The sequence below is a fragment of the Mus caroli genome, unplaced genomic scaffold (assembly GCF_978045245.1).
Source record: "Mus caroli unplaced genomic scaffold, Mus_caroli_1 scaffold_4, whole genome shotgun sequence".
Lineage (NCBI taxonomy): Eukaryota > Metazoa > Chordata > Mammalia > Rodentia > Muridae > Mus > Mus caroli.
In genome coordinates, this window is record NW_028227259.1 from 31,976,699 (window position 1) to 32,048,332 (window position 71,634).

A 71,634-nucleotide genomic window follows, 5' to 3' on the forward strand; every position below is an offset into this window, starting at 1 on the left:
CTACAACGGACTGATATGCTGTTGGAAACTTGTTAACACCACCGCCTATGTTCACAGATATAACTGGCCAGGAGGAAGAGTAGAAGAGCTAAAATAACGATGATAATGGCCTCTGGAAATCCAAACCACAATCCGGACAAACCCAATACCTGGGAAAGAGTTAAAGAAAAGAGTTCATGTTCAGGCATACCTTTCCGATGCGTAGTCTAGCCACAGTTCTGAACCCTCCCCGTCGCCGAGGGGTCTCCGAAGGTGCTGACGATGGTCTGGTCACAATTCCCGGGTTTTTCGGCACCAAATGTCCCGCGCTAATTTTCCCGCCAGCAAGAAACAACACGGCACATAAACAGGATCCTTCTGTAGCAAGCTTTAATGTGTCTTGAGAGGGAGAGCATCAGCTTCACAAGGCGGAGACCCCAAGCCCGAAAACCGCCTCCCTTATATAGGAGATTTCTCTCGCCTCGGACGTGGCGATTCCCTATAGGCCAAATTCTTGTCACCCGAGGTGACGTTGTCAGGCGGGCAACTGGCACCATGAACGGTTAATGCCAGCACATGCGCGGATCACTTGTTCATCTCCAGAGGCAGGCGATGTCGGCGCCATCTTATAATGGCGACGATGTGGGGTGGCGCCCCACATTCAGGTGTTGCTCTCCTTGCTTGGTAGTCTTGCTGTGTTCTCTTGCAGTTCAGTGGGCTGCTTTAAGATCCTTTTAATGCCTTGTTAGGCTATTTGCAGCTCCCCATATCTCGGGTTATGCTTCTGGAGCTCAACTTCATTCCATTGGTGCTTGCTGTTGCTGGTGGTGTGCTCTCAAGCCTTGCATCACTGTCCTGTTTTAAAAAGCAGATACCTTCTGTTTTTACTAACCTGACTTGGAAAAAGCTTCACCACCCATCCTAGCCAGGGTTCAGGGACGGGCAAATATATGAACCATGAGAGACAGTGCATTCAGACCACCACAGAACTGTAAGTATGGAAGTGAACCACTCATTTCTGTAATGTACTGTAAGTGCATGTCTATTGCTGTGATGAAGCATAATGAGCAGAGCAACTTGGGGAGAAAAGGGTTTATTTGGCTTACATATCCTGAACTGAGGAGAGCCAAGGTAGGAGCTTAAACAGTATGGAAACAGAAGTAGAGGCCATGAAGGAGTGTGGCTTGCTGGCTTGCTTTGCCTGCTTTCTTATAGCACTCAGAACCACCAGCCCTTGGCACTGCCCACAATGGGCTGGGCCTTCCCACAGCAATCACTGGTTAGGAAAATGCCCTGCTTGTTTGCCTACAGTAGCATCTTACTCCCACCCCCACCTCCAGGGTTTTTTGAGAAAGTTTCTTAGTGTAGCCCTGTGTGTCCTGGAACTAGCTCTGTAGAAAAGGCTGGTCTTGAACTCTGAAATCTACCTGCCTCTGCCTACTGAGTCTGTGCTGTGCCCAGCTACAGCACATCTTTTGGAGATGTCTCACATGATTCTAGCTATCATCTCAGATGATTCTAGCTATGTCAAATTGACATAGTGTGCCACTCACTTCTGATATACCAGGTTTTCTTCCTAGCCCCTTTACAGAACAGGGAGGGGATTTTGTGAATGTCATGTGTATCAGTATGTTTACACATGGCATTTATGACTTCATTAAGCCTGGCTTAACACAGATGACTCAGGTACCCACTCAACACTCTAGCAGTCACACCCTTCCCATTCTATAGCTATGGTTCCCTTTCTTCTATGTGATGAACATGCACTTACACATTGTACACATTGCTGTTAGGTTGGCTGACTGAAAGACTGTAGAGAGCTTTGTGATTAGTTCAAGATGTGTTTCTGAGTCCTCTGGGATAGGCACAAAGCGGCCAGAGCCAAAGCACCTGATGTTGAGTTGGGGGATTGGTTCTCATTTCCATGGTCTGAAATGTAGATAACACCATTGTTTCTGTTTGTTTTCCACTTGAGCCCTCCCTCCATCCTCCTGATTTATGGATTGTAAATTACTTTTAACAAACCATTATATTCATGAAGTTTTACTGTGTGCTGTGTCCTTCTGACATATTCCAGACAAGGAACCTTTGAAATTCCAAATATTCCTGTTTGTCAGTAAACCAGATGTGTGTCTCTGGTGTGCCGCAGCTGTGAGAGTATGGCTTATTGCCAGTGGCAGCTGCACTGTGACTTTTTGTGGTTCTGATTACATAGAGATACATGTGCCAGGAATTGTAGGTAAAGCCAGCTGGCTATGGCTCTCAGAGGGGCCCTCCCCTCACCTTCTACGCAGGCCTGCCTCTTTGCCATCTCAGTAGGCTGCTGAAATTGAGTGAGGCACATATATATGCTCCAGGGTCTCCCTGTTTTTCCCCCCTGTTCTCTTGACATATCATGAGAAACCACATAAGACTGCCTGCTTCTCCTGGGAAGGTTCCCCAGTATAGGGGGAGTGCCAGGACCAGGAAGTGGTGAGTTAGGGAGGGGGTCGGGGGGATAGGGGTTTTCAGAGGGGAAACTAGGAAAGGGGATAACATTTGAAATGTAAATAGAGAAAATATCTAAAAATATAAAAAATAAAAAAGACTGCCTGGCTTGACTGAGATGTAGGAGCCATGGCTTCCAATTTCCCTTTCTTTTTTTTTTTTTGGTTTTTCGAGACAAGGTTTCTCTGTGTAGCCCTGGCTGTCCTGGAGCTCACTCTGTAGACCAGGCTGGCCTCGAACTCAGAAATCCGCCTGTCTCTGCCTCCCGAGTGCTGGGATTAAAGGCGTGCGCCACCACACCCGGCTCCAATTTCCCTTTCTTGTGACAGCACCATTCTTCACTCTGTGCAAGCATCTCCTGAGGCCATTCCCCTCTCCCACAACCTTGGAGCTCTCTACACTCACCATATGGCAGCTTGCTTCCTCTCTCTGGCCTACCATGGCTAACTGGGTCTACCATGGTTAACTAGGTCAGGATGGACCCCAAGGCACCCAACTTCAAGCTTCCAGAATTCCACCAGCCAGGGAATGTCTCATAGAGCCTTAGTCAAGGATTCTAGAGAATGGGTGGAAAGGAAGTGTATGGCAGGAACTATACAAAGAGACATTGCACAAAGTAGTGAGCTATGGGTCAGAGGATATCAAGACAGAATACAGAACTCATGTGCTGGTGGCATCTGATAAGTCAGTCTAGGAGCTGTGGATTCCTAGGTGTGCCAGCTCCACCCCACCCTCCAGGTTCTCCAGATCACGAAGGGCCCCAGGTGTGATGAGAGGTGCAAGCTTGGATACCTGCATGAGCACAGCTGGAAGGTGGGGCAGACATGCTCACTGACCATTGCCCCACCTCAGACTAAGGTCAGGGACACCCAGAGTTCTATGTCTTAAATGTACTATGGAGCAGATATGTGAGCATGGGCTGCCTGCTGCTCTCTCACACCCCTGCAGCTCTTCTGAAGTTGGTGGTCCATTTTCCAACACAGCAACCTGACCATTAGAACTTCCCAAGATATTCCTACAAGCCAGCCCTGCGGCCAGACGTGAAGATGCTTCCAGCCTCCCCTGCAGCAACTTTCTTTTGCTGAAATCACATGCGCTCCTGAAGAGATGAGATGGTAAGACTTGGACTCTCAGGGTGATGTGGCCTCTGCTTAGCAGCCATATTCCCTTGGAGGTTGCTGGAATGATCTCTGTTTTGTTCTCTGGAAAACTCTGGTTTTCCTCCACTGGCTGCACCACAGTGTAGCAATGGATTAGGAAAGTGCAAAATAGATAAGTATATAGTCACCTAGCATCCCATTCACAAAGAGTATCATATCACTACAGGAGACCAGTGGCAGTCCCTTCCCAGGGCAGCACCCTATGACTTGATGACTTCCCACAAGGCCCTCCTTTTAAATGCTTTACAGGCCCCACACCGCCACCCTGGGGCCCAGCTCCCAGCACACAAACCTTGGAAGCAAACCACACCACTGCAGTAATGGACACTGCTCAGAATTTGGAGGCTAAGAAGAGGGCATGTGGAGAAAGGCTAGTTTGGTGTAAGGCACACTGCATTTTCTCAGACCTGAGAAATCTGTGATGGTCAGGACTAGGCAGACATCACTACTCTACCTCTGGAAGGAGCCTGTGGACTTCCAGCATCTAGGATCCCTGGAGAAGAATAAAGTCAGGAGGAAAGAGTGCTATGAGTGAACTTCTGGACAGGTCCAGCCGCTAAACATAGACCACAGTTGTCCAATCAAGTGAGACACATGCCGAGAGGTCAGATTCCGGGATGGGAGGATTTGGCTATGTGCTCTCTAGATCCTCATTAGCACCCTGCCCAGAAAAAAACAAAACATGTCTGTTGGAATGCTTGGGCTATGAGTCCATGTGACCACAGAGGGATTAAAGATCCACGTGAAGGTAGTCCTGACAGGCAGGGGTACTTGGCCTTCCCTCCCCTTTATGCCTTGTGTCATGGGTTACAGCACAGGGATAGTAGGAACTTGGCTGTTTGGAGGTAGAGCTCAAGAGAAGGGTACATTTATATTGAGTAGAGCAGAATAATAGTGAAAAATTATGTTTGCATGAGATGTTCCAGGGGGACATTGGGTCCAGTGTGACGAGGTCCAGGTTGAAGGGTGATCTCAGGGCTGTGGCTCTTGTGCACGCAAAAGACAACAGTATAGCATGCGTCCCACTGGAAGGCAACTTTGCCCATGCTGAGCAGCTGTGACTTTGGACAAGTCCAGAGAAGGACATGGCAGCTGCCAACCTTCCCTGGGTCCGCAGCTCATGTTTGCAACAGTATCAGGGATAGTTTCTGAAGGTAATGGCCACCTCAGAGTAGGCTTTGGTCTGATTCCTTCTCTGTACACACATCGTCAGTCACTCCTTGACAGCCTTTTTGTTGGCTGTCAATTATCCCAGCCCCTGAGGAAGAAAGGCAAAGACACAAGCTTGGCCAGGTAGCAGAGGAAAGAAACACAACTACAGTTTTGAAGGTCTTGATGGTTCTTGATAATGTTTCATTTTCCTGTCTCTGAAGTGTTTCCAAGAAAAAAGCAGTTTATTGCTTTTATCTGTTAATTAATTTTAGTTCTCCAGTTGATCACAATCTTCAGTGCTAACCATGTTCCCATTTTTTTTTTTTTTTGGTCTTTTCAAGACAGGGTTTCTCTGTGTAGCCCTGGCTGTCCTGGAACTCACTCTGTAGACCAGGCTGGCCTCGAACTCAGAAATCCGCCTGCCTCTGCCTCCCAAGTGCTGGGATTAAAGGCGTGGCCACCACCGCCTGGCCATGTTCACTTTTATATGTGCTTGCATATAAAGTTACATATGCAAGTTTATATACATTTTCATGCTATATTCTGAATGAGCAGATGTCGCCCCTCTTTACTTCTGACCTTTAGCCTGCCCCTTCCATGGTTGCAGACTTCTATACCCTCTGGACCATCACAGCACCTAAGCTATGCACTGGAGCATCACATGCCATATGGACAGCCAGGTATACTGCTCCTGGCCGGGTAGTTTATATAGCCACTTTCCCTACAAAAGGAGCAAATGGGGTGTGAATGTCATGTTTACTTTTTATTTCTCTTTTAAATAGGACACCCTGTCCCACATTTTAAATTATCTTACCACCCTGGGAAAATTTTAAGATATATTTATATGTACGACTGTTTTGCCTGCACGTATGTATATATGTACACCATATGCATATGACCACCTGTGGAAGTCAGAAGAGGGCACTGGGACTGGGTTATAGCTGTGGGTGCTGAGAATCCAATCCAGGTCCTGTGCAAAGGCAGCAAGTGCTCAGCCACACTTGGACCAGCTGTTGATTCTAATGTCCCTCTACCCTGGGGTCTGAATGGCTTTGAATTAAACATCTTGGAAAAGGCTGCTGCTTAGGAATTCTAGGCTCTTCACATTCTGAGCTCCTGTTTTCCCTCAGAGTAAGCTTAAGCAGATGGTGCAATTAGTTTAGTTTTCATCTGGAGGATGGCTAAAGTTAAAAGGCAAACCCTGTGGGAAACCAGATAATAGCCATCCAGTTCTATTCTAGCCTGCTTGGTGCTATAGAGACCCCATCAGTATCTACTGTCATTTGGGGTCTTGGAACAGCTGTGTTTTATCTGTCATCCTGCCATCCTGAAGAGCTACTAGGGGAGTTTGCCATAGTGGGCACACCTGACACTAAGGGAGAGCTAGTGACATCTGTGTGGACAAAGTGGGAGATGGGAACTACCCCAGAACAAGCCATGCTGCACATGGCTCTTGAGACTTCATGTGTCTCTGTCCTCAGTGGTTCTGTCACTGACACCTGACAGCCTGTAGGTCCCAGGCACTGACTCTTTGGACTTTAATGCCCCTTGTTGCTCTGCCTTTCAGAAGACCTGGTGCTCTATTGGTCACCTAGTAGGTGCTGATCCATAGAAAGGAGTTGTCTACTGTGATTTGAGAACAGAGCCTGGTTCTCTTCCTGAAGAGCTACTAGGGGAGTCTCTATCTCCCCTGTGGTGTATGTGGGAGGAGTCTCTATCTCCCCCGTGGTGTGTGTGGGAGTTGAGGAGCAGAGGTCGACCTTGGGTGTCAGAAGCTGTCTACTTAGTATTTAAGATGGGGTCACTCACTAATTTAGCTATGTTGGCTGGCAAGCGGTCCCCAGATCCTTCTGTTTCTCCTTCCCTAGTCCTAGGATTTATTATATGTGACTATACACCATCACACCTGGCGTTTTATGTGGATGCTAGGGATTGAACTCAGGCCCTCATGCAAGCATGTTATCTGTAAGCCACCTCAACTCCTCTACCTGATTACTGTGAATGGCATTGTAGGAGTCTCTATTAGTATCTATTTGACTTTTTCTTTATCTGAGTAAATGAGAAGGATCTTGAACTTCTGGCCCTCCTGACTTCACTTCCCAAGTGCTGGATTCCAGATGTATACCACCATGCCAGGTTTACACAGTGCTGAAGATTAAACCCAGCATCACGTATAAGCACTCTAAACAAGCTACAGCCATAGACCTAGTGTCTATGTTTTAATCCTTAAAAGCTGGTGAGTTATCCAGGACACTTTTTCTCATCCCAGGAAAATAATTACTAGTAAGAGTACAGCAAAGCCCAGGACCCTCTCAAACATTTATGACAAGACTCGGGCACCTAGCTAGCATTTCAGTGAGCAGGATCTGAGATGGCATATCACAAAACTGGGACCAAAACCATTAATACTGTCATTGTTTAATTTTGCATAGCCATGGCCAAAACTGATTTCCTAGAAAGAAACAACCCCAAATGCCCAAAGGTATAAATTATCAGACAGGATCTAGAAACCACAAAAGCAAACCAGACTTCCTGTAAGTACTTATCCAGAGCTTGAAACTACAGAAAAGCAGGTGGCTTATACTTGGGACATAAAATAGTCAATTAACTCATCAGAAACACAGTGTGATCATTTGTGACTTATTTTGTCCTTACCCTCCACCATTTTTATTAATGGACCCGACCCCAGTGATGATACCCCACTATGATGGGTGGTCACCAGCACTCCGTGGATGGTGAGGGTGGGCCGGAATCCCCCAGTCTTCTGGTTAAGCCTAGCAAGGGACAGTCCTGCTTTTCCACTTTAGTAGGGCTTACTAGTAAACTAGGCTGTGGATAGGTGTTGGCCTCTCACTGGAGCAGGAGGCAGGGATCTGTCACACCTGTCATGCCTTACCTGGGGAATGTGGCAACATACCATAAATCGGGCATGCTACATCACAGGTGTCACTTGTGTATGAACATTTGAGGATCTTTCTGCTCCCTCAAAGAGGCACTGCTAAAATAGTCCAGGTCTGGGCTGCCTTAGAACCCAGACACACCCTTAGACAGTCCTGGTGTTATGGTGGCCTCAGCCACCATTTGGAACATCTCAGCAAAGCCATGTATCACCTCCAGGCCTACTAGGAGCTGTTTTACCCAGAAACAAGGGGCCCAGTGGTCTTCATGGACCCTGCCCTCCAGAATTCCACACCCTTCCTGGCCTATCTACCCTGAGACAGATAAGGATCAGAACTTACAAGAGCAGACTCATGAACAGCTTCCTGCCACCAAGCGGAGACTCAACTCAGCCAAAGGGGTTCTGGGATATAGCAGGAGTTGGACCCAGCACCAGTGTTCATCTTAGAGCCCAGGAAGTAGACTTCCCTACTAGCTCCTGTTCCTTTAAAGTCCAAAGCCATGTCACCCAGTGCTGAAGGCTTCATTTCTCTCATGGACTGAACAGTTGTTAAGGAGCTCTTCTCACCCTCTCCTGGCACCATTGTGGGAGAGCCCCAGGGTCGGAAGTCCAAGTGTCACTGTAGCTACAGTGGGAACCGATGGCTGAGGCACTCCCCCCTCTTAATGGCATAATAAAATGCTTTGTAGCCTTTGAGGGAGAGGCCTGATAAAAGGAAAACACTATCACACCGTCTGCGATTAGAGGCAGCCAGGCCCTGAGACAGAGTAACATATATGAGCAAATATAATTTATTTCTGTACTCTGATTATGAAGGTCACAGTGGTTTAACCTACAGGAAAGGCTGCAAACATTATCTGCTCCAATAGAACTGAGAAAGAATACACCAACAGTCATTAAAATCAAATTACTTTGCTTTATGAAGATAGAGAGGAGAAGGCCTTCGAAACTCTAGGTGTGGACTGTGGGTGTACCCCTGAAGGGAGGCAACTGGATTACTGGGTGCTAAGGTAGAATTTGGTAATGACCCAGCCACCTGCAACTGGAGGGCAGGAGACGTCACCTAGGGTTTCTGGGACCCCTCGTCTCAAGGTCTTTCTGAGTTAAAGACACCAAAACCTTGTGCCCACTCTCTCTCTTTCTCTCTCTCTCTCTTTCTCTCTCTCTCTCTGTGTAATTTATTATTCATTTTATATACATTGGTATTTTGCCTGCCTGTGTGAGGGAGTCAGATCCCCTGAACAGTTCAATCCCCAGAATCCACGTAAAACTTGAAGGAGAGTCAGGTGTGGTGGCATACACCTTTAATCTTAGCACACACAAAAGAAAGGTGGGTAGACCTTTGTGAGTTTGAGGTCAGTCTGGTCTATATAAAGGAGTTCAGGTCAACCAGGAGTGCACAGTAAGACCCTGTCTAAAACAAAACAAAAATGGAAAGAGAAAAGTGGCTCCACAAAATTTCCTCTGATTTTCACACATGTGCTATGAAATGAATACTTACACATAGAGCCACAAGTAATAAATGAAACATTAAAAACAAAAGCCAGTGATGGCAGCACATTCCTTTAATCTCAGCACTCAGAAAGCAGAGGCAGGCAGATCTCTGTCAGTGTGAGGCAGGTAGATCTCTGACTAAGGCTTACTCAGACTTTGTTTCTAAAAGCCAAACAAACAAAACCCCAAGCCCTGCCAGGGATGGTAGTGCACACCTTTAATCCTGGCATTTGGGAGGCAGAGGCATGCAGTTTTGAGCTTCAAGGCCAGTGTGGTCTACAGTGCAAGTTCCAGAACAGCCAGGAAACCTTGTCTCAAAAAAACCAAAAACAAGCAAACAAATAAATAAGTAAATAAATAAATAAAATTTAAAACAAAAACAAAAATGTTACAGGGGTCAAATCCTGAGACAGGCAGGACCACAGCAGTAAGGCAGAGGGCATTGGACCACTCAGCATGTGTTGCAGATCCCAGAGTTGATGTTTAGAAAGTGGAAGTACAGAGAGTAGGGGTGCCATATGGCACCACTCACAGTAAAAGACAAGTATATATAAATTTTACCACAATAAAAAATGATCCAGTGCTGGAGAGATGGCTCAGCAGTTAAGAGCACTGGCTGCTCTTCCAGAGGTCCTGAGTTCAATTCCCATCAACTACATGGTGGTTTACAACTCTCTCTCTCTCTCTCTCTCTCTCTCTCTCTCTCTCTCTCTCTCTTCCTCTCTCTCTCTCATGTGTGTATGTGTGTGTGTGTGTGTGTGTGTGTGTGTGTGTGTGTATGTAATCTTCTTTAAAAAGATCCAGACCGGTTACCAGTAACAGAATATGTTCTTTCTCAATATTCTCTTATCTAACCACATATGCTGTACAGTTCAGCCAGATCCACTGCGAACCAAAAATGGAAGCTCCTTTCTTGTCCTTAGAGGTTCTGTGTAGCTGTGTGTTGAATTCCAGCCAGTGGGATGAATGGAGGATCCATTCCTGAAGTGCTGAAGAGCCACACATCAGTCCTTATCTCCTGTGATGGTTAGTTGTCACTGTCACCTAGACTAAATTTAGTATCACCTAGGAGATACACCTCTTGGTCTGTCTGTACAGTCATTTCCAAAGAGGCGTAACTAAGTAGGAAAGACTCCACACTCTGACTGTGGGAGGCACTGCCTCATGCTTCCAGACTGAACAAAAAGGAAAAGGAAACTGTGTCCTTGGCTGGCTTGTCCTGGTGGTGCACGCCTTTAATCCCAGCGCTTGGGAGGCAGAGACAGGTGGATTTCTGAGTTCAGGCATGCCTGGTCTTTAGACTGAGCTCTGGGACAGCCAGGGCTACACAGAGAAACCCAAACAGATAATGCCCTCTCACACCATAATCCCAAATAAAGCCTTCCTCCTTGAAGTTACTTTTTGTCAGGTGTTTGGTTCCAGCCAGGGAAAAGTAACTCAACACAGCCACACCCCTCAGTGCCTGGGTACAGACCCACGGGGGAAAGTCACAGATAACAGTCGGTCATCAATCAGGGCTGGAGCGATGGCTCAGCGGTTAAGAGCACTGACTGCTCTTCCAGAGGTCCTGAGTTCAATTCCCAGCAGCCACACGCTGGCTCACAACCATCCCATGCCCTCTTCTGGTGTGTGTCTGAAGACAGCAACAGTGTACAGTGTACTCATACACATAAAATAAATAAATAAATCTTAAAGAAAACAAAGAGGCTGGTCATCAGTGAGGATGAGGTCACCAGCTCAACCCTGGACAGAATGTTCACATGAGATAGAAATGGAGCCATCCCAGATCCTCACATAGTCTCAGACATAGTCCTTGAACTCATGCAGCCAAGTACGATTGCAAGACAGTGCCTTCACACACATGGAGGATGACTTTGCAGACCTCTCCCTTAGGGGCCAAGGCTCACCCTTATTAGGAGATCTCAGCCTGCTGGACATAGAGTGTATGTATTCTGCCTGGCAGTGCCAGGTACCTGGATAAATACTGTTACTGGATAAAAACTGCTTGGTAATATGGCAGCAGTCTAGGGAACTATAAACAGGCTCAGTGACACATCATGAAGGCTTGGCTAGAAAATATGATCTGTGCCAACAAGGCCGTCAAAGGTGTATAAAGGTGCTTCTGGGTAATATGCAGTCCAAGGAGAAGCTTAAAATCTTTCCATGATAGTAGTTAATTTAGACGGGAGTTGGTCAGACATCATAATGTATGATCTGCTGACATCTTGGGAAAATTGTGTCTGCCCAGCCTCTCCAAATGTCTACTGGCTACCAGGTAGGCAGAGCAGCAGTGATGTTTGAGGCTTTGGCTCTATTGTATGTGCAAGCGTCTCATTGACCAGTCACGGCCTCATCTTAAAGTGTGGAGGAACAGTGCAGTAAGGCCAAAGCAGGCAGGGACTGCTAACTAGAGCTCTTCTACAGGCAGAAGGCAGGAAGATAGCCAGAAATCACAACATAAAGGGACTTTCAAGGTGAGTGGCCTGGGAGTTGAGATATGGTAAGTACATGCTGCATTGTGAGGAAGACACAATTTGCATCCCCTTTGTAGAGTATTGTTTTTTAAATACAAGTTTCCTGTCTCTGTTGGCCTCTGATTTGAAGAGCTGGAGCCAGCCAGATCTGAGCGGTGTGCCTCTTGGTTGCAGGAAAGGGCCCCTGAAACTGGCTGAGGCATAGTTTGCAAGAGACAGCTAAGCCAGGGCTTAACCCAGGCAGGCTGTGGACCACCTGGGAGCCCCCAGCTGAGAGCTGAACAAACCTAAGCTCCCAGCTGCTCCCAGACGGTCCTTGCCCCTTTTCTGGCTTTTTTGTTTTCTTCTCTCCCTTCCTCCTTCCTTCTCTCTCTCTCTCTCTCTCTCTCTCTCTCTCTCTCTCTCAATTCCAGAATAAAAAATAATTATTATAGTTGAAAGAAGTATTTTAATCTGGAAAATTAAGTCATAACAAGTATAAAACCTATAGGCATCTTGGTGAAATTAGGTAGGCTTTCAACACTAAACAGGGGCGCCAATGCAGGTCCCATTTGTCCACCGACAACCTCCGACAACCTCCTCATTTCTCTTGAGGACACCTAGAACTCTTACGGGAACCTATAAGGGGACACGCATGGGGCGACGCCAAGGCCAGAGCGAGCCCTGATACTGCAGCCGTAGCTTCTAGGGCCTATTTTAGTACCCTGCCGGAACAAGGTCCTGGGGACTTGGCCAAGGCAGCCCAGGACTCCGCCGCGTTGCTAGCTTCGTTTAGCCCGCGGGCAGGTAGTTCCCTTTCGCAGTCCCAGCCTAGGGTCCCACCCTGCGCCCCCGGCCTGACCCCGCTCCGCTCGGCACAGAATCGGTTGCGCAGGCCCAGGAGATAAGGCGCGCGCCTTTGTTCCTAGCCAGCTGGGTAAACCGCGCTCTGGCCCTGGCCGCGCCCGCAGGGGGGTGTCACCCTGCACACCGCCCCTGCGCCTCCCGGGACAATGGCTGGGAGACGCGCTTTGTCAGACTTCGTGTGTACCCGGGGCGGGGCGGCAGGTGCGCGGGTGGCGGAATGCGGGGTCGGCGCGGGGCCGTGTGGCTAGGAAAATCGCGGGTTGGCAACCTGGGGCCGCGCCGCCTCCTGCTGGATGCGGATTCCGGGAGGTTGGAGTAGCGAGCGAATGCGAGGTGCTGCGGGGTGCGGACCCAAGCTGCTACCGCCGGCCCCGCGTGACCACGCTGCACACCTGGCGCGCCCTAAAGTGATTTACGAAGTGAAAGTGTAAAACGAGGCCACCAGCTGGAGCTCGGGGCGGCTTTATTAGGTGTCCTATTATGGAAAATAAACTTTAATCCGACCATAAAATCTAAATCTGAAAAACATATTCGCCCTTGTAGTCTGAACACGCTTGGCGCAGGTCACACCTCCGAAGGATTAATTTTATTGAAGGAGACAGAGTACCGCGGGACTTTGATAGTGGGGGGCAGGGAACATTCTTCATGGCACCTACTTCTTGCAAAGATTTCAAGAATGCTCTTGGCCCCTTCCAAGAGGTTTCCAGCATCTCCAGGCCGCCTTCCAGGGCCACTCTCCTCCCAGGGTTACCACTCCAGCCCTGGGACTGACTCTAAGGACCAGTCGGAGGATGCTCTCAGACCGGCCCTACACCCGGGCAATAGGAAAGGACTCCCGGGGCTCCTTTAACTGATAATCCTGAAAGTTGTGCGATGGACAAAGCAATGGACTTGACTTGCTGGTTCTACAGAGTTCCAACCTTAATTTTTAAATGAAGAGAGAGGGGACACGGGGATAAGGGAACATGGAGAGTAAAATGCAGAGGCTTGGAGTGAAAACAGAAAACACATCTTCACCTCCGGGTTGTTTTTTTTTTAAAGATGGGGTCTTGCAAAGCAACCCACACTGGCCGCTGGCAATCTTCCTGCCTGAGCCTTCAGAATGGTGGAATTACAGACTCCTGGCACCGGCTTCATCATTTAGATATAGTTCTCCTATGTAGATCAGACTGGCTCAGGTAGGCCATCCTCTGCAGTGCTGGGATGACAGGCATACGCCCCCATCTTCCTCAGCACCGCTTCTAAGTGTACATACAATAATGTTTGTTTTGTTTTGGGTTTTTTTTTTGTTGTTGTTGTTGGTTTGGGGGGGGTGTTTTGATTTGATTTGTTTGTTTGTTTGTTTTGGAGACAGGGTTTCTCTGTATAGCTCTGGCTGTCCTGGAACTCACTTTGTAGACCAGGCTGGTCTGGAGTACAGACATCCACCGGCCTCTGCCTCCCAAGTGCTGGGATTAAAGGCATGCACCACCACCACCAGGCTACAATAATGTTTACTAAATGCTTCTTATAGCTCTGTCCCTGTAAATAACTCCCTGGATCAGTGGTTCTCAACTTTCCTAACCTGTGAACCTTTAAAATAGTTCCTCATGTCATGGTGGTCCCCCAACCATAAAATTATTTTTGTTGCTACTTTATAACTGTAATTTTGCTACTGTTGTAAATTCTTATAGGCAGGATACCTGATATGCAACCACAGTGTGAAAGGGTCGTTCAACTCCCCCAACAAAGGGGTTGAGACCCACAGGTTGAGAACCACTGCCCTAGATCCTCTCCTTCCATCCCTTGGCAACCACCAGAGGACTTTCTTAGTCTGAGAGGCCTAAAATGATGCCAAGGTGATGCCAAGAGCACTTTCTGCTCTTACAGAGTTTGGTGCCCACACCTAAGTCATCACACAATTGCTTGTAACTCCAGTTGCAGGGGATCTGGATCTGTTGCCCCCTCCAAGGGCACCTGCACTTACATGAACATACACAGAAACATGTGTATACATTTAATTAAATGGTGCCTATAGAAGTGAAGTCCTATAGCATCTGGTTCCCTGGGGTGGTTTGTTTCCTTGGGCAGTACATACCTGGACTCCTCCATGCTGAGGCATGTGGCAGAGCCTTCCTTCTCCCTCCGTGGCATGAACATTTTGTTCATAGCTTGACCTGCAGTGGAACATCTAGGTTGCTCCCCCTTCTCCTCTTTTGAACAATCATCTTGTAGAAATGTGAGAGTGATTGTGTCTCCTTCGGAGGGTGCTGTCAGTGTTTTAGATTCATATTCAGAACTAGGACTTCTGGTTCATACATTGGTTTAATTTTGTTGTTTGGTGGCACTGGGGTTTGAACCTAGGGCCTCACACATGCTAGGCAAGTACTCTGCTGCTGAGCTATTCCCAGTCCAGCTTTGATTTTTTTTTTTTTGAAACACTTCTATATTATTTTCCACAATGGCTGCACCACTTTAGATGACCATCTAATACACAACGGATCAAATTCCTCCCCATCCTCACCAACAGTCTTCTGTATTTGTCTAGGGCACTCTCACCCTAAAGGTTTGACCAGTATTTCTCTTCCTGGACAAGTCCTTTGTGAGTCTTAAGTTGAGTTGTTTTGGTTTTTGTTGTTACTGAACTGTAGCTCCTTATTCTCCATGTTAACTCATTGGCTTGCAGCAGTTTATGTCTTTTCTAGGGGGACCTTTTTAATCTACTGTGTTTTTTTATGGCTTTGAAATTTTACAGTGATGGACTCCCATCTGATTTTTGTTTTTATTGTCTGTGCATTATGGGCCATAAAGGTATAAGCTTCCCTTTGCAATTTGACTCCCATCTGGACACTGGGCAGGGGAGGAATAATGTGAAAAGAGCAGACCCATCTCCTCTTCTTTCTGCTTCCTCTGGGCTTCCAGACCCTCTATTATTAACCGGTCTCTATGGTCTCTGTCGGCCTTGCTAAAGAAATCAATATTCAGTATCAGACTTTTAGGTTATGAGAATAGTGCTAAGAGCTCATGCCAGCTTTGGGTTGTGAGTTCTATAATCGGACCCAGACTTTACAGCGCAGGACTCTACAGAAGCGCATTTAGGTCTGGGTCACCTGAGGATATCTGCTTATGATGCTTGGAACTCAAACTCCAGACATCAGGACACCCACCCACTATGTAGATCTAATTGGCTTGATTCTAGGAACCCAAATCTTAAGACTGCAAAACCAACCGTTTTTTAGCAGCCCCCCTCACCCGGAACTCCCACCATACTGGCCTGGGGTCGCAGAGGCTAGAGTGTGGACGAAGGAGAGGCCCAAGGTACTCCTGCTGATGGCGGAGCCAAGTTGGTGACCCAGAGTGCAGGAGCCTGGAGTGGGGGCGCGGCCTCCGTGCACGCTACGAGGACTCTGGGCAGTTCGTTAGGCTGAATGAATGTGCGCCGTGCCCGGAGTAAGCTAGGATGAGCCAGTGATTATATTTAAATTTGCTATAATTGATTTGGGGAAGAGCTACTGTGACAAGAACGAATTGATCATTAAATTTATTAGCGAGATAAATTCCGCCGCGATTAAACTGCTGGCTTGAGACACTGAGGCTAGCGGCGGATATGCGCGCCAAACTAAAGATTTGCTGTCCTGCTGTACCCTAGTAGGGAGAAATGGAAGGGGGGTGTCCTTATGGTTGTTTCTTCCTTCAGCGTCCCGTTTGCCTTTGTTCCAGGGAAGCATCTCCTGAGCTGGGGGTGTATCTTGAATTCCCAGGTAGGTTGTAACCTTTCTATGCCAGGCTCAGGCCTTCCTCTTTCTGTTTACTCAGTATTTAGGGCTCCAAGACTGGGAAGACCATCCTCCAAGGGAAAGTAAGCCCCAAATGTAGAGCAAGCCTAGGAAGAGATTGCTGCGGGCTGAACCTCGCCAATGTATTAGAAATTAAAAAGAGAGACATACATCTTTTTTTAAAAGATGAAAAAAAGGTTACCCCCTTTATCTGTGTCTTGTCCACTGCTCTCAGATTTTTCCCATTTTCTTTCCTGCAGTCCTTTATTTTCTCTGCCAGCTGTAAACCCAGTTGCCCCAAAGCGTCTTTGGATCAGAAAGCTGCTAGAATCCTGGTCGCATGGGCTGCTCTCAGCAGCTGCTCTGCCTGGCTTCCAGACCCACGCCCCGCCTAGGCCTGCTAGAATTTTACGGAAGGAGCCCGGGGTGATAATGAGCTGCCAGGAGGATATTAATCTGGCTCGGCTCTGAGATGGAGGAGTTCCCCCTTTGGCCCCGCTGTAATCACCCAGATCAAACTCCAGGCTTCTCTGAATCCTCATCAGCTGGGAGGGAGGGACGGAGGGACGGAGGGACGGAGGAACGGAGGGCAGAAGCAATACTAGGGAGCTGCTAGTCCTCACCCAGGTGTGGGAGACAAAATGACCAACAGAAAGCAGACACTAAGTGACTGTGAGGCGTCTCTTCTGCTGGTCTCAGGCAGAGGCTGCCCACTAAGATAGCCGATGGGAAATGGGAGTGGGGTACAAGCCAGACCCAAAGAACTCTTATCCTCTGACCAGAGCCAGGACTCAGAGGCCCGGTGCGCCTAGGGCTTGTCCCCGCATGTGTGCCGCACGTGGCCTGAGGCTGAATGATTGATGGCGTTCGCTGCAGAGGTTTATTAACCTAGAGCCACTGCAGCCCCGACGTGGAGCATTCTCGCCGCTGTCCTCTCAGAAGACATTTGAACAGATTCAACAAAATTGTTCCTGGCTAGCACAAGGGACATAGTGCCTGCGGAGGGGCCCAGGTCAAAAGGAGAATGAGCTGCAGGACGCCATTAAGCGCTTTTCTGGGAAATGTGCTTGCTTAGCTCCAGCGATCGCTAGGACCCCAAATGCCACTAACACTTAGTTTCTGGCAGCTTATTTTCTGAAACATTTGAATACTATATTCCCATGCCAACGAAGCTAAAAGACCCAGCAAATAAATAGCAAAGAAAGCTGTACAAAATCACTCCGCTAAGAGTAGCGCACAACACAGGGTTTAAGCTAGGCACTGGGCTTGTTCTGACACCTGGCCTCGGGTATTTTTAGCAACATTTCACACCTGCCCCCACCCGCACCTGTACCTTCAGCCTCCCGTCTTGGGGGCCCAGGTACAGAGGTGGTCCTGACATCCATTTGCAATTCTGAATTTTACTCTTTGCTGATAATCACGAAATAGACATCACCCCACAACCAAAACAGTCAGATCTCACAAGATTTGCATTTTCTGGGTTAGCGATGATAAGCTAGTGACGGAGCACTTACTTAGCTTGCGCAAGGCCCTGGGTTCAGTTCCCCACCTTCCAAAATTAAAGGTGTTTCCCCACCCCTCCACTCTCATCTAGTTAAAAAAAAAAACCAATTTATTTTACATTCCATCTCCACCCTGGGGGATGGGAAAGCTAAATAATAATTTAGCATGCATAAGTAGACGTTTCTTTCTTTATATATAAATACAATATACAAAAATACACTACCATTCTGAGATTTTTTTTCAGCAATCTGAATGCTCATGACATAACACCTCACTCCACACCCCCCCCCCAATACATAGGCATAACACCTTTTTCCTCCCTCTGTTTTAAATTCTCAGCAGAATGGTTGTCTCCAAAGGAGGGTTCAAGTTTCTAGGTCACTTAACACTGTTTTTTCCTTTCTCCGACAAAGGAAGAGTCAGGCAGGAGCCACTCCTAGAAAGGGTAGGTTCTCACAGATACCTCTGGCCAACATGACCCGAAATTAAATGTATAAGAACGAAAGCTCACATCGGAGCTCCTCTCTCATTCTCTCTTGCTGTCCCCTCGAGGTCCCAAAAAGGATCCGCAGCCCAGCCTGCGCTTGGATGCATGGTTCGGGGAGAGGCTGTCAGCCTGGCTGCAGGCCATAGGATAGGGTTGTAAAGCCCCCAAGCCCCGCAGCCCAGGTAGCCATCTTTCGCATCCCGGCTTCCGCCCTTGGGGCAACTACTGGGGCAGAGGTTGGTGTCCAGGCCCGCCTAGTCTTGGAGGAGGCGAGTCGTCCTCAGATGAGCAGTCGGATGAGGCAGCATGGGCACCGGCACCATTGCTGTACGGGAAGTTGTCCTCTTCTTCATCATCCTCGTCCTCATCAGGGTCACTGTCCCGCAAGTCCCGCAGGCGACGGCCGCTTGCCTTGTCCCCCGAAACCGGAGGCCCCATCAGCTCCTCTTCCGTCTTCTCCTCAGTGCCGCCTTTGCCGCTGCCCCCGCCGCCTCCCTTCTGCTTCTCCGCCTCCTGTGCAGCCTGCTCTTTGGCCTTTTTGCTGCGTTTCCATTTCATTCGGCGGTTCTGGAACCAAATCTTCACCTGCAGGCACAATCTGGCGTGAGAAACTGGCCACCCGCATCCCCACGAATCCAGAGGGTGAGAGCGTACAAGCATTCGGGACCCCTGCCCCTCGGCCCACCCTCGCCCTAGAAGAGGTTTCGCTAGAGGACTAAGACTGACCGGGCAGCATCTTCTCCACTTCTTCGCCCCTTAAATCTACTCTATGGGCCACTCCCCATGGCCCACATCTCATAACCCTATGGGTGTAGTGTCCCTAACTCCCCAACTGAGCGCGTTTTAATGCCCTCGGTCTACCGAGGCACCAAGGCAGCTGGCAATGTCACCAAACTCTCAAGTCCTCACCTTTCTAGAAAAATAACTTCTTTGAATGTGGCCTGAGGGACACCTCCAGAATAGCTTGTTAAATACAGATTCTCAGCTTGCTCCCCAATTTAACTGAATCAAACCTCCAGAGCATCCTAGAACCTCACGCTGAAAATTAATACCCAACGTAAAGATAAAGAAGCTAGGGCTCAGTGTCCCAAATCAGCCCCCGCCTTCCGGTTGGTCGGGCGCGCGCGCGCACCTGAGTCTCGGTGAGCATGAGCGAGGTAGCCACCTCAAAACGCTTGGGTCGAGACAGGTACTTGTTGAGCTTGAACTGGTGTTCCAGCTCCAACAGCTGCTGGCTGGTGAAGGCCGTGCGAGGCCTTCGGCACTTCCCCAAGAGGTTCGACTGCGCCTGGGCTGGGGACAGAAAGGGCAAGAGGCTTCTGTAAATTTGTCCACTGAGGGCGAGGTAGTGTTCCACCCGTCGCTGCCCTTTTCCCTCCTGTGATCCAACCTCCAGAGCCCACCCTCCAGACGCTTCAGCATCAGTGCCCACTCCCCATGGCCCACATCTCAGACAAGTGGAAGTGGCGAGCTCATCTCATTTGAGAGTCCTGGTTAAAAAGGGCCTGTTGCCTGCTCTCAGTGGCCACCCGAATGAACAGGAGGAGGGTTGGTCTAAGGGCTTGGGTAGCTAAACTGGATCAGCAAGCATAGAGACCAGGTCGCCCCCTTTCTCATGGAAGGTTTTCTCCCACCTCAAGCTGGAGAAGAACCCATCCTCTTGGTTCCACCACGATCTTAAAGCAGAAGAGAAAGGGGGCGTGGGACTGCTCCCACAGCGGGGGAGGGAGAAAAGGAAGGATAGGGACTGAAGCTAGAGTCTAAATAGGCATTCATCAGCTTGTCTTCACGTCTCTGTTGACAGACTCTCCCCTCCTAGTGCTAAGGCCAAAGGCTGAGGACTGGAAGCCTATTGGGACGATTCTCATTACTCAAATTAAAGGTTGAGCTGTGAGTAGATCTGGCTTTCTGTGTGTTCTGGGTGATCTGTCCAGCTTTATTTACATAATTTCGCACAGTTACATCACAGAGAATTTTATGACCTCAAAATGAAACTTCCCTTGATTTCCCAGGAGTGCGAAAAGTGTTAGACAATAAAAGAAAGAAAGCAAGGGAAAGAAAGAGGCCAGCCCCTGGCTGGGATGAGCTCAGGCTCCCCTGGGATGGGTAATTTGCTTTATAGGAAGGTCCACGCCCCCTGCTTTAGTTAAACAAGGCTACAAATTCCCAGCTTGACAATACATTAGAACTCTAATTAAAACGCTGTCTTGGAAGGAATCATTTGGGAAATGCCATCCAGTTGAAACAACCAATTAAAGAAAACCAAGATAGTTTTCCCAGGGGAGAGGAAGGTCCCATGAACAGAAGATATTCAGCCACCCTCTGCTGCATTCCTTAGTGTCCATTGGGATCTGGGGCTTGGCTTTCTTTTCCTAATGTAGACCTGGCCATACTTTAAATGCCCACACCATGAGACATCATGGGCTGGATATTCTGGCAAAGGGATCCCACTTGCACGGATTTTGAGTAATCATGGGCTCCACAAAAACATCCCTTTTCTCCTAGAGACCACTTGTGTAGCCAGTAAACTCAGAGCTATAGAGGCCTGTGGTTGACCACTGGTCAGCTCTTCTCAGGACCACTATGCTTCTCAGGCCTGGAAAGTCCAGCCATAGTGGACATCTGAGGGTGGCTTTCCATCTGAAACCTGGGTTCCTCAGCCAGGCTCAGATCCTGCCTAGGACTTAGTGAATAGGAATGATTTCAGAGATGTCTGAGCTGCAGCCCAACTGAGGTTAAAGGGAGCCTTTCCTCTTTGCTGAGATCAACAAGGCTAGCCTTCTTGGAGCCAAGCTGGGAAAAACCTGGGTGGCTGCGAGCAAACAAGTGTGCAGGCTGTGATTCTCTCACCACCTTGCTACTTCTGCGGTTCTCTGGGGCCCCAGCTTTCTCTGTTTAGTCATGACCACCGCTTCCAGCAGAGGAATCTGAATTCTGGCAAATGTTTATTTCTATTTTCTTTTTTGCTTTTTTTCTCCCTCCAGTGCCTGCATCTTCCCAGTCTAAACAAATCCACTCAGACGGAAACAATGGGGTCTCTTTGTTTGGGTGTTGAGCGGCTGACAGGAGAAAGCCATATACATCTTCTGGTCCATCCATTCAGGAAAGGCAGCTTGCCCCTATCCAAGTCAGGCACAGAGCAGGAATCAGAGCCAGGGTACCCTACACAGATGCTGCATGTGCCAGGGAAGTCGGAAATGGCCCCGCAAGGTTGTCCCTATTGGGTGACAGAGAGGATGCAGAAGACTGGACCTTTTTGCCCTCACCTTGGACAGGAACCCCCCAAGGTGTTGAGTACCCGAAGTTCCCAGCCAGGCACTTTCTATTTACAGTCCCGGCGACCTTATATTCAAACAGACCAGTTGGACACCCCGTTTGGAAGGACCCCCCACCCTCACCAACACACACACACAGAGAGAGAGAGAGAGAGAGAGAGAGAGAGAGACAGAGACCGAGACAGAGACAGAGAGACAGAGAGAGACAGAGAGACAGAGACAGATGCGTGCAAATGCCTTGCCCTTCAAAGGAAGGCAGAGTCCTTACAAGAGCCACGGAAGAGCTACTTCTGGACCCAGTGATGTCTCTCTTCATAGCCTATAACGGAACCTCTGACCAAGTTCATTTTCTCAAGATAAGTCCCCGGTTTCAGCGACCCCCAAAACCTGCCCTAATCGAGGCTAGCCTTCCCGTGCACTTCCTTTTCCAGCTTGCAGGTTATTCTTTAGGTTTTAGCCTCACACCTCCAACCTCCCCTGCCTGTTAAGAGAGATAGAGAGGCCAAGGCCTGCTTGTGGCCATCTTAATAATTTGAGGCTCCTTTCACTCTGTGCGGCCCACGAGAGGCCTCACAGGCCCAGGAATGAACCACAGAGGCTTCGATGCGCTTCCACAGCTCGCTGGGAGGTGAGAGCAAAAGGAAGGGGGTGCGAGAGAGGAGGATACGCACGAGAACTGGCCGGGTGCGGCGCAGGTACTCACAGCTGAAGTCCGGCATCTTAGGCAGGATCATGCCCGCAGTAGACGCGCGCAGCCACTGGTCCAGTTGGAAGGTGCTGGCACCCAGCTTGATGGGGTCCGCAGGGTGCGCAGGGTGCGCGCCCTGCACCTGAGGGTACGAGTAGGAAAGCGCCGGGTGCTGGCCAGCTAGCGCGGCCGCTGCAGCTGCCGCGGAATAACTGTAGACCGGGTGTCCGTAGAGAGCCGCCTGTGCGGGGAGGCCCGCGCCGCCCTGTGCGCCCCCCGGGTGCAGCCCCAGTGCCAGGCCACCGGCAGCCGCGGCAGCCGCAGCGGCAGCCGCGGCGGCCGCTGCACCAGGGTGCGCGTGGTGGTGGGGAGTGCCCGGCCCACCCGCCGCGCCGCCGCCTCCTCCGGCGCCCAGGAATCCGGGCTTGGGCAGCAGCGCGCAGTGTGCAGCCAGCAAGCGTGGGGGCGACGGGCTCTCAGCTCTCAGCCGGTCACCGGGCGCTGCAGTGGCCTCCGAGGACGCGGGACTGCAGCTGCGGCTCGCCCCGCTACTGGTCCCCCCGCCGCCGCTGCCGCCGCGGCCGGGACCAGATACTGTAGTCGCGAGGGAAGTGACCAAGGCCAGAGGCGCGCTCTGCGTGGAGGCGGCTCGCGGGGGATCCACGGCCAGCAGGGCGTCGATGCGGAAATTTTTGGATTTTTCCATCGGCTCGATTGGAGCTGACAATCAGGGTCCAAGGGTGGGCGACGCAGTCGTGTGCGGGCTTACGGAGACTGAGCGTGGCGGTGGCCAGCCTTGGGGCCGGTATTGTTACTGCGATTTTTTTGCCAATAAAGTCGCAGCCGGAAACTCAGCCGAGAGCGACCATCGTCCAGGCGCCTCCTCTTTGCGGTCCTCGTGGGGACCGCGCTCCACTCACTGGTATGAACTTCCACGGGAGCGCTCCTGCGAGTTTGGGTTGGAGAGACCGACTCTCTGCTCTCAAGAGCTCAAGCGACCGCATCGAGGCCACTGGTGCCTTGGTGGGGACCCGCGCCCCTCCGCACACTTGAAGCTCAGGGCGGTCTGGGATTGGCGCGCTCAGCGGGGGCCCGAGGAGGGGTGTCCGCCCGGCGATTGGCTGAGGGGCTCACCTGTCACGGTCCAATTAGCCTGCCGCTCCGCCCCTGCGCCCCCAGGTCCTAAGCAGCGGGTGGTGAACAGCGTAGGTGGCCGGAGGAGGCAGGTTGGAGAGTTTGGAGGCTGAACACAAGCTTACTGCTTCCTTGCTGCTGGGAGAGTGGCGAGCGCCAGTAACCCTGGGTCCCAGTGAGTGCCCCCCAGTCCCTTTGACACCTTGTTCCTCCAGAGGCCGACACCTTGTCTTCCTCCCGCTACTCGCGCTCCCTTGCGGGAGTTGTGGAATGTTCTGCACTGAGGAACTAGGTGGGTCCTCACCCCTGAAGTCCACTAGGTACCCAAACCAGGACCCTGAGCTTAATACACTGAAGGCTGTTCGGTTTCCCAAAATCTCTCGCGTTCCTGAATGTCGATTGCTTCAAGATGGTTTGCGCCCCTGTCATTAACCCTCAACAGGTCGAACCTTCTTATCTCTCCCTCCCCCAAAAGTAACCTGCGCCGCAAATGTTTGTTTGTAGGGTTTCGGTGTGTATAAATACGGTGTTAGAGATTGAAGCCTACAAATCTTCAGCCAGTGTGGAGAGAGAGCAGTTTTCCAACTCAGAGATGTACATTGACTTGAAGGTCGTTTGCACAGGTGCCAGTGAGTCGGACCTAGGTGAGAACCAAGTTCTATTAGAGCCTTGCCTTGTGGGGGTGTAGGGAAAAGGCTTTGCGGGAATTGGCCCAGGACTGCTCCCTCAGCCTGAGCCAGTTCGCAGGCTAAGGGAGCCACTGTCAGGCTCTCGCCTCCTCCTGCCGGCCGAGTTCAGGAAAATCAAGAAAGGGCTTCCAGAGAAGGTATTAAAGTGTGAATCCAGACCTCATCCTGCGCACATATCAAATATTTGCTGTAAACACGCTTCAGGGGGCTTTTTTTTTTTTTTTTAATGTAACGATAAGTAGTTTGGGAAATCAAGCGGTTACTAACAGGACTTTCTCGCTAGCTCCATTCTCGGGTATCTTCCCCAAACACGAGGGGAAAGTGGGAGGGAGTTCCAGGTCTCTGGATCGCCGCTTCCCAACCAGGTGAGAGGTTAATAAAAGATCGGAAATGGCCCAGGGAAGGCCAGGAGATCCCTAAGACAATCCTTGTTTGGTGAATTTAAAAGTAGCAGGCAAAGCTGTTTCAAGAGGGATTGGGGTGGGGGTGGGGTAACGATAAATATAAGGACTATATTTTCCCTCTCAACAAGTTTTGTTCAGGAGAGATTTAACGCAGTGATTCTGTTGGGATGAGTGAGTAGGTTTTTTGTTTTTGTTGTGTTTGTTTTGTTTTTGTTTTTGTTTTTCGAGACAGGGTTTCTCTGTATAGCCTTGGCTGTCCTGGAACTCACTCTGTAGACCAGGCTGGCCTCGAACTCAGAAATCCTCCTGCCTCTACCTCCCAAGTGCTGGGATTAAAGGCCTGCGCCACCATGCCCGGCTGAGTGGAGTTTTTATTATGACAGGGTGGTCCTGGCTGGAAAGTCTGGAACCCAGCGGGGAACATCTTGGAGTAAGTGCTGCACAGCTTTGCAAAGGCCTCCAGCTAGTCCGAAAATAGTACAAGCACATAGCTGTTGTCTTTAGGTGCTGTGTCTTTGGGGTGATGAAAATGCAGCTCTGCCTTTTAGTGGGTTAAAGGAACACTTGTGTTCCATGAGTACCTATTATGCTCCATGTGCTTTCTGTAAATATCATCCTAAGTCTTTGTTATGATGCTACAAAGAGGATCATTTCATTATTTCTGTCTTATGGAACAAGTCTTACTTCTGGGGCCACACAGGTCCCATCTGCTGCCCATAGAGTTTCTCCACTGTGTTTGCCCTAGTTCTTAACCGCATCTGACTCTGTGGGCAAGATGCATCATCACAAAGGAGAACTGGGGTTCCCTGCCAGTTCTCCCATCTTGGAAGCCCAATTAAGGCAAGTAAGGATGCTGGGATGCCCCACCCCCATCCCCAGGGTTCAGTCTCAACCCCATTGCATTTACAGAAGCTTGTGTTTAAGGCCCATGGGCCTTTTCCAGATGAGAGTCCCAAAGAAGAAAGAGAACTTAACCATGGTGGGGCAAGTCCCTAATCCCAGCACTCAGGAGGCAGAGGCAGGTGGGGTCCGTGAGTTCTAGGCCTGCCTAGTCTACAGAGCCAGTTCCAGGACAGCAACCAAAAAAGCTACACAGAGAAACCCTGTCTTGAAAAAACAACAACAACAAAACAAACAAAGGAGGAGGAAGAGGAGGAGGACAAAGAGGAGAAGGAGGAAGAAAAGGGTGGCTGCAGAGGAGATTTTCCTGGGGCGGACCTCAATGGACCTGAGTCATTTCTAAACTACACAAGCAGGGTTGTTTTTGGTGATAATACTGTATTAGGTCTACTGAGTTTAGGCACAGGTTTCCTTAGTAAAGTCATCCTAGTAGAGGAATTCATTTCCTGTTTGTTGTGTAGGGGATGTGATCCAAAAGCTTCTAAATCCCTTTCAAACTCTTCCCACTTCGTCTGGAGTTTGACAATCCACCAGGCCCTAACCCACACCAGTCCCCACCACCTGTGGGCTGAGTGAGGTTATATCAAGAGCCCCTTCAGTGAAGGGGAAATTTGCATATCGGACTTGATGGATATATTTCTTTGTCTGACAAAGTGGGGGTTGGGCCAAACAGACTCTCTGAAGTCAAAGGGCTTGAATATGATCATATATTCTGCTTCTGTTTGAGCATAAATTAGTACACGTGGGAGGGGCCCCGGGAACTTGTATCCTGAGAGGTGGGAGTTGGGAGAGAGACTGGGAGTCGTCTGGAACTGGGATCTTTGTGTGTTTTACAACGAGTGGAGTGAGCATGCTGGGTCTCTTCCTGTTCCCAGTGTCTATTGACCCAGCCCAGCTGGCTCTGGGGCAGCCTGGGACTGAGCTGGGGGTTTACTACGGTATCCTTGAGAGATCAAAGGTCTGGTCCCAGAAGCATGCCTATTCTTTTTTTTTTTATTAGATATTTTCTTTATTTACATTTCAAATGTTATCCCCTTTCCTAGTTTCCCCTCCCAAAATCCCCTATCCCCTCCCCCCTCCCCCTGCTCCCCAACCCACCAGTTCCCATTCCTGATCCTGGCAAAAAAGTAATGCGTCATGAATTTGCATGTCATCCTTGAGCAGGGGCCATGCTAATCTTCTCTGTATTGGTTCGGTTTTAGTATCTGTGCTGCCGAAGCAAACACAGCATTCCCATTCTCGAGGTAGCTCCGGTCTCCAGAAGCCCCAGGGCCAAGTGAGGCTCTTGGAGGGCAGAGAGGAAGACCTCTCCTACCCAAAAGAGGCTGGAATTTAAGGCCTGGTGTACATGTAATCAGCTGGCTCCCAGTCATTTTTTTCCTCTGTGACTAGCCAGGATCCCTCTTTTGGGTCTTGCATTAAGTTACTGAATATAACTTGCGATTGAGCCTCCTCTCATTACGAGAAAGGTGTGTTGATTTTTACAAACAGCCACAAGGAAATAAGATGTTGGGGTGGGGAGTGCAGTGGTTCCACAGTTCAGTGCTTAAGAGTTTGTGCAGCTCTTGCAGAGGACCCAAGTTGGGTTCCCACCACTCACACTCACAACCACCTCCAACTCCAGCTCCAGGAAATTGGATTCCCTCTCATGGCCTCTTTGGGTATGTGCATTCCCATAAATAGACACAAGCATACACACAATGAAAACATAAAAAGAAAACTTACAAAGATGTTATAATCAAGTTTTACCTCTGACATTATACAAGAACTCAGAACAAAACCTACATGCACCCATGTTCACAGGTCAGGCCAGCATTGATTCTATAACCGATCACCTACAAACACTTCCCTTTCTGTGGAATGCAGCAGGTACAATATATAATAGCCATTAACAAAAAGGCCAAGAGCCTGGAGGTATGGCTAGGAGACTGGATGGAAGGCAGCATTCCCTGTATCTCCCTCCACACACCTGCCATTTGTCTGACTGTTTCCAAAACTAAAACAAGCAACCCACTGCCCACAGCAGCCTCATGGAGAAAGGTTCATGAAGACTGACTTCTCAGCCCTTTTGAATTCCATGGGAGTTAACTCACACCAACTTTTTAAGGCTTCCCTTCAGGAAAATGAGCCTGGAGGATGTAGTGAGGCCAGTGAGGTCCAGGACACAAGCCCACAGGGGAGGTGATGGTGGTATTTTTCTGAAGCTGAATAAGTACTCAGAAGGACAGAAAGCAAGCAGGAAGGGTGAATGCTGGACCTGGAAGGTCATAGACCAACTTCCTTCAGGTCAGACTGAAATCAGTGCTTGGAATTTCCCTGGGGACATAAGCCATCCACCCACCCCAGCCTGAGGACACACGGAATCCAATGGGGAGCCTGGGGTCACAGGGAGGTGAGATCAGGAGAAGGGATGTCTGATGAGTTCCCCCCCCCCACACACACACTCATTACAGCCCCTTCAGAGCCCAAAAGTACCATCAGCTCCTTTATTACCGTCCTTTGATCTCCACCCTTTTCTCAGACCTCCATCCCCAGTTCAGTGGTTTGCAAAGGTGGTTCAGAAGGCAGGTGACCTGAAGACCCAGTGTTCCAATCTGAGGTGAACTGCTCTTGCCAAGGACACTACTAGCCAGTCCTTTTCTTTGCCAGTCCCCCCTTCTCTACCTCTCCCAGCACACTTGGATTTCCTACCTCCCTTTTTAGAAAACATACTCTGCCCTCCCTACTGCCTGGTCCACCCCCAGGCCATCTTCACTGGCTGCCCTTCTTCACTGGCCCCATTCCTCCTTGTAAATAAATAAATAAGTCCAGCCCAAACCTGGGCTGTACCCCACAGGGAAAAAGACAGTAAGATATAAATTTGAAAAACTCCAGCACAAAAATATATTCTATATTTGAAAATTTACTCAAGGTTTCGGGTTTTTGTTTGTTTTGCTGTGTACTTAGAACATGGAGAAGAGTCTGAGCTCAACCCTGCACTGGATGCTTTCTGACCCAGGAAGCCAAAGGCATTTTCAATTTCTCTTGCAATCCTAGAGGCCATGGGTATGAATCATAAAGAGAAACAAGGCTAAGAGAGGTCACCTCAGTTCTTTTAATCAGCTAGGTGTGTGTGTGTGTGTGTGTGTGTGTGTGTGTGTGTGTGTGTGTGTGTGTGTAACAGCGCCCTCAGAAGAAACGAAAGACTTCTCAGGAAACGTGTACTTTTGCTCCAAGATCTTACTTCATTTTACTGCAAATTCATTGTGTAGGAGCTTCATATCATGGACAGGACAAAGTACAGAAGCAAGCTCCAAGCAGGCTGTGAAGCCCTCTCCCCACCTCCTCCACTACCCACCTGCAGGGCTCGGTAAGTCATCCACAGAAAGGGTCTGCTTTGAAGGTGATAACCCAGCTTCCCATAGCTGGGGGGATGCACGTTTAGGACACAAAGCCTGGCTCTGTAAAGGCTCTGGCTACTGTTCTTAGGGCACTCCCACAACTTTCTAAGTCACTTGTTTGCCCCTGATCAAGCAGAAGAAGATTACACTGGCAATACTGAAGCCCCAGAAACAAAGTTTACAACCACCCGGAAACAATGCAATTCATGTTTTAAAAATGTAAAAAAAAAAAACAAAAACAAAAACAAAAAAACAAAACAAAACAAAAAAACAAACAAAAAGCAACAAAAAGTGTCTGCCTAGCCTGGACTCCACCACTGACCTATATGATGCTGGTGTGCATCAAACACGAAGGGAAGAAGAAACCCAGATACACAAACACAGACGTTGTCTGGGAACATTTTAATGCCTCGGTGAGTGAATTTTTTAGTGTGTTCTGACTTGAAATTATGGTGAATCAGGGCGTACTAATGCCCAAGTCTACAGCAGATAATGGCAGGAAGTCCTGGCTAATTGGTCTATTCACTCACTACTTGCTGAGGTAGCAGAAGCTAAAGCTACAGGAGGCAGAGTGAGGACAAGGAGGAGGGGTGGGGCTGCTGAGCCGCCTCTGAGCAGCGTCTCACAGCTGTGGGGTGGGGGTGGAGGACGCGAAGACAGGTGAGAGTTGGGTTCATTTTCCAGCACAGGCATCTAGGATCAGGCTTACCTCAACCTGCCAAAGCCTCCTACCACAGGAGTAAGGGGGCCCTGTGCCTTTGCCAGAAGGACCCAGCGGGGTCATGCCAGAAGCTCTTCCCAAGAGTCTCTTAGGGCAGTGATCTCACAAATTTGTGGAAGGAAACACACCTACCTTCTACTCTACAGATGGACAGACCAAGGCTCCAAGATGTCCAGGCTCTTTGCTTAAGAAGCACAGAATAAAGTTCCAGGGGCTCTGACTTTGATTTCTGCACTAGGTTTGTTCCACAATGTGGGTCAGTGCTCTGGTTGTTAGAATCTCCGTGTTTCCTAATCATTATGATTCCTTCCCACCACTCCACCACCTCGCTGGTCTGGCGCATAAGTCACATCAGAGATGCCATCTTTGCCTTTAGTGTTCCTAGGTCACCTTTGAGGAGGGTGTCCTTTCTCTTTCCTTTCCACAACTGTTCTTGCAGACTAGCAGGGAGGGAGAAAGACCCACCTTCTCCCCTACTCTCCCTACAGTCTCTGGGGTCCTTGCTGCGGGCAAGATAATTTGGCTAATGAACTCGTTAAAGGGCCCCTGGTGACCCGCCCTGGCCTCCCCTTGGCCCATCTGGGAAATTCCACTGAAAGGCTGAGAGCGCTTTGCAGCTCCGCTGCCGTCTGTCACTGCAGGAGGCCTGAAGTAGACCCCTTACATTAAAATAATTACCCAACGGAACAGGTGGCCCACTCCCTACAACCAGACGCATCTGGCTGAGCCTGGAAGTGTTGCGAGAAAGGCCCGCCCAGGGCAGGGCAGGTCAAGCTGGAGCCTGGGAGGGCGGAGAAGGACCTTCGCAGGCCTGTGGATTTCTGGACACCCGCCAACTGGGTGACCAAAGCCTTGAGAGAAGGTGGCTGATTGCGCCGCCACCCACCGTCTCTGTATGCTGGTGACAGAACCGAACCTTGAGCTTTACGAGGTTGACTCCAAGGTTGGTGCGCGTCCCGCATTGTGCTTCAGACCAGGGGCTCGCAGGAGAGAGCAATGCCAGCATCCCCGCAGGAGACTGGGGAAAGGCAGCTCAGGTAGTATGTGGGAGCATGTGTCCACGTGCATGTGTGCACTGAGCACGCACTGAGAGCCTGGGCGCAAGTGTGCATATGTGTGCAAAGTGCCTCCTTGTTCACGCGAAGAGACATCGTAGATTGTTGAGGAAGTCCCCTGCAGTGTAGCCGAAAGGAACAGCGCGCGGCTCCGGCGCGCGGCCAAGCCTATTGCCAAAAACATGTATTACACTGCGACATTCTGTAAATGAGATAATGATACATAAACCCGATGATCGATGTGACGGGCCTGGATGTCTTCTCTAAATTAGCTGCTCACATCGACTGCTAATATTGTGAGTTTATGAAAGCAATTTCGGTGCAATCGGCGAGAGGGTCTTCGTACTCTAATCAGCCTGCCTAGCTAATGGAAGAGGGGGTCAGGCTGAGCGTTATTGACACGTCCGTGCCCTTAAACCTGTTTCCCAATAAAGCTGATTAGTTTTTGTCAATTCATCAGCTAACCACTCTGGCTGGAAACAAATCAAAGCTGTATTTGTTCAATAGAAGCAACAAGTCACAGATCAGCACCATTCAGGGGGAGGGCTGGTCAGGACCTGCCTTAGGAGAAATGTCCATGAGGCGTCTCTGACCTGGGGAACCTTAAAATAAGTATAATAGGTAGAACTGCACCTCTAGTCTTCCATCCTTCCCTTAATCAGGGCTGCAGGTGGACTGGCTCCCGGACTACTCTTTCCAATGTGGAAAGAGAGTACTCTATTATTCAAGTTAGACCAAGTCATCCTCAGGCAGGATGGAGCCTGGGAGGAAGGGGTGCAGGGGAGAACAGGAGAGTGCCATGGTGGTTTTGAAAATGCTTATCTCCTATGTGTCTCCAGAAGGAGTAGGGAGGGCTTGGTGTAGGATATCAGACCCCTTAGGCAGATGGAGGACAGGCTTGTCTGCAGCACGTCGACCACCTCACTTCTACTCCCAGCCAAGGGAGGTCCCTTCTGACTGATTTTTTTGGAGAGAAGGAACCAGATAGGAGAAACTTTAGCCTGGTGAGAATACAGGGTGTGAATTGTCCCCCCACCCCCTCAATCAGGGCTGCAGGTGTGCTACACTGGGTACAGAATAAGGGTCTCCCAGGCCTCCCTCAGCTCTCTCCACTTCTTGACTGAGTCCAGTGACCTCTAGCCCTGGCCCTTGCATGAAGAAAGGAAAAGTGCACTGTCCCTTTAAGCCCCCAGCCAAGGCTGCCTCCAGAGCCCCATCCCCCTTCAATTTAATTTCATTAAAACAGAGCATGAATATTTCTATTAAACCTAAAATGAAATATGAAGCCATTTAGACTCTGCCTGCACCAATCACCCAGATTTATGACTTTTATTCATCACATCAAGAGCTTGGAAAAATGAATTTTCTTCACCCAGGAAGGAAATAAAACCTCAGGCTTGGTCATTTCCAGAAAGCTGTTAATTTGACCATGTGGTAATTACTTTCACAATTAACTAAAATACAAATCAACTTGACAAATTGAGCTAGTTTATATATTAATTAGCCTGCTTAAATTTATTCATTATGAAAAGACAATTTAAGGGGACCTGCAGTGTCTGTTTTATTGCAATAAATTATTGTAAGGAAATGGGACCAATAAGACATCATAATATTTAAAGATATAGTACACGCGTGGGGTGTGCTTTATTGACAATTTCATTTTCCAATTAGTAATTTTGTTGTAATATATCTGCGGACCCCAGACTCCTGGCCAGGGAGACAGGATCCCCCAGGACCAGGGAGGTCAGAGTGGCAGGTCGGAGCCTCAGGAGTGAAGGCCAGGTCCGGCAAGCAGCAGGTCTGCTCCCACGCAAGCCCTGGGGTGCAGCGAGCAAAACCAAGTCAGCGCAATGGACCCAGGCAGAGATGCAGTGCCCACGGACTCTTCCTCCCTGCAGGTCGAGGGGCTGATTTAATAGAATGTCGATAGAATCATTCGATGCCTTTTAGCTTGTGATCTTTATAAATGTCCGTCTATTAAATTACAAAATGATTCTCTTCTCGTTTAATTGTATTCTTTCGTTTCTTATTTCCAATTAATTAGTCCTATCGACGTTGCAATATATTAAGCGACTGGAGTCCGTTTCCAGTTAGAATATATGGGTCAACACATTCCGTTTTATACTCGACAGAACTATATAATGTGGGTTTTAACTACTCATCCCCATTTGTCTTAAACACCTGGCCCTCTTGTGTCTCCTTCCTGGCGTTTGGTGGGCCCCCATGGCCCCTCTTTCCTGAATGCACAGTTCAGTCTGAAAGGCCAGCTGCCAGAGCCTTTGGAATTTTTTGTTTTAAACGTGTCCATCTTACTGGATTCGGGACAAACAGGTCTGCAGAAGATACTAGTGGTTCAATATCTGAAGGTTTATGTTCCCCTCAAAGTGTGGGGGGATGAGGGCAGTCAGTGGGGGCCCCTGTCCCCTCGTGCCCTCTTTGGCCCTTTCTTTCCAGAGAGCCTCCCTTTATAACCCTAGGTAGTTTCCAAAACCGGGGCTACATAGCTCAGACTTGCCTTCAATGTTGTGCTATTCACTTACTTCTGTCGTGGGGTTACAAGTGTGTGCCACCACTTCCACTCATAAAATTACCTTTAAATATACGGGGCTTTAGATCCCCCTCCTTTATCTTCTCCCCTTGCCTTTGCTGTGGTGGGGCATACGTGTGCTTTAGGTCCTCAACAGCACCAGAGCCACTAGCTACCAGCCACCAATTCCTGCCTTCTTCCCAGCCCAAGGGCAGCTTCCTCAGTGCTTCACAGTTTCACATGTGCATGGCTGCGCAGTGATTTGGAAGGAGGGTCCTCTGCTGACTGCCTACCCACAGGAGGTGGCCTCCTCAACACCCCTCCCGGCCCTACAGCTCCACTGTACAGGTTGCTGCAGGAAAATGGGGTATTTTTTCTTGTTTGTTCTCCCCTAGTTCGGGGCACCCGTGCGGGGCTTGGAGTATTGCATCTGTTACACCAGAGGCCAAAAGCCTCTTTTCTCCACATCCTGAGAAGCATGAAGTTAAGAAAATGTCTACTTTGGCTTAAGGATTGCCTCTCATTTGTCTTCAGCTTCTTTCTTCCTAGGGTAGAAAGGTCATGCTTCCTTCTAAGGCCTATGTCCCAGAAGACCTACTGTGGATCCAGGAAGGTGCCCCTCTCCCGGAGTAACAGCCAGGCCAGGAGACTTCCTGTTTTTAATTCTGCCCCATCACAGGGCCTGCTGACTTGGCTCAGGTATTTGCCATTCAAAATCTGCACTTTCCAAGCTTCTTGGCATACCAGATAAAAGGAAGTAAGCGGTCTCCCTCCAGATTTAGATCACTTTCCTGAGGCACCTGGGTGCTCCTTCCACAAACAGTAGGTGTGTGTGTGTGTGTGTGTGTGTGTTGATTCTCTGAGAGTTTACAGAGAATCCCTTCCCAGTATTTCCATGTGTGCCTCCGTGCCTCCTCTTGTGACCTGCCCCACCACCACCAAAAAAAAAAAAAAAAATACACTCACTGGGAAAGGACATGGTGAAACTCTCAGTGGCCAGCTCCCCAAACAGAACTGAGTCCTTCCCCTCCCATACTGCCTCCAGAGGGCATCAATTGTGGTGACCTATACTTCACTATCCCCAACACAGTTTTTAAAAGTTCTGCTCCTTTGTGATTGTGTTACCTCATCACAAAGGAACTCACACAATATGTATTCACTGATAAGTGGATATTAGCCCAAAACTTAGGATATCCAAGATATAAGATACAATTTGCTAAACGCATGAAACTCAAGAAGAATGAAGACCAAAATGTGGACACTGTGCCCCTTCTTAGAATTGGGAACAAAACACCCATGGAAGGAGTTACAGAGACAAAGCTTGGAGCTGTGACGAAAGGATGGACCATCTAGAGACTGCCGTATCCAGGGATCCATCCCATAAGCAGCTTCTAAACGCGGACACCATTGCATACACTAGCAAGATTTTGCTGAAAGGACCCAAAGATAGCTGTCTCTTGTGAGACTATGCAGGGGCCTAGCAAACACAGGAGTGGATGCTCACAGTCAGCTATTGGATGTATCACAGGGCTCCCAATCGAGAAGCTAGAGAAAGTACCCAAGGAGCTAAAGGGATCTGCAACCCTATAGTTGGAACAACATGATGAACTAACCAGTACCCCGGAGCTCTTGTCTCTAGCTGCATATGTATCGAAAGATGGCCTATTCGGCCATCACTGGAAAGAGAGGCCCATTGGACTTGCAAACTTTATATGCCCCAATATAGGGGAATGCCAGGGCCAAAAGAATGGGAATGGGTGGGTAGGGAAGTGGGGGGCGGTATGGGGGACTTTTGGGATAGCATTGGAAATGTAATTGAGGAAAATATGTAATAAAAAAAAAAAAGAAAGTTAAAAAAAAAAGTTCTGCTCAGTGGCTTCCAGTCTATGCTCTTACTTTTTGGGGGTTGGGGTGGAGGTAAAGGTAGGGGTTGTCACAGAAACCTTCTATGTCTCTCTGAACTGTGTATCTTCAGTCATTGATCATATTATAGCAAACATAGCCTTTCTGTTCTTCACAATCAGCGGGCATCCACAGTTTCTGGCAACAGCACTGACCACTAACGTGGTCCCCTGCAACAGTAGAACTAGCTGGATCCCATCTAGTAGGACCCAGATAAGGCTCTCTGAGGCTGCCCTGACCCCAGACTTCATCATGCAGGGCCTCAGGTGACAGGGTGTCAGAGTCCAGGACAACCACAGGCTTCAGATACAGTCACATTTTTAAGAGAAGATGGAATTCAAGTCTCCTGGAAAGGGTAGCTCATAGCTCTAGTGTCTGACAGGATGAGAGCAGATCCTTCTCAGAGGTTCCCAGGGCTCGCTCTCCCCTACAGCAGGGAAGCTTTCTCAAAGGACTTGCAAACATCCTCTTAATTCTTCCTCCAATCCCTAGGAAAGTTCCCTTTGCTTAGCTCTGTTTCTCTGGTTCTCTCAGTGTTTGTCCACTGACAAGCTAAAGGGAATGATAAATTCAACAAGTTCAGAACACCGGCTGACAAACATCTGCAGACATCTGCCAGCCTGGCAGTTCCTCTTTCACCCTGGACCAGGCAGAGTGGGCTACTTCTCACATGGATGCTCACTCTGAAAGTGATTAGAATAGCTGACAAGTTAGAGCTGTTTGCCAAAGTAAAGCAAAATCACTTTCCTGCCTCTCATCCACCACACCTCACTCGTCCCTCCCTGTTTCTGCTTTCTTGCCCACAGCTAGACTATTTAACATGATCTAAGCTAGAAAAAAACTTTTAAGGTCTTCTGTGTGACCAGTTTGGTTCTAAGAAGACCATTTCTGTGTTGGAGGACCATAACACCTTTTGGAGGAGGACAAGTGTGAGTGGAAAAAAAAATAGGGAACAAAAGAAGGGATAGGAGGAGAAAGGAAGACCTGCTTCTGGAAGAGCCTGGTGTTTATCTGCAGTGGTTTATGTCATAGAAAGTCCTCTCAGAGCTCACCGTGAGGCAGCGGCTGATGCCTTCCACTTAGGTTGGGCCAGTCTCTTTGCTTCCCACATTACTTAACTTGCCAACCAGCTTTATATCTTTGGGTTTCAATTTCAGCATTCTGAAATTTTTACCTTGCCATCTCCAGAGTCATTTTGACAACTATAAAATAATCAAATGTAAGGGAAACATTTCCATTTGTGGTTTTTAAGATATGGCTACAGCTCATGGAGAAGTAGTTCAAACCAGCTGAGAGGCCTTTCTACATTTATTTTTAAGCCAAGTGGTAGTTGTATACTAGGGAGGAAGAGGTAGGTGGATCTCTCTGTTCAAGGCCAACCTGGTTTACAGAGTGAATTTCAGGACAGCCAGAGCTACACACACACACACATACACACACACACACACACATACACAAACCCTTTCTGGAAAAAAATATTTATTAACATTTTAGCTACTTATTTTACTTTTATTTATATTGGAGTGCTTTGCCTACATATTAGTATGTACATTAGAAAGTCATTGGGTCGCCCTAAACTGATGATTGGAAAGCCGCTGGTGGTAGCCAGACTCGCTCAGAAGTCCTGAGGCACCTCTCTCGCCCCACCTCTCCAGCCCTGGTCTGTGACTATTATATGTGATCAGCCCCACTTTACACACAGAAAACAGGTTTACTTCATTTCTCCCAAATGACACATTTATCAAGTGACATAGCCAGAGTTTGAATCCATTTTGTTCTGATCTCAGGCCTTGTCTAGTTCTTGGTCCAGGTTCTTCAATGGCTGGGTACTGAGTGAGGGTAGACTTTGGACAGAAGAGGCGTGACCTGTGACCTCTACCCTGTAAGCTGACTCAACACCTATGGCTTAGTGCCTCCTACCTGAAGACCAACACCAGCTGCTTTTAAGATTTTAGCTTCAGTCTTTGTCTTTCAAGAGTTGCTGGTCTAGCTTCTTGTAGCTCATTGGAGTGTTTGCGTACCTTGCATGAACAGAAAGTATTCCACCCCTGGGTTTTCAAAGGCTTGGTGGTACCCACCTATAATCCCAACATTCAGGGGAAAAAGATTCCAGCAAACAGATGTAGCTGCAGAAATAGGATTTTAAACTCACCATGCAACCCTTAATGAAATAATGGTTGAAGGCAAACAGGAGAATTCACCCTCCTCCTTTATTAAAAAAAAAAAAAAAGGTCACAGCTTAACCACCTGTCTATTTGCAACATTTTATGGTACCAAGTGGTATAGTGGAGGGGATCTGGATGGAGCACCTCACTGCAGCAGTCAGCTGGGGAGGAGTGTGACTAGCCACTTACACACAAACGTGTGAAGATTGTAGGGATGCTGAAAGGGGAGGACAGGAAAGATGATGAGCAGGCAAGAGAGGGGACTAGAAAGAGACCTGACAATCATTGGGTGCAACTCCTGAAAGGCTCATATTAAACATAAATACACATCAAGATTTTAATATAAAATCCAAAATGCAGATTAAAGAAAAGTAACCAGAAGAATGGAGATGATAATCATCGGAGGAAAATAGGGGTGCTAAAGGAATAATTGACAAATCCATAAACATTGCAATGAACAATATGATTTAGTGTGTGTATGTGTTATATCCCCACAGTCAAGTCACCTGCTCCGTGAGCATACACATGTGTCCTGCCAGACAGATTGTCCCCGTTGAACTGCAGCGACCATGTTTCACATCTCTGGAATCCATTACTTTTGTTTAATTAGAAGTCTGTACCCTTAGACCAGGGTTGTGCAGTGTAAACAGCATTTTACGCTCAGCTTGACCGATTCTGAGGCTGAGTCTTCCTTTGTATAACTTACCAGAATGCCTTTATGCTTTATCTATTTTGGATCAAGGGTAAGATGGAATTCCTTCTATTTATGACTAATAGCATTCAGCAGTGAACACACTCTGGCATTTGCTGGTGAGTTTTTCCTGTTGTGGCTGTTCTGAATAGTTTTACGGTGGGCATAGGGATGCAGATAACGATCTAAGATGTTGGCTTGATTCCTTTTGGAAAATGCTCATAAGTAATATCGCTGGATCACATGACAATTTTATTTTTATGTTTTTGAGGAATCTTACTGCCAGTCATCCTAGCAGGAGTAATTTACATATCCATGGTGGTGTGCATAGGGTCTCTTTCCTCTACATCCTTTCCAACATGGGCCTCTCGTCTTCACAATTACAGCCTTTCTAGAAGGTGCTTCTGACCTGTGACTCCTTGGAGGCTGGGGGTGTGGTGGGACTGATATGCTTTTTTTAATGTTCTTGTGCATTTGTGTTTGCTGTGGGAATGTGTCTGTTCAGGTCTTCTGTCTGTTCAGGGATATTTTCTATCACTGTGTAGCAAACTTTTCATTGTGGCCATTCATCTGCTTAGAGAGTTTATTTTTGTATTTGTTGTTCATACTTTTATTTTTTAAAGACTTATTATTTGCGTGTGTGTGTGTGTGTATAAGTATTATGCCTACATGTATGACTGTGTGCTGCATGTATATCTAGTGACCTCAGAGACCAGAAGAGAATAACAGATACCCTTGGGACCTGATTTACAAACAGCTTTTAGGCTGTCATGCTAAATCTGGGCTATCTGGATGAACAGTTCCTAACCACCGAGCTGTCTTTCAAGCCTTCTATACTTATAGATAAACACATTAAAACAAAAAAAACATTTCCAAGATTGGTTTCAAGGAATTTTTCTTGGGATTGGAGAGATGGCTCAGCAGTTAAGAGAATTGGTTGCTCTTCCAGATGATCTGGATTCAATTCCCAGCACTGGAATGGCAGCTCACAACTGTCTGTAACTCTACTTTCAGGCGGGAACCAACATCTTCTTCTGACCTTTATAGGCACTAGACACACACACACACACACACACATATACACACACACAAACAATAAATCCATACACATAAACTAATTTTTCTATAGTCTTAGCAGTCCTGAACTTGCTCTGTAGATTAGGCTGGCCTCAAACTTACAGAGATCTGCCTGCCTCTGCCTCCCAAGTGCTAGGATTAGAGGCATGTGCTACCATCTCCTGGAATAAACTAAATTTTAAAAAGAAGAGGAGGCAGAGAGGGAAGAAGAATTTTTTTTAAAGAATTGTTAAGTTTTTAATCCATTTGAAGTTAAATTTTGTGGTGGTTGATGCTAAGAGCCCTGTTCACTCTTCTACTTAGAGACACCCAGTTTCAACGTTGCTCTTCCAAGTCCCAAATTTTAGCACCCTGATCAGACACTGGTTAAGTTTTAACATACAGGTTTATTTCTGGGTCCTTGATTCTGTTCCATTGGTCCAAATGTCTATCTGTAGACGGTACCATACTGTTTTGATTACTGTAGCTCTGTAATGTAGCTTGAAATCAGTGTGATGCCTCTTTCTTCTTTGGTTACTTGAGGTTTGTTGTTACATAGCAATCTTAGGATCTTTTTTTTTTCTTCCTTCCTTCCTCCCTTCCTTCCTTCCTTTTCCCTTCATTTGTTCTTTTTCTGTAACTTTTTGTTTGTTTAAAATGTTTTAAGTTTGTTTATTCATTGTTTTATGTGAATAAGCGTTTTTTTTTTTTTCTGTATCTAATGTATAGGCACTAACTACATGTATGCCTTGTGCTTGCAGAAACCAGAAGTGGGTGTAGGATCTCCTGGACTGGAGTTATGGATGGTTGGTTACTATCCTGCGGGTTCTGGGAATCAAAGTCAGATCCTCCAAAAGAGCAACTAACACTCTTAACCACTGAGCTACCTCTCCAGTCTCTGTTTGATTTTGGGGAGGGGGGAGAGGGGGACAAGCTTTCATCCTGCAAATCCAAATGGATTCATTTGTAATCTGGGCTAGCCTTGAACTCATGACAACCTTTCTTCCTCAGACTCCCAATATCTGAAATTACAGGTATGACCCATTGAATGCAGTTTAAATGTTTTTTGTTTGTTTGTTTGTTTGTTTGTTTTCTCTACTTCTGTGAAACCCATCCCTGTAATTCTGCTAAGGATTTCATTGAATCATGAGATCTTTCAGGGCAATAAAACATCTTTCAGTGTGAATTCAGATGCATGAATTTGATCCTTCTCTCTGTGATATTTGCCTTATTGTTTGTAACCATCTATTTCTTTCATCAGTGGCTTATGGTTTTGAGGTATGTGATCTTTCAACTATGTTGAATCTATATACAAGTTTCTTCTTCTTCTTCTTCTTCTTCTTCTTCTTCTTCTTCTTCTTCTTCTTCTTCTTCTTCTTCTTCTTCTTCTCCTTCTCCTTCTCCTTCTCCTTCTCCTTCTCCTTCTCCTTCTCCTTCTCCTTCTCCTTCTCCTTCTCCTCCTCCTCCTCCTCCTCCTCCTCCTCCTCCTCCTTCTCCTCCTCCTCCTCCTCCCCCTCTTCTTCCTGTCCTCTTCCTCCTTTCTCCCTTCCCCTTCCTTTTCTTCTTTCTTTGTCTTCTGGTTTTTTGTTGTTTGTTTTCTGTTTGAGAGAGGGTCTCTCTATCTATTCTTGGCTGTTTTGGAACTCACAGAGATTCACCTGCTTCTGTCTCTTTGGTGTTGGAATTAAAGATGTGCCCCTCGATGCTTGGCTATTTTTTTTCTTTATTTTTTTTAATACTAGTACAGATAGAATTGCTTTAATTGCCTTTTCAGGTGATCCAGGACTGCATGTAGAGATGTTGCTGCTGATTCTTTTAAATTGTTGTTACACTTTTTTGTGTATAGTATGTGTGGTCTGTATCATGTGGTGTGTGTGTGTATCATGTATGGTGTGTGTGTGTGAGAGAGAGAGACTGTGTATCATGTGGTGTGTATATATGTATGAGAGAGAGAGTGTGTGTGTGTGTTGTTTGTAGTGTAGTGTAGTGTAGTGTAGGGTAGGGTAGGGTAGGGTAGGGTAGGGTAGGGTATGCACGTGTCACTGCTTGTGCAGAGGTCAGAGGATGACTTGTAGGAGTTGTTTCTCTCCTTCTACCATGTGCATTGAAATCAGGTCCTCAGACTTAAGCGGCAAGAACCTTTACCCACTAAGCTGTCTCACCAACCCTTGAACAATCCTTTCAGGGTCCTTAATTCTTTAATTAAGTTCACTAGTATTTTGTTGCTGTGTTTGCATTTCTGGGTATTTGGGATTTTCTTTTTCTTACACTGTTATAATCTGGTTTTGATGCTCTTTGGAGTGCTGGATTTCTTTCTTCTGTCTCTGTTTCAGTCTCTCTCTCTCTCTCTGAGTGTGTGTGTGTGTTTGTCTGTCTTTCTGTCTCTCTATCTCTCTGTCTCTCTCTGCCTTTTCAAGGTAGAATTTTGGCTGTCCTGGAACTTGCTTTGTAGAGCAGGCTGGCCTTAAACACATAGATCTGCCTGCCTCTACCTCCTGAGCACTGGGATTAAAGGTGTGTACCACCACATGCCAAGAGGAGCTCTAGATTTCTAAAGTGAGTTGGAGGTACTTCCTAAAGAAGAAAATTTTTTATTTATTTTATGTATATGGATGTTTTGCATATATATGAATATATTAATAAATAAATATTTCTCTGTTGCCTGAGAAAGCCTAAAAAGGCATAGGATCCCTGGGATACAAGACTACAAGCTCCCATGTTGGGGCTGGATACTGAGCCGCAGTCTTCTGCAAGGACAGCCAGTGCTTTTAACTGTTAAGCCAATTCTTTGGTCCCAAAAGACATTAAAAGAAAAAAAAAACAACTTTTTTTTTGAATGTAGTGATGAGGACTGTCCTGTTCTGTCACCTTCTGCCTTATTCTCTTGAGACAGGGTCTCTCAATGAACCTGGAACTAAGCTGGTGGGTGGCAACCACAGTGATTTTCCTGTCTTTGTCCCCCTAGAACTGGTATTACATCCATACTCTACTTTTTTTTATTTTTTGTGGGTACTGGGACCTAAACTCAGGTCCTAGTGCTTGCACAGCAAGTACTCCTACCTGTTGACCTATTTATACTACTCAAAAGACACAGTTTGGTGGCCTTGTCTAGTTGAAACAGCAAGGGGCAGCCTTTCCAGTCCCTTCTCATGACATTCAGGTATGTGTGTATTGGGGAGAAAGGCCCTGGGGGATGGACACCCAGGAATTGTCTTAGATGAGAGGTAGTAACCCAGGAGCTAGACCCAGCAATCAGGGAAGGGGCAGGAGGTGAGATTCAGGGCATGGCGATTGTGAATGCTGACAAGCTGGTGATGAAGAGAGGGTTTGCCCACCCGCATTAAAATCCCATGAATCATTGACAAGAAACCAAACAGCACTGGATCTATATAACAATTTGAACTCATACTGCTCCAAGTAAAATCAAATTAGAAGTCTTACCCCAATTAGATTATGCAAACGCTGACACAGAGCTGAGCAACACTTGGTGTGTGACAGCAACCCTACCTTACACCTCACACAGCGAGGATATTCTCAAGCACACCCATCTCGACACCGGGTTGTGTCAACATTCTACCTCTAGATAATAAATATGAGACACAGCACACACTGCTTTTAATTGCATCGATAAACTGGGATTAACCCCCAAGTCAGGCTTCACTATTGCAATTAAATGTCCTCAAATAAATGGTTTCCTCAATAAACAAATGGAAGGGGCTGTGTTTGCCCTGAGTAATAGCAGGTGTAATATTTTACTGGCTAAAGCGAAGTATTAAGTGGAATCACTTGCAGGACCTGATTTATTCCCTGAGATTGGAAAGTCATCTTTCATACGTCATGGGCTGCTTTGGTACTGTATAAACAGCTAATGATATCCTAAATCAAGCCAGCTTGACCTTGCTTTTAAACCAGAGCTGCTGGGTCTTGGAAAACCAAGAGTCCGGGGGTTCTCCAGCAATCTGACGAAGATGGCTGTCTTGAGCACACAGCTGATTGCTCTTTGGTGTTTGGTCTTTAGTTTCTAGGATTCAAAATTCTACAAGGTGTGCAGAACTGAGGACTTGGCACACAACCTAGTGGCTCTTTGTGGACTGTTAGATGATTGGTTGTCTGGTTGCTATAGAGGTGTGTCCAACTTACAGCCCAAAATACCTACAAATGCTGCCTAACACAAAATTGTAAACATGTGTAAAACATCAGGAGGTGAGGCAGGTGCATATGTGTGTGCGTGTACGTGTGCCTGTTCGTGTGCGTGTGCGTGTGTGTGTGTGTGTGTGTGTGTATGCTTGGTAAGGTTCTCAAGGGTGAACGTTATGTGTTGAGCACCCCTTAGGCCACATACCAGATGTTCATTCTGGCTCCTATTGAGACCCTACTTTTTATGACCTCTGAATTCTCTTGGTAAAATTTTACAAGGAATTCTTTTTTCTTGTTGGTTTTTGTTTGTTTGGTTTGGTTTGGTTTTGGTGTTGTTTTTTTGAGATGGGACTTCTCTGTGTAATAACTCTAGCTGTTCTGAAACTCCCTCTGTAGAACAGACTAACTTTGTTCACAGAGATCTGCCTGCTTCTGCCTCCCGAGTACTGAGATTAAAGGTGTGTGCCACCACCATCCAGCAATTGGGGTTTCCCTAGGTGGGTCGTTTTGTTTTTGAGACAAGATTTTACTATGTAGGCTGGCCCACAACTCATTACATAGCTCAGGCTGGCACTGAACTTGCAGAAATCCTCCAAGTTTCAGCTTCCCTGGGACTGTAGGCCTGAGCTACCACTTCACAAGCACTCTGTAAAAGTCAAGTTTATTTCTATCACAAGAATGCTTTTCTTTGTTTTAGCGTTTTGGAGAGAGCATAGGCTTTGATAATTTTAAGATTCACAGCCCGAGTCAGCCTGAGTCCAGGACAGTATGTACTCGGGGCTGGGCAGTGAGAACAGAGCATATATCCTTGGGGGCTAGGGTGAGAGCTTCTAATAACTGGTACCTCACCTTCACAGAGTTGAATGAACCGCATGCTTCTCCTAAACATCTTATCTGTGTATGCACATTTTTCCTTACTTAGTGTGTGTGGAGTGTGGGGGGATGAAGCACAGATGAGGAGGCTGGAGGACAACTTGTAGGAGTCAGTTACCCTCTTCCATTAGTGGATCCTAGGGAGTAAACTCAAGTTGCCAGGCTTGGCAGCAAACACCTTTACCCGCTGAGCCATCTTGCCAGCCCAGGATATCATTCTTGTTCTGTGCAGTCGAGAAGTATAGACCAGTATCTAGCATCTAAATGTTACCTGAGTGTCACCTTTAATTTACCTTTTGAGTTTGTGTATTCTCTTAGTCTGTGTTTTTTTAATTTGTTTAGTTTTTAGTGAAAATTTACTATGAGAGTTTGTGATCTTTCTATTTTTTCTGCTCATTATAAATGCACTGTAGGACCTGAGATATGACTCAGTATTTTAGATCACTGGCTGTTCTTCCTGAGGACCCTGGTCTGGTCACCAGCATCTATGTGTCAGCTTGAAACCATCTGCAACTCCAATTCCAGGGAATTCAGTGCCCTCTTCTAGCCTTTGAGGGCAACATGCAGGCAAAATACTCATACATATAAAACAAAACAATACAAAATAAATTGCAACCTGTCATTATCTTTCTGTAGTTTATTTACTTGGCAGCTTCTTCTTCCTCTTCTTCTTCCTCTTCTTCCTCTCCTCCCCCTCCCCCCTTTTCTTTCTCTCCCTCTTCCTCTTCTTTTGAGTCAGGGTCTCACTATATAACTCTGCTGTCCTAGAACTCACTATATAGACCAGGCTGGCCTCACACTTATAGAGATCCACTTGTCTCTGCCTCCCAAGTTCTGGAATTAAAGGAGTGTGCCACTGTGCCCTAAGTTTTGCATTGAGAAGCACTGACCTATAAATCTAACAGCTGCATATTAATCTATTTAAAATAAGGCATTATATTTGACAACCTACCAAGCAAATCTGGGGGTTCTTTCTGGTCTATGAGACAGAGATCCTCTGAGCTGAGCAGAGCAGAGCAGAGCAGAGACCATCTGGTTCTGACCAGAGATTCTGAGGACTTAGCTTAGGGCCACATCTAAGAAAGGGGATGAAGGACTCAATTAGCTCTTACCGTGTTGAGATGGCCTACAGGGCACTGCTGTCCCCTCCCCTGAGCTGCCCTCTGTACATCAGAGATCTAAGCCCCATTGGGTTATTGATTTAGTTAAAGAGCAATTCAGGACACATTTTATTAATATTCTCGACATCGGCGTCACTGTTGTCTTTCGTCATCCTAAATGATGTCCGAGCTCCACTTATTTTTAGTTAGTGAATCTTTCATAATTATATCACTACCAAGGGAAAACACTTGCTCGGCTGTAACCCAGTTAAAAATATGCATAAAAATTACCTGATGACTTAAATATATCAAAATTACCTTCCTTTTAACTGATAGCCTAGAACTTTAAAGATAATCTTTCCCAAACTGTTATAAAACATTTTTAGATTCTATCAGATGGAAATAAAATATTTAACACACAGGACCTCTTCCTGAGTGTGAATATATCTACAGATAATTCTAAGCTCCTAGGAATACTTGATGGGAAATATATTGATAATACAATTTTTCTTTTCAAAGAGATTGTAATGATTGCAAATTTGGTTTGATAATTAAATTAACAAGGACTGTTAGATTCCAGTGTGGGCCTCTTAGTGATATACAGAGCTAATAATAACTGTCTTTCCAGCTAAAGAGGTTTTAAAAGATCTCTACTGGTGTTTCTTTGCCCTTTGGAGTTAAGTGTGTCAAGTGTCACTTTTGAAAACTTTCATGAGAAAACAGAATAGTCCAGAAATTCTCTTATTTTAGTATTACAAATAAAAATACTTAACAGAGGAGCTGGAGTGGATGGCTTCTTGGGCAGGTAACATGTACATGCCTGGTACCTGTAGGTGCCCCAAATGGGGAACCCAGGTCTGTTGGATTCTGCTTACATTGATTTTGGGAGTTTTCAACCTGTTTCTCTGACTGTGTCCAGGGTGTCCTGATGGCTCTTCCAGATTGGCCCTTGCCAGATTTTGAGCAAGTGAATGAATGGTTGAGCAATTTAGAGGACTGCTTTTCCATACCCTAGAGGACTGGAATCTTCCAATGATGTTCTCTTGGTCTCTGTTTTTTTTTAATACCAGTCAAACTAAAGAAATCTAATCACAGACCTATGTAGGGTCCAGAAGCAGGGCAAGTTCCACATGGCAGTCCCATAGAATGAGGTGGCTTAGAAAGACTTTTTGTCTGGAACTATAGAGATGGTGTGAAGCAGAGCAGGGATGAAAGCCATGTGTCTCTGATTCTAAAGCCAGAACCTACATATATGTCATAAGAAAAAAAGAAAGCATTTAACTGGGGGGTTGCTTGCTTGTAGTTTCAGAGCCTTAGTCCATTATCATCATGGCACTGGAGAAGTAGTTGAGAGTTACATCATGATCTGCAGGCGGGCAGAGAAAGGACGAGGTGGTGGTGGGTAGAAGGAGAGAGGGGGAGAACACTTGGGCATGAACTTTTGAAACCTCATAGCCCACCCCCAGTGACACACTAACTCCAACAAGGCCACACCTCCTAATCCTTCTCAAATAGTGCCACTCACTGATGACTAGGTATTTAAAAATATGAGTCTATGGGGGCCATTTTTATTTAACCCATCACAGCAGGGTCTTGTGTCCTGGCAGGAATGAGGTCAGACCCAGAAAAGAGCAGTAGCTGAAACTAGATCAGAGGCTGTGAACCCTTATCAAACTGGCAGCTTCTGTAAGCCAATCACTAGGTTACTTGGGGTTAGATCCAGGTTTATATGCTAGGCAAATGCTGTACTGCTGAGCACATTCCTAGCTACCATAAAGCCTTACTGCTTCAGTGAATAGTTATTGGCATTACTCCTCCTCAGATGCATAACAATGGGAAAGGCCCTTGCTGGAGGAGTAGAGTGTCCCATGGCAAAACCTGTGTTAGCCTCAGGAATCCAGATGCAGATATCTGCCATTGTAATTGGATAGAACCATGACTGCTTCCCTAGGGCAGCAATAGTGAATGGAGCAGGTAAGAATACTGCTCCAGATAACTCTAGCTTAGCAGGTGAGGTTTCTGAGCCAGTTGTGCTGGGTTCAATGTTTGGCAATTGAGAATGAGAATCTGGGTCTCAGAGGGATGCAGGCTCAGGACAGGAGATGAAGGTTAAGAGAAGACATGGATAAGGCCAGGTGAAGTGCCAACAGTCCCAGGCTGGAGCAAGAGTAGGAAGCAGTACCTTGGCCCACAGTGAAGAATCAGTGGTTTTGGTCAGTTTCAAAGAGCTACTTTCAGGCTAGCAGGTGGGAAATCAGAATATTCTAAAACAACTCAAATTTCACAGAGGTGTCTGGAGCCTTACAGCTTCAGGCTATGTTCAAGGACTCATAACTCTGTCAGGTTCCAGGTAGAAGAACCATCCAGAGGCACCAAGGATGTGGCCATTTTTATCTTCAGAAGACTTTCCAAACATTAAGTGCAATTGATCAAACAACGTTTTGTAGAAATTAATTTCCCAGGGGATTTTTCTATATTACTTTAATTGCTTTCCATTGACTGACTAATTTTTCAAATTGCAGATTTATGAAAAAATACAAATATTCCTAGATGAAAGTATCTTGGTGGGAATACTGCTTTCAAAGATGTTTGTAATCTTTATATCTAGGTTTATATATTGCCCTTCTATTGACACTACTTTTTGATTAATACTGTGTAAAACATTCCCTAATGCATCAGCAGAATTAACTATGCAGAAGCATTCAGGCACAAGGACATTATATTGATGAAATGACGTTTTATTGACAAAATGACAGTTTAATACTGAGCTCTTCTGATGCTGTTTATCTCACCAATTGCCTCCATTCTGATAGTGAACCCCTCAAAGCAACGGTGACATAAATCTGTCCTGGTTTCACCACGCTGTTTGGTAGATCAATCTGAGTGCCCTGTAACATGGACAGTATCTCTGTAGGGTGTTCTAAGTTCAGTTAATTTTTGTGGCCATCCTGCAATGGTGGTCCTAGAATGTGTCCTATCATGGCTTTCCTGCAAAGCCCTGCATTTTGTCCCTCTGGAGGCCTCACGCCTGCTTTCTCTTGGCTCAGAGACACAGACCTCTGCTGCTGCAGGGCCACCAATCCAGACATGGTCCTTGGCTACAGCATGGGCCAGGACCTCACCATGGCCTCAGGTAGCAGCAAAAGCTACTCACATCACTACCCTTTGACTCCAGTTCCGCCTCTCTTCATAGTGCACAAATGCTTCTCTTTAACTTCTATTTCACCACCATTAATTTGCTCATTTTAGAGGCTCCCAGATCTCTGGCCAGCTGAGGTCATCAAGGTGTCCCTATTCATCTTTTTTAAAAAGAGAATCATTTATTTATTAGATGTATATGAATATACCATTGTTGTACTCAGACACACCAGAAGAGGGCATCGAATCCCATTACAAATGGTTGTAAGCCACCATGTGGTTGCTGGGAAATGAACTCAGGACCTCTGGAAGAGCAGTCAGTGCTCTTAACCGCTGAACCATCTCTCTGGCTCTTATCTTTTTTTTTAAAGGTATTTTTTATTTTATGTGTGTGAGTATTTGGTTTGAATGTATGTCTGTGTACCATGTGCATTCCTGGTGCCTGACTGTGATGGCTAGAAGTGGACATGCAGATGATTGTATGCTGCCTTGTAGATTCTAGGAATGGAACCTGGGTCTTCATAGCCTGCATTAAACAACAACAACAACAACAACAACAACAACAACAACAACAACACAAGAGCTATCTTTTTCCAATGGATATTCTGTTGTTCTTGTGTCTGTTTCGAGCAGACCATCCCTTCAGTGTTGGCCTGTTAAAACATGCAAGTGAGGCTCGTCCCATTGATATGTGTTTATCCCATGCCAGCTGTCTTAGGGTTTTACTGCTGTGAAGAGATACCATGACCAAGGCAACTCTTATAAAGGCAAACATTGAATTGGCGCTGGCTTTCAGTTTCAAAGGTCATCGTTATGGCAGGAAGTGTGGTGGCATGCAGACTGCTGGAGGAGGAGCTGAGTGTTCTCCACCTTAATCAGAAGGGAGCCAAGAGGAGGGCCTCATTCTACACAGGGTAGAGCCTCAGTAGAGGGGCCTCCAAGTCCACCCCCACAGTGATACATTTCCTCCAACAAGGCCACACCTACTCCAACAAGGCCACACATGTCATTTCCTGAACATACTCAAATCACCATACCAGCCTCAACTCTGTTTTGAACTCTGTAGCTTTGGAGTATATTTTGGAATTCAGAAGCTAAAATTTCCTTGTTTCTCCTCTGGCTACTGGCCATCTTCCATAGTCTGTGGACCCATTAACGCTTCATCCCTGCCCTACCATGACCCTGGAATTCCTCTCCCTATGCTCACAGCCTGTGGGGTTGCCAACAGCCAATTAATTCTTAGTTTGCATCTAGCAATGGATTCTGTGAGTTACTTATATCTTGGAGTCCAGATTTTCTCCAACTTTCTCTGACTTTTCTTGTTTCTTCTTCTCTGGCCTCTTTGCCAGCCTCTCATTTCCTGTTTCTGGGACTGGACATCTCCATCATCAAATCTCTTTCCAGTGTCAAGAGGTTTTCCTCAGGTCTCCAGTGTCTAAATGTTACCTACATACAGACATCTCCAACATTTGCATTCTTCTCTGGTGCTTAGACTTTTGCATCCTGCTATTGCTGATGCTTCCTCCCAGCACCTGGTCTGCAGCTCAACAGGTCCAAGCCCAGAGGCTGGCCTCCTCTTCCTCCGAACATGCCTTTCTTCTGCCTTAGGAAATAGTGAGTCCATCCTTCTCCACCTCCTACTGAAACCCCAGACTCACTTTTGGTGCCTCTTTGCTTTTCTATCTAGTGTGTCAGATGACTCTCTCAAGTCTATGAACGCATCCTCTGCAGTTACCTGCCCTGCTCAAATTACCATCGTCTCTGGACAGCCAGGGCCCTGGTCTTGCCCATACCCTGGAAGCATCATGGGTTAAGGATGGCAGTCAGTGCTTCATTAGAATGGATGAATGTGGGAAGCAGAATAAAGCCCTAAAATCCCAAAAATGTCTAGATCCTAATCTCTAGTCATTTGGCAGAGGGCCAATAAACTAGCCTAAAACAAACAACTGCACTGAGCACTAAGCAGACAGGTTCCCAGAGTAGACCCTTAGGAAACAGAAGGACCCTCTCTTTCTCCTTCCCGCCCTCCTCTTTCCCTTCTCTTTTCCAGTCTCTTCCTTTTTTCTTTCCCTCTCTTTTTTTCTTTCTTTGAGTTGGGTTTGGAACCCCAGGTCTTATGGGTAGACCAGTCAACTGCTCTTCTACTGAGCCACAGCTTCATTCCTTCTCCTCCTCTCCTATACCCCTGGGACAGGCCTCTCCGAGTGGTCCAGGTTCCAGTGTGACCTCATGGTCTGTAATTGTGTGTTCAGCAATCCTACTTCCAAATGAACTTTCACATACAAAGTTACCATGGTAAAACAACAGCATTTTTGGGAGGATATAATTCCACCCATAACACCATCACTGAGGGGTTTCACTGGGGATAAAGTGAATGTAATATGCACTATAGAGAACCACACAAGGAGGGTGGGACAAGGCTGAATTGAGGTTCTTATCTGAGTAGGCCTCAGAGACATGAAGATCTGTGTGGCTAAGAGAGGGGGAAAGACAGGAGACTGGAGGAGAAACAGGAAGTGAGGAGAAATGTCCAAGTGAGTAGAAGGGGTCAGGAAGGGATGGAAGAAAATGGACAGAAGTGGAGCCAGAACAGGGTTACACACCTGTGAAGGACTGGGACAGCACCAAGCAGGGAGGACAGGGTGACAGTAGATCACTGGGCTGGGAGGGTACCCAGGGCCTGTCCTCTGCTTATCCCACAGTTGGGAGGATTGGCTGGTAGAAGCTGCGAAGCAGAGGATGGAAGGCCCGTTTCTTCCATCAGAGCAGCAGGGTAAACTACAGATGCCTTCTGAAGAGCTTGCCCAGGGGTCCTGGCAAGGCTGGTCTGTGTGCAGACTCATCCTGCTGGACCTAACACCTTCTACCCTGCTGCAGGGACTTTGCTCCAGGGCACTTGCTTAAAAATCTGCACATTTTTGTGTCACAAACTTTGCTTATACATTCCTCCTTCAGCTTGCTGGGAGAGGACAGAGGTACCAAACACTGTCGTTTATTCTTTTGTGGAATGGTCATTATCATGATTGTTGGATGTTAGTCTTGGCATTCACACAGGACAGAGCCACAGGAGGAGCAGACAATGTGCAGGACACACGCAACACTTAGTTCTAGACCTGATTCTGACCTTCACTTCTTTCAGCTTTGGCCCCTTCTGTATCTGCTAGCTGCAGGGCACGATGGCAGCTGACGGATGCACAGACGGGGAGTTGCGTGACTTCTCGCTATTCAGACGCCGGATGATGAGGAGGTCAACTAGACAGACACATTCTTTACTCGAGCCATTAGCCTTGCATGTTTGTGGATGTGGGAAGTGCCTGCCTGGGAAAGCAGGTTGCTTGTAAATGGTGCATCTGAGTCGAGCAGACAGCTCAGACTCCAGCAAGAACCTAGCATCTCTAGGCTCCTAGTGTGATTAGCATAATAAAATGAGAGAAAATATTGACATTCAGTATGTGTGCAGCCTGCTAGTGGTAGGGAAAGGGAGATCTGCAATGCTAATTGAAATGTAATTGATGTAAAACTGCAATTCTTACAAAGAAGTGGGAAGACCAGCTCAATTGTAAAATAGATAAGATCAAAGGGATCCCAGGCACCATTCCCAGTTCCGGGTGCAAAGAGCTAATAAGCCAGTGATTGTTTTATTTCATGCCGACACCACCCATATTTACTGTATTTTCTAGACCAGCTTGGCTGCTGATGAATGAATCAATATGAGGGTTCCATTATTTCATTTTGTGTCTCTCAGTAGTGTCTGTAGCCCAATATGACCTGCTATTATGGATGTGAGAAGCAGGAAGGAGGTGGCCAGCTAATCACTCCAGATGTACAAACAGAAGAGCTGGAATTCTGAGGTCCCAGTGTTCCTCTTGTGGGCACCATGCCTGTTGCTCTAACAGTGCCTTGCAAAGCCTTATCAGTAGAGCTGTGACAGAGGCTCTTAGGCATTGTGAGGCTAGTCCCCTAGAGTGCTCAGCAGTCCTGGGGCAGCTGGGTCTTGTACTGACATTAAATTTAGTTGACACTGCAAACTACTGCAGTGGTTCAGCTGGGAGTGTGTGGATCAGAAGAACACTCATGAGTCCAAGGCCATAGAGGAAGGGCTGAGGCTCTCAGGTGGGCTTGCTGCCCTGGGTCCTGGCCACACCCTTTCCTTTCTGTTCTGGTTTCTAGCCAGTTGAGTCCTACAGGTTCCTCAGGAGTTACTTTCTGACCAGGTATCAGGGAGAAGATCACCGGATGAAAGGAGAAGCCAGAACTTGGGAGGTATGGCTGTACCCCCAGTAGGGGTCTGGAAATCTCTGTGGGCCCAGCTACCTCTGACATCTGGCAGACTCGCTTTCCTACAGTCCTATCTGCTTTGAGAACAGTAGAGGGGCTTTGACACATTTGTGTCACTTTCCAGTTCTACTGTCACCTGAGTAGCTGCCACCCGGAATCCCCATTTTTGGAGAGGGAAGAACTGGAGATTGGACCATGAAGCTGGTGCTCTACTGACACATCCCTGTGGTGGTTGGAATAAGAATAGCCCCCATAGGCTCATAGATTTGAACGCTTGGACATTAAGGAATGGCATTACTTGAGAGGAATTAGGAGATGTAGCCTTGTTTGAGGAAGTATGTCCCTGGGGGTGGGCTTTGAGGTTTCAAATGCTCAAATCAGTCCCAGTGTGTCTCTCTTCTTCTTGCTGCTTGAATATCCAGATGTAGAACTTCTCCAGCACCATGTCTGCCTGTGTGCCACCATGTTCCCCTCCATGACAGCAATGGACTGAACCTCTGAACTGTAAGCCAGCCTCAGTTAAGTGTTTTTCTTTTTAAATGTTGCTGTGGTCATGGTGTCTCTCCACAGCAATCGAGCACTGACTAAAATCCCCCCATCCCCACCCCTCGGTTTTTTTGTTTTTTTGTTTGTTTGGTTTTTTTTGGTTTTTCGAGACAGGGTTTCTCTGTGTAGCCCTGGCTGTCCTGGCACTCACTTTGTAGACCAGGCTGGCCTCGAACTCAGAAATCCGCCTGCCTCTGCCTCCCGAGTGCTGGGATTAAAGGCGTGCGCCACCACGCCCGGCTCCCACCCCTCGTTTTAATTCCTTCACCTGTGTCCTTTGTACTATTTACATATTCTGATGATGCGTCCCCATGACTAGAGACTGAGATTAGTAGCACAGATGACTTTGACTCTTTTTGTGGATGTGAGAAGCAAGATCCTTCCTCTGAAATAACTACTTATCGAGAGAGACTGTGAATACTGAAAGTAGACGGTTTCCTTTTCATTTTAAACAAAAGGCAAAATGACCCACATGCTGATTTTATGGAAACAGTGGCTTTTATGATCCTGATCACATTTCCCTGTCCTCTTTATCCCCTCATTGCCTGGATAGTTCAAGTACAATATTTCTATCCAGATCTCCTAGAACTGGAGGTAGAGATGGCTATGAATTGTTATGTAGGTGCTGGGAATTGAACCTGGGTCCTCTGGAAGGGTATCCAGTGCTGAGCCATCTCCCCAGCCCCGTTCTCTTGAATTTCATCCATAGACTCCTTGATGTCTTCTAATATCTAGACTAAAAATTTTGCTAAAGAATACCAAGATGGGGCTGGAGAGATGGCTCAGCAGGTAAAAGCACCGACTTTTCTTCCAAAGGTCCTGAATTCAAATCCCAGCAACCACATAGTGGCTCACAACCATCTGTAACAAGATCTGACCCTCTTCTGGAGCATCTGAAGACAGCTACAGTGTACTTACATATGATAAATAAATAAATCTTTTAAAAAAAAGAATACCAAGGTGTCCTGTGCATTGCCATGCCAAGATCTTCATCAAGCTTTCTCCAACACACCACTATTCTGTGGGCCCCAGGGTTTTAAGAGACTTAATTCCAGAGCATAATTCCTTCAAAGTCCTTTAATAGTTGAGGCTGGGTGGAGGAACAGAAAACCTCCTCTCCCTGAACAGCCTTCCAAAGTCAAAAGCCAGACCAGGCCCTAGTTCCCAAAGCCCTTCAGCCATGTCCTCCTGCAGACAGTGCCAATATATATGCAAGTTGGACTCTCACAGCAGAACTCCACTTTCAATATTTTAAGGAAATTATAGAATAATATATTTTCTCGTGGGAGACAGTTTCCTGGCCCCAAACAAACCATTAGTCAGTAGTGGTGTGCACCGTCCCCTTCACTGAGGCAGTCATGTGCTTGCATCTTTGGCTTTGCCATAGTCCTTAACTGGGTCACGGAGTCACTATCCCCAGGCAGGTGCAGCACAGAGAAGCCAGCCAGCCTGTACCTTTCTGGGAAGACCCCTTCACCCTGATCCCAGGAACATGGAATGGAAATATTCCTGAATTAGAACTTACAGTCAGGGTGCTAAGGAATGTGGCTCAGTTGAGAAACCTCTTGTGTAACATGCACACTGCTCTGATTCTCTCCCAGGCACTACATAAACCAGGAATGGTGGTGCACACCTGTAATTCCAGTACTAGGAAGGTGAAGGCTGGAGGGTCAGAAGTTCAAGGCCACTCTATAATACAAAGTGAGTTTGGGGACAGCACAGACTATATAAGACCTTGTTTTTTAAAAGAAAGAAAACTTCATTCTAGCAAATTGCTGAGGAGGGAGTGAAGACTCAGTTACACCAATGGCTCAATAAGCTTTTCTTACTTTGCACTGTAATTAAATTAACTGGTAAGGGGCACATTTATTTATCCCTGTGACTTGTGTCTATGGATCTGGTGTTGACTCTATTACTCATTAGGTCAAGGAGCCAGACTTCCGTGGTGATTTACGATGTGCATTGTATCATTAGCTTCCTAGGAATTCCGTAAAAAAGCTTGCCATTGGTCAGCTTAAACAGCTAACAGCTACAACGTATGATCTTGATTCTAGAGGCTGGGATAGAGGTCAAGGCGTCGTTAGCACTAGTTCCTATGAGGGCTTTAAGCAAGGTTTAGTCTCAGCCCCTCTTGGTGTCTCCTGGTTGCTGGCAACTTTTGGTGGTCGTTATTTTGTCCAATCTTTACTTGCCTATTCACATGGCATCCCTGTGCTTGTGTGTCTGTCTGTGTGTTCAATTTCTTTCTGTAAGGTCACCTTTACATTGGATTGGGGTACATCCTAATGGCTTCATCTTAATTTGATTACCCTTTCAAAAATCTTTTTTTTTTTTTTTTAATGCATAGGCCCCTGGAATCATTAGGACTCTGGCCTGTGATATGTAGGGGATATGAAATGGAAATTTCTGGGTTTTTTTGGAGACTCAGTGGTGTCATGCTATGTTTTTCTGGAAGCTGTCTTGTGAGAGGGCATCTGATGTTTTGCTGGAGCAGATACTTGAGAGGGCATGTGGTGTTTAGAAAGAATATAAATATAACCTCACAGAGCGAGGTGACACTCTTGCATTGGTCTGCCTTGCAACCCTTTGCTGGTCTTCGATGATCCCTTGTCATGACTTCAGAGAGAGAAACGTACCTTGTGTTATTCTGGCCGCTTGTTGCTACTTCATTGGATTTGTGTCCATTTGGCGGAATTTTGTGCTTTCTTCTGGATCCAGCTACTTGGTATCTGCTGACTGCACTGTCATTACTGATTCCTGTTTGATGCTTTTGACGAGACTGCTGATATTCTGACAAGAAGATTAGAATTGTCCCAAAGAACTACTTCTCTTTTTTAAAAAAATTTTTATTTTTATTAGATAATTTCTTTATTTACATTTCAAATTTTCCCCCTTTCCTCATTTCCCCTCCAAAACCCCTCCTACCCCCCCCTTCCCCTGCTCACTAACCCATCCACTCCTGCTTCCCTGTCCTGACATTCCCCTACACTGGGGCATAAAGCCTTCACAGGACCAAGGGCCTCTCCTCCCATTGATGACCAACTAGGCCATCTTCTGATACATATGTGGCTGAAGCCTTGAGTCCCTCCTTGTGTACTCTTTGGTTGATGGTTTAGTCCCAGGGAGTTCTGGGGGTACTGGTTAGTTCATATTGTTGTTCCTCCTATGGGGTTACAAACCCCTTCAGCTCCTTGGGTACTTTCTCTAGCTCCTCCATTGGGGACCCTGTGCTCTATCCTATGGATGGCTGTGAGCATCCACTTCTGTGTTTGTCAGGCACTGGCAGAGCTGCTCAGGAGACAGGTCCACAACCCCCATTTCCTATTAACCTTTCTTTTCTACTACCTGTAGGCTAAAAGGGAGGTTGAAGTGTTTAAGAACTGTTATTTCAGTAGGTTTTGAAAAATTTAAGGCTACAGGGTCATAACCTGAAATGCATATCATCTCTTGTGAAATGGGAAGCTCTTCTGAGTAGAAATGTTTCCAGTTCTCTTGTCTCAGAGGCCTGGTAGTATTTAGTATATAGTAGTGAGCCTATTTTACTCAAATTCCTGGTCTTGCCTCTAATTTCATGTCTGGGTAGACTGACTGTTGTGTGGAATGGCAGAGGCTGATGGACCTTCTCCAACATATATTGGTATTGGCTTGCTTTTCTCCTGGTCTTTGGAATTCCTTCCATCAAGGCAGTGAGTGAGCTATAAACAGAGCTTGCACTGACAGTGTGTCAGGCAGAGCTGTTTATCACGGTGTCCAGTTGATTAATACATGTCAGCTGGGGTTCTGATGTATCACAGTGTTGACCTGTGATAATAGAGGTGTCTTTTCACACAGAGAAAGTGGCAACAAAAGACTTAGGATCTCTTAGTTAGTTTGGCCGACTAGCTCTCCTAATAGGGGGCAGAAAAAGTTGATAAGGGCAAAGCTTGCATTCAGTGGGTACATTAGATGGGGGAGAAAGTGCTCAGTTGGAGAACTGCATACACGACTCAGTCTTGCCTTTGACTGAGTCAAACATCTTTGTCCAGTCTGGCCTCTATACCCATGTACTCTGGGAGGGTCTAAGCTAGAGGAATGCTCTGAGGCCTGGTAGCCCTCTGTGGTCTTACATCCTATGTGCACAAGAGGAGGATGAGAGGGGTCAGGCCAGCACAAACACCTTAACCTGGAGTTGTACTTCCATGTAGAAGGTATCTTTTGTATTTATTATTATTATTATTATTATTGTTGTTGTTGTTGTTGTTAGTTTTTTTTTTGTTTGTTTGTTTGTTGGTTTTTGAAGACAGGGTTTCTCTGTATAGCCTTGGCTGTGCTGCAACTCACTCTATAGTCCCGGCTGGCATCAAACTCCTAGAGATCCACCTACCTCTGATTCCTGAGTGCTGGGATTAAAGACATGTGCTAACACAGGCAGCTTTATGTGTAGCCCAGGCTGGCCTTGAACTTGTGATCCTCCTGCTTCCACCACATTCAACAAATCCTGAATAGGCATACTCCACTGTAACTAGTGAGATATCTTTATTATTATATCTTTTCTCCCTTTTTTGAGACAGGGTCTTGGGTAACTTGGACTGGTCTCAAACTTGCTATGTAGCCAGACATGAAGGTGAATACCTTTAATTCTAGCACTTGAGAGGCAGAAGCAGGCAGATCTCTGTGAGTTTGGGGTTAGCCTGGTCTCCAGAGTGAGTTCCAGGACAGTCAAGGCTATATAGAGAGATTCTGTCTCAAAAAAGAAGTCAAAACCAAAACAACAAACACCTCATTATGTAGCTGAGGTTAGCCTTGAATTACTGGTCCATCTGCCTCTCCCATGTCCTTCCCCAAGAAGTAGATTATAGGTGCATTGCCAACAAAGCTGTTGCAGTGATCTGGAAGAGAACTACATCCTGTACCCCCAGATATTTGGACAGGTGGTGGCGCTGTTCGGGGAGGTTTAGGTGGTATAGCCTTGTTGGAGGAATTACCTTCCTGGTGGCAACTGTTGAGATCCACTTCCACTTTGCACTCTCTGCTTCATGCTGGTGGTTGAGGATGTGACTTGTCACTTCCTGTTCCAGCCACCATGCCTGCCTACTGCCATATCACCTGACTATGGTGGACTCTAATGTCTCTGGAACCATTAGGTTCCCCCAACTCCTCTTTTTCTTCCCTAAGTCATGTTGATTGTGATATTTAATCACAGCAACAGAATGGTGACAATTATAGTCACAATTATGAACAAAAATTTCTATTTCTTGTAGCAGAGAACTTTGATAAAGTTTTTGGCATTTCGTAGGGGTTTTGTTTGTTTGTTCGTTTGTTTGAGTAAAGTGCTTGAACTAACAATAGTCTTGGATCATAAAAGAAAATTTGAGATGGGTCTTAAGGAAGATGTGCTTGGGTGATATCTCTGTGACTTACCAGTCAGAGACAAGGGATGGGGTACAAGGATGCTGTTCCATCATGGCAGTGACTTCCTGAGGGAGGTTGACAGTCAGTACCCCAGCATGCTCTGTTCTTACCATTTTCCTACTTGTCTGATACAACAGTGATAACCCTGTAAAACCTAAATAAGTGTGTGACTTATGCTACACAGAGGAGGAACCAACTCCTAAAGCCCACTGTGTATCTACAACAACATCTGAGCATACATTTATAAGGCTGCTTGCAGCAAGTATAGTATATAGTATATATTCATTTGGAAATTTGATAGATATCAAATTGCATTTCATAGCTACTTCCCCTTCCTGTCCATGTGAGGACATTGCTTCTTCTTCTTCAACTCAACTTGTATTTGATGGCCATTGCTAGTCTGGCAGGTGAGAAATAGTATTTTAACTTGCTCTTAATTTGTTTTTGTCTCTTGTGAAGATGGGGATCTTTTATTTTTATTCTTCTCTCATATTTTACATCTCCACTGCAATTTCCCCCCCCCTCCCTTCTCCCCAAGTCTCTCTTCTCCACATTCCTACTCACCCAGATTCACCATATATACACATTCACAGACGCACACACCTCAGGAGCAGGCCTCCCAGGGACATCAACCAAACATGGCATAACAAGCTACAGACTAGAGACATACTGTCACATTATTGTTGAAAGAGGCAACCCAACATGAGGAAACGTCCCACAAGCAGGCAAAAGAGTCAAATACAGCCCCATTCCCACTGTTAGGAATCCCAGAGGAACACCAAGCTACTCAGCCTATAAGCTACTCAGTATATAAGCAAAGAACCTAGTTCAGACCCATGCAGGCTCTCTGATCTCTGTGAGCCCCCATGAGTCCCAGTCAGTTGATTCTGTGGGCATGGTCTCATGGTTTGTCCCTGATTCCTCCAGTTTCTCTGATCCTTCCTTGCCCTTTTCCCTACTCCAAAGGATTCCCAGAGCTTTGTCTTAATGTTTGACTATGGGACTCTGCATCTGCTCCTATCAGTTGCTGGATGAAGTCTCTATGATGCTGATGATGCTAGGCACACTCTCTGCAGGCAGGATGAACTGTAGGTCAAAGGTTTTGTGACTGGGTTGGTGTCCCAATCCCTCCACTTGAGGTCTTCTCTGGCTACAGAAGATGGCTAGTTCAGGCTCTGTGTCCCCCTTACTAGGGTTACTCTTGTAGCTTCCATGGAGTTTCCACTGTACTAGGTTTCTACCTCACTCTGACATGTTCCCCAATTTCATTCATTTCTCCCTTCCCCCAAACTATCACCCTGCATAATTCAAGTCCAAATAGATCAAAGCAGAAAACCTGATACACTGAACCTGATAGACAAGAAGGTGGGGAATAGCCTTGAACACACTGGCACATTAGACAAGTTTCTAAACAGAATACCAATAATGCAGGTACTCAGATCAACAATTAATACATGGGACCTCATGAAACTGACAAGCTTCTGTAAGGCAAAGGACACCATCAATAGGATAAAGCTGCAGTCCACAGAATGGGGAAGGATTGTTACCAACTTCACACCTAACAGAAAGTTAATATCAAAAATATATAAACAATCAAAAAAACTAAACATCAACAAACCAAATAATTCAATTTAAAAATGGAGCACAGATCTAAACAAAGAATTCTCAACAGAGTAATCTCAAATGGTGGGGAAATGTTTAAAGAAATGTTCAAAATCTTACATCTGTCAGAATGGTTAAGATTAAAAACACAAGTGACAGCTCATGCTGGCAAAGATAGAGCAAGGGGAACACTCCTCTACTGCTGGTGGGAGTGCAAACTTGTACATTCACTTTAGAAATCAATATGGTGGTTTCTCAGAAATTTGAGAACTGATCTACCTCAAGACTCAGTTATACCATTCCTGAGCATATGCCCAAAGAACATTCCATCCTACCACAAGGACACTTGCTCAACTATGTTCCTATCAGCTTTAATTGTAATAGTCCAAACCTGGAAACAACCTACATGTCCCCCAACCAAAGAACGGATAAAGAAAGTGTGATACGCCATTTATACAATGGAGTATTACTCAGCTGTTAAAATATAATGACATGAAATTTGCAGACAAATGGATGCAACTAGAAAAAAAAATCATCCTGAGTGGAGGTAATACAGACCCAGAAAGACAAGCATGGTATGTACTCACTTATGAGTGGATATTAGCTGTAAAGTAAAAGATAACCATGCTACAATCCACAGACCCAGAGAAGCTAATTACAAAGAGGACTTAACCAGACACACAAGGATCTCCCTAGGAAAGAGAAAGAAACTGGATTCCCCAGGAGGATGGGGAGAGGGTGAGGTTGGGGACACGAGGGTTCTTTTCTTATGTACGAACCATTTGAAGCTGGTCATGCAGACACACACATGCAGACCGAATCACAGTACTTGGGTGACAGAGGCAGGATTGCTTCAAGTTAGAGGCCAGTCTACATCGAAAGTTCCAGGCTAGCCAGGACTACGTAGCAACACTGCCTGGAAAGAAAGCAAAACAGAAGTAGAGCCTCATTGGTATTTCCTTTCCTCGGACCCATCTATTTCCTTGGCTCAATTCTTCTCTTGGATTCTTGGGTATTTCCCTATTGATTTTTAGGAGCTCTTTGCAGATTGAGAAGATTAGCTTTCAGCCTTCTGTATATGTTATGGATATCCATTTTCAATTTGTTTCTGGTCTGTTGGTTTGATTTGAACGTTTTCTTTGCAAAATGTTATGCTTTTATTTAATCAAAATGAATCAATTTTTGTCACTTCTGGACTTTCTGCTGTGGTAAGAATGCTTTAGCCACTGTGAGACTGTTAAACATTCACACAGCTTTCTTGGCTCACTCACTCATAGCTGAACAATCAGACAGCTTCAGGCTCTGTGTGGCTCTCTCCTTACCCTCAGCGCTGGCTACTCATACTGACATACTCTGAGCAATATCTGTCAAGCTGCTTTAAGGACAATGAGACTACTAAAAGGCCAGGGGACATGGGCAGAGTGCCACCACTGCACAGTAGGATGACACTTTAGAAGACACTGTAATCATCTGCGGAGAGACAGTGGGAAGAACATTCAGAGAGAAGCCATGGTAGCAAAGTAAAAACAAAACAAAACAAAACAAAGCAAAACAAAGCAAAACAAAACAGGAGAAATTTCCTCCTTTGTGTGTGTGTTTTGAGAGCATTTCTATGAATGTAGAGTTTATTTTTCATTTAAAAGTGCTTGTCACACAAGTCGAAGGACCTGAGTTTGGTCACCTGAACCCATGTAAAAGCAAGTGTGAGCTGTATTCTTGTAATCTAAGACTGACAGGAAGATCCTTGGCTCGCTGGCCAGCCAGTCTAGGCAGTTCCAGGTTCAGTAAGAGACCCTGTCTCCAAACATAAAGTGTGAAGGATTGAAAAAGAATCTCAGTGTCCACCTCTGCTGTTTACAGATATGTGTACCCTCACACATGTAGTATGCACAGAAAGTAAACAAGCAGGGCGATGGAAAACAAGCAGGGATGATTACAGCACTTGGGAGGCTGAGGCAGGAAGATCACAAGCTTCACGTCAAGCTGTGGTGGAGATGAGAGCACGGTCCTATCTCAACTCAACAGAAACGAGCCAACAGAGGAAACCGGAATTATGAGCAAATTACTAAGTAGTTTGATGATCTGTATTGAACCAAGATCTTCCCTGAACTGTCACCTCACCCTTACAATTTTTACACACACACACACACACACACACACACACACACACACACACACACACACACAGAGAGAGAGAGAGAGAGAGAGACAGACAGACAGACAGACAGACAGACAGAGAGCTCCACTTGTACGGTACGTGTTGGCATATGAATATAGTAGCTCAATACACAGTAGTGAATTGTGTACATCTTTAGTGAAATGAAAATTTCCCTTCCTAATAATATTCTACTCTTAATAGCCTATGGCATTAGTTCTACCAGTGAAGTTATAAGTAATATGAGATAGTGTAAATACATAATAAGGCTGAGACAAGAGGATTTCTGTGAGTCTGAAGTCATCCTGGTCTGTACAGCAAGATTGCGACCAGCCAAGGTTTTCTAGTGAGATCCTTCCTCACATGTAAGATAAAGTACATAACATATTGTATATATTACATATAACTTATGCTGTAGTGAACCTATATAAGTAATATGTCCTGGCAATATGCTCCCCCTCACAAAATACAGTATGAGCCGCAGGCCTGTGGGTGCCCTTCCCACTTCTTGTTCTGATGCTGTTATTCCTTCTTCTTGCCTCTCCAGGGAGTACTTGAGTGTGTTAGTTTTCTTTTCACATCCCTCTGTTAGTCTTCTAGTTTTCTTTAGCAGGCTCAAATTTTATGTTTACACTCTATTTGTCATTATAATCAAGTCTCCCCACCTTGCCTACAGGACACTTCTAAGTTGAAAAAGCAGTCCACGGTGCCTGGGTCCATGGGAAAATGCAAGTCAAAACCAATAGACCACTCTACTTCCCAGGCTGGCGATTGTCAGAAAGCAGCTCAGGGAGCTGGATTAGGGCCCTTGTACAGTGGCATGGGGATGTGAAATGTACAGCCATGTTGAGGACTGCCTTGCCAAAAAGTTACACATACCATATGACCCAGGGAGCCACTCCTAAGTACACACATGTGAGCAATGAAACACAAACTCATGCACAAATATGCATAACTACTCAGCCACTAGACGTAACTCAACTGCCCAGCAACTGAAAGGCCTCCTTAAGCAATGCTCTCAGGTGTTATGTGGTGCGTGCATGCAGCCGTGAGAGGTCGATGCACTGCACACAGGGACCTTGGAAGTATTACGGTAAACAGAAGATGCCAGTTACAAAAGACGGTGTAGTATATGATTCCAGTTATGTGAAATGCCTCCCAAAAGCAAATCTTGAGACAGAAAATAGACTCTGGTTGCATGGGGTGGGAGTAGGGATGAGTGTTTTGGCAGAATGGGTAGGGGAGGTAAACTGCCAATTGGTCCTAGGGGTCTCTTGGGATAAAATTGTTCAAAGTTAGTTGCATAAGTATGAATATACTAAAAGCCACTGAATGCCAAGCTTTACACCACGGGTTGTGTGGTTTGCAAAGTACTTGTTAAGAAAACTTTTTAAAAGATTTATTTGTGTGTGTGTGTGTGTGTGTGTGTGTGTGTGTGTGTGTGTGTGTAAAATGCCACATGTGTGGAGTGCCCAAACAGGCCAGAAGGGGGTGTCAGATACCCATGGGCCAGAGTTACAGCAGTGGGCACCCAGGTGCTGGGAACCTAACTCAGGTCCTCTGAAAGGTCAGGAAGCACTCTTAACTGCAAAGTCATCTCTCTAATCCCTAAGACTGTGTTGTGGATGTATAAATAGCATTCCCCTTGGAGCCAAACAGTATACTTGATGTTCAAAGTGCCTGAAACTCCAGTTCCAGGGGACCCAATCTGGCTTCTGTGGGCTCAGTACTCACATGGTGCACATAGACTCATGTAAATAATACACATAATTAAAAAAAAAACACTTTAGTTGGCAAAACAAAAATCTCATACTGTTATAAATAAGTTTGTTGTCTTACATTAGAACACATTTTATAACTATCATTGACTAAATGAGGTTCACAGGCCATTGGGCGAGCACTCCTGGGTCCATCCACCTATGGGAAGGCCCAGAGTCTCAAATGTCTTTCTCTTGCATCTTCCTTACCCAATTTTTCTTTTCCATTTTGCTGAAATACCTCCTTGAATAATGTTCTCAGGTATTACACAGCACCACCCTCCACTTTGAGATAAGATCGTACTAATATCCAAGGCTGGCCTCAAACATGCCATGTAGCTCAGGCTGGCCTTAAACTCAAGAACTTCCTGTCTCAGCTGAGCCATGCCGAGCTTAACTATCCATTGTTTTTAACCCTCACCTGTGGCTATTTGCTCATATTTTGGAGAATACTAGAATTAAAAAAGTCTTCCAGTTTTGAAAGCTTTCGTTCCTTTGCATGATTGTTTATTATTTATAGTAAGAAGTTTGATAGACCTGGAAAGTGCTCAGTGGTTGAGGACACTTACTGCTCTTGCAAAGAGCCCAGGTTCGCCTCCCAGTATCCATGTGGTGATTCACAAGGGTCTGTAACTCCAGTTCCAGGTGATCTGACACCATCCTCTAGATTCTCAGATTCCTGCATGCATATGGTGTACACAAACTCTCACAGGCACACACATACATTAAAAAGAAATAAATATTTTTTTCATAAAAGAGATGTAAGATGTCTCATTACTCTGTAGGAAAATTCCTAAAGAGACACTCTTGGGATTTTCACTAACTGGAGAATTCTGAGACTTAAAGCCATGAGCTGTATTCCTCATCTGTTCTGGTGCTGTTTGATGCACTTGCCTTCTAGAACACCTTTCTTCACGATGAGGAGAGTGTCTTGTATGGTTTATCTGATATCTTATCCCTGTGTGCAGAACTCCTTTGGGTTTTAAGTCTTATGCTTTGTTCTTGTTGTTCTGTCCTGTCCGGGGAAGTGTCTCAGCTGCTCTTCAGCTTTGTCTTGGTGTGTGGACTAAAGCTTTAGTTTCTTCAGGTGTGCTCTTCATTTCTGCTCTTGTTTTCTGTTCTCTGAGATTCTTTGGTTTTGTAGTTGTTTTCTTTTGTTTTTTTCAGTCCACATGCCCTGTCAAAAGCATCTGATTTTTAAAAATTTATTTATTTATTCACTTTATATCCCAATGCTGCCCCCACTCCTGAACTCACCCATCACATAGTCCCTTCTCCCATTCTCCCTTCCCTTCCATCCACCCTCTGAGAGGGTGGTGACCCTTCCCTGGATATTCCCCTACCTTGGCAGATAAAGTCTCTGCAGGACTAGGTGCATCCTCTCCCACTGAGGCCAGACAAGACAGCCCGGTTAGGGAAGGGTATTTCACAAACAGGCAACAGCTTTAGGGATAGCCCCCATCCCTGTGTATGCTCTTTGGTTGGTGGTTCAGTCTCTGAGAGCCCCAATGGTCCTGGTTAGTTGACTCTGTTGGTGGGGACCCTCAATTCCTCCCCGCCCCCCAACTCTTCCATAAAACTCCCTGAGCTCCTTCCAACATTTAGCTGTGGGTCTCTGCATCTTTCTGACTCAGCTGCTAGGAGTAGCCTCTCAGAGGACATTATGAAAAGCATCTGATTTTTGCCCAGTCCTCTGTGATGCCAGCTTTCTCTCTCTCTCTCTCTCTCTCTCTCTCTCTCTCTCTCTCTCTCTCTCTCTCTCTCTCTCTCTCTCTCTCTCTCTCTCTCTCTCCTTCTCTGACCAGAAATGCCCAAGGAGGGCTGATCTCTGGCTCTGTGTTTTACCAGAGGAGGACTGTGAAGATATTTAGGAACCAGGATTAGTATTGGGACTCAGGATCAGTCGAGAGACACCTGAGCCAGGATCCACAGAACTATGTGGTCTGGAAACCCAGCTCTTTCCATCTCTGTGGAGTTCCTTCACCCTCTCTCACTTAGATCCATTTCTATAGCTCCAAAGACTAGCATCTTCACACCAAACACGAAGAAGTGAGCCTGCAGTCGATTCAGATGAGTGATTTTTCTTGGGATTGTACTCCAAATACCCAGCAATCCATAGGGGATATTAGCACTCAATCTGTGCTGGGTTCTTCTTGAGTACTGATTGCTCTTAGGGGTGGGTGCATTTCTAACTAACCTCAATTTTTCAGAGCAGAGCGCTATTCATGTAAAAGCAAAGATTGAAGATAGCTTGTGGCACAGACAACTTAGACCCAGCCACCCATCAGGACAGACTGATTAGACCCAGCTATCCTGCCACAGGGTCTTTGTTCCAACCCTCTGACATAAGCAGTCTGGCAATATTTGCCCTACACGTCTCCTGTAGAAGATCCTGTGTTTGTCCTAAAGAGACAGATGGATTGTACTGAACATACTGAACTGATAATCACTAGCAGAGGACCTCAGACAAGCTGCACAAGTGCTAAACAGGCTTCTCTTCATGAAAGGAATGGCGATATTAGTAAACATCTCCTGGCTATCATGAGAAACCAGAGAGAGTAGCACAAACCAGAGTGGAACATGAAAGAGGCCCAACCAAGGTCAACTTTGTGGTCAGCTAGCTGGAGGAAAAAAAAAAAAAAAAAAAAACAGGCAAGAAAGCCCGGTGATTTACTGCGTGTTCTTCATCCCACATTGCACTGAAGATTGACATCCCTTAAAGAAATCCAGACACTGGCATGAGAAGCTCAAGATACACAAAGCCCTTTGGGTGCTGGGATTTGTTTATTAACTGACGATTCTCGTTACATTTTTAAAGACGTGTGTGTGTGTGTGTGTGTGTGTGTGTGTGTGTGTGTGTGTGAGAGAGAGAGAGAGAGAGAGAGAGATATGGGGATGTGTGTCATGATATGTGTATGCAGATGGAGGTTAGAGAACAACTTTGTAAAGTGAGTTCTTTCCTTCCATCTTTATGTGGGTTTTAGGAATTGAACCCAGGTTATCGGGGTTGCGCAGCAAGTGCCTTTAACCACTGAGGCATCTCACCAACCTCTTGTTTGCTATTTTTGAGACAGATTTTTTTTTTATGTTAATCTGGTTAGTCTGGAACTCACTACAGAGACCAAGCTGACCTTAAACTCTCAGGCAATTATTCTGCCTTAGTCTCTTGAGTGCTGGAATTAGAGGCTTGCTCCATTACATCCAGCTCTGAAGGCAGTTTTCTAAGGAAGGAGAAGTCCCCAGGACTGGACCCTGCCCTCTGGAATCCAGCGGCCACTTGTTTCTGCAAAGGTTTTATAATTGGGCACAGTTAGGTCATCTCTTGCACACAGGTCTGGAGCCTTTGGACCGAGGATGTCACTCTGGTCCTCCCTCTGCCAGTGACTTCCAGTTTCTTTTACTACACTGAGCTCTAAAGCCCTCTGCACCTTTTGGAGTCTTCTGGGTTGGAGGCTCGTGCTGTCCTGACAAAGTCCACACAGACAGTGCTAGTCCTATCACATAAAGCAAAGGGGCCTCTCAGCCTGTGTTTCCTCATTCAAGCTTCCTGCCTTCTGAGAAAGACCTTCCCTGAAGGTAAATTTGGATTAGGGAGACAGTAGGGCTATGCATTGTGACAATACACTAAATCATTCTTAATTAATTAAGGAATCTTAAAATCAGTGCCACAGGCTCTACGGTTATAGCTCAGTTGGTAGAATTGTAATATCACAAAGACTGTTTCTATGCCCTGAGTAACCCTATGACTGTCTCCAGTGGTGATGGGGCATGGTTTGCTTGTAGCTCTGCTGTGACAACAGCTAGTGAGTTCAAGGAAGCTAGTCAGAGTGCACAACCCATTAGCTGGGTGGTACTGAGCCTAGCAGAGGAAGCTCAAGCTTGAAACAACTTCCTGATGGCTCTGGGTATGAATGTGTGACTGTCATCATTCATGGCAAACCTAAAACTGTTGGTCCAAGGTTGTTTACCTCGGGGACAATGATAACTTTTTTGCACAATGGCCCTGCTCCAGAGCAATCTTGGACCCAAGTCTAGTACCAGAACAATCAACTCTAAGTTGTTTGAGAAGGCTGTGTACATTAAAACAGCCATAAATCATGCTAATGAATCCCACATCGAGGAGAGAAATCCATTACACATTTCATACACAGGGCTATTGCTCCAGGACTCAGTGCTCATGCCTTTGAGGGCATCAAATGCAGTATTAACAACAGCCCTGTAAATGGAAAACATCTCACAATTGGGGATGGAGTGGGAAAACCCCCAGCCCCCAGTATATGAGCATTTTAGCAATGCAAACTTTCTCAGGACTTGGATTTCAACAAGGGGGAGGATATAAGTGCATTGCTTGACTTTTGGAAGGGTTTCAGTGTAATTTGCTAGATCCCTTCAAGCAAGGTGAAGTGTGTCTCCACAGAGCAATAAAGAGGGGAGACATGGCTATTTGTGTGCTCACACAAATTCATTGCATCTGAAAATGGTTCAGATTTTCTGGACTAAACACATACACACATACCCAAAGATGGGCAGTAATGTTGAGAACATCCTGAGCTTTCCCAGATGTTCCCAAAGCAGAAGTTTGGACTCAGTTTTGCCTGCCAGGCAACCCAAGGTCAGCAAAGCTGCATTTGGAAATGAAAGTGTTGGTGCTTGCTGGAGTCCTCATTTGATTTCCATTTGCAAATGAACAGGAATGATTTCTTTCACTTGCCCTTGGTGATTAACTGTTGGCAATCAATGTCCTACACACAAATGAGCCTGTCCCAGTTTCCAGCTTTAAACACTGGACACTTCAGAACATCACCTCCCAGGTTTCTGGGTCAAGATCCAATAATGCTTCATGTCTTTTTTTTCTTTTCTTCTTTTTTTTTTTTTTTTTTTGGTTTTTTGAGACAGGGTTTCTCTGTGTAGCCCTGGCTGTCCTGGAACTCACTTTGTAGACCAGGCTGGCCTCGAACTCAGAAATCCGCCTGCCTCTGCCTCCCAAGTGCTGGGATTAAAGGCGTGTGCCACCACGCCCAGCTAATGCTTCTTGTCTTGACTTGGCATCTGGTGTCAGCACTGATTTTTTTTTTTTTTTACCTCAAGGCTCTTGGGTAGTTTCAGTCCTGTTTGGGGTCCTTGAAGTAGGTGGTTACTCTGGACTTTACTTCTGTGGCTTCTGTAAATGGCATGGGCTGTAGAAAGCTTACATGTAGGCAAAGAGTGGGGAGTAATTTGATGCTATTGATTTAGGATCAAAATACCTGGGAATGGGGGTGGGGTTTGGGAAGATAGTTGGATTGCTAAAGTGTTCAGCTTGCAAGCACAAGGACATGAGTTCAGTCCCCAGAGCCCAGTTTGGTTTGGGTTTTTTGTTGGTGGTGTTTGTTTGCTTGCTTGCTTGCTTGCTTGCTTGCTTGCTTGCTTGCTTGCTTGCTTTAAAGCCCGGCATGGCTGTATGCAACACATTCTCCTAGTGCTAGGGATACAGGTAGTTAGATCCCTGGGACTCATTGGCCAGTCACCCAGCTAATTTACTTGACCAGTTCCAGGTCAGTGAGAGACCTATCCTCCACCCCGAAGAAAAAGGTGGACAGTACCTGAGGATACCTGAGTTTGTTTTCTGGGTTCCACATGTAGACACACATACATGCATATGTGCACCCCTGCAAATCTACATAGGGATGGGAAGCAGAAACTCTCCTGGGGCACAATGGAAGCTCTTTGGTTGTTTGTAAATTCCGAGTCCCCCACTAACCTCAGAAGCCTCAGCAAACTTCCCCCCACCATGGTCTGAGGAATCTGTGAAGGAGCAGAATCCTCAGCACAGAGAGCTTCCTTAAACCTTAGGAGCCAGCATTGACCTGCTCTTCTACCTGAGTTGTCTGATTTGAGCAAGTAGCTTTACACTTGTTCATGCCACTAGAGCTGAGAGCTGCTCTCACAGCCATCATCACATTGCAAAGCAAAACAGGCCCTTGCTCCCTTAAGTTGCCTTTTGAAAGCTTCTACTCTCTAGAACTCCTGTTACCAGTAGTTTCAGCATTGTGCTATGAGGAAGCCCAGGCAACCTGACTGACAGGCCCACAAAGTGAGGAGCAGAGGCCTTGGTTAACTGCTAGGAACTGTACCCAGTCAATAGCCCTGCAAGTGAGTTGCTATAGAAGCTGATCTTGCAGGCCCAGGCAAACCACTATGATACAGTACGAAGGAGAAGGGCTACAGCCTTTGGTTTTGTATCAGTACACTTTGAAGAGACCTGTTACATAGCACTAGCAATATGTGCATGGTGGTACCTTCAGTTTCAGCCACCCTCTGTGTGACCAGGTGACAAAGATACCCAGACACCTCTACCTCCCTCCCAAGTGCTGGCTGCCTGCTTTCTGAGAGCTCCTCTTTCCGTTTCTCCTATATCTGTGCCTGAGAGAAAGAAAACACTTTTAGTCAATTTCTCAAAAGGAAGTGTCCCATGAGCAAGCTCTGAAGGTGGACAAGGGATACAGCTGCCCACTGCTGTGCATGATTCCAGACCTGAAGTACAGATTCAAACAGACAACATCTCTGTATGTTAGAGATGATCACTTATTAGAATAGCTGTAGAATAGTTGCAATAATGGCAAAAGATGATGAGAATATGGATAAATAAAATTATCCACAGGCTGCTGGAGGAAGCGAGTGATTGGAGCTGGGCAGGAATAAGCCTGATGGTCCCTCTAGGAATTTCTTGTTTTGTTGTTTTTTTTTTTTCAAAGATTTATTCATTCATTATATGTAAGTACACTGTAGCTGTCTTCAGACACTCCAGAAGAGGGAGTCAGATCTCGTTACGGATGGTTGTGAGCCACCATGTGGTTGCTGGGATTTGAACTCTGGACCTTTGGAAGAACAGTCGGGTGCTCTTACCCACTGAGCCATCTCACCAGCCCCTGTTTTGTTGTTTTTAATTCTTGTTGTTTGTTTAGTGGTGTTGTTTTTGTTTTGTTTGTTTTTCTTTGTTGTGATTTGTTCTTGCTACATAGCCCAGGCTAGCCTTTAACTCACAATTTTTCTTCCTTTGTCTCCTAAGTACTTGGCAGTTCCCTTTACAATTTAAAAAAATGGGGTCTTGCAGGATGGCTCAGTGGCTAAAGATGTTTTCTGCCAAGCCTGATGTTTAATGGGGTAAGAGCAGGGTGAGGAAACTTACATGGAAGAAGGAGAAAACCAACTCCCGCAGGCCAGTTCTTTGGCAAGTGCACCATGGGCATAGCAGGTACCAGTTAGCTGTGAATGAATAGGGATTGCTTGGGGAAGTGTGAAGAGCTGGTGTGAAGTACTGAGTTAGGTGACATATTCTCTGTATTCTTGGTGGGACATTCTTGGTGGGGAGCCAGTTGATGGGTCACAAAAAGCCAGGGGATTATCCACACCCCACTGTGACTGCCATTCCAAGAGACTGAGGGGATGACAGTGAGGTCCAGTTTGAAGCATCAAGGAGGGGCTAAGTGGGAGCCAAGGCCTGGAGCTGTCCCCAGCAGCCTGCAGCCTGTTCACATCCCTCTTCCATCAATTAACAATGAGCTGTGACCCTTAAATGGCTAGGTAATTAGGTGAGGCCAGGGAAAGGGTTTGCTGAGTCCGGTGCTGAGACCTAAACTGAGACTGCAAGTCACTTCTTCAAGGTCACATGCTGAGACAATGCAGCTGGTGGTGACAGGAGGCTTTTACACTTTTGAATATTACTTTTATGTTTCAGATTTTTGAGGCCATGAGTTCTGAAGACCTTGCAATGTCTATACCTCTCCAGGCTTGGTTGTCCCTTAAGAAAGCCCCCTTTTGCCTCCCTTGTACACAATCCTTTAGACAAGATTTA

The 71,634-nt window shown here is 46.4% G+C and overlaps 1 protein-coding gene and 1 non-coding gene across 2 annotated transcripts; both read right to left on the reverse strand.

The window, feature by feature from the left end:
* Positions 1-18,458: 18,458 nt before the first annotated feature.
* On the reverse strand, positions 18,459-22,905 carry Mnx1 (motor neuron and pancreas homeobox 1). Its single transcript, XM_021163946.2, has 3 exons — positions 22,215-22,905; positions 19,369-19,529; positions 18,459-18,821 (listed from the first exon to the last, which is right to left on the reverse strand). Exons 1-3 carry the CDS (start codon positions 22,903-22,905, stop codon positions 18,459-18,461), a joined length of 1,215 nt encoding a protein of 404 aa, XP_021019605.1.
* Positions 22,906-26,445: 3,540 nt separating this feature from the next.
* LOC115031278 (U6 spliceosomal RNA) lies at positions 26,446-26,552 on the reverse strand. Its single transcript, XR_003836877.1, has one exon. It is a non-coding gene; the product is annotated as a U6 spliceosomal RNA (small nuclear RNA).
* Positions 26,553-71,634: the final 45,082 nt, after the last annotated feature.

Coding starts and splice junctions, on each gene's coding strand:
- Mnx1 (XM_021163946.2), bottom strand. CDS start 22,905: ATGGAAAAATCCAAAAATTTCCGCATCGACGCCCTGCTGGCCGTGGAT. Junction 19,530..22,214: donor TAAGATGCCGGACTTCAGCT/GTGAGTACCTGC, acceptor TTCTGTCCCCAG/CCCAGGCGCAGTCGAACCTC. Junction 18,822..19,368: donor TCATGCTCACCGAGACTCAG/GTGCGCGCGCGC, acceptor TTGTGCCTGCAG/GTGAAGATTTGGTTCCAGAA.